The sequence below is a fragment of the Cucurbita pepo genome, chromosome 11 (genome assembly GCF_057944985.1).
Source record: "Cucurbita pepo subsp. pepo isolate OVF chromosome 11, ASM5794498v1, whole genome shotgun sequence".
Classification (NCBI taxonomy): Eukaryota; Viridiplantae; Streptophyta; class Magnoliopsida; order Cucurbitales; family Cucurbitaceae; genus Cucurbita; species Cucurbita pepo.
Genome location: NC_141808.1, coordinates 12,445,768 through 12,517,856, shown reverse-complemented (window position 1 = coordinate 12,517,856; position 72,089 = coordinate 12,445,768). Strand labels below are relative to the sequence as shown.

Below are 72,089 nucleotides of genomic sequence, written 5' to 3'. Positions count from 1 at the left end.
CATCTACGTAGCAAGTTTGACAAGAAAGCAGTCAAGTGTGTATTTGTTGGATACGACAACCAAAGAAAAGGATGGAGGTGCTGTGATCCAACAAGTGGAAAATACTATACATCAAGAGATGTAGTTTTTGATGAAGCATCTACATGGTGGTCCTCGGAGAAGAAAGTCTTATCAGATTCAAACATCGAAGAAATTCTACAACAGAAGCTGGGGGAGCAAACTACACAAATTCAATCAAATGTCGATGCATCTGAAAATCCAAGCGACATTGATATTGACAAGCAAGAGGTGACTCAATCAAGCGAATCTGATAAAAATGAAACGACACATCAACAACTTAGGCGATCAAATAGAATCCGAAGGCCAAATCCTAAGTATGCAAATGCCGCTATTGTAGAAGATAGAGTTTACGAACCAGAGACATATGAAGAAGCATCATAAAACTCGATTTGGCAGAAAGCGATGGAGGAAGAAATTATAGCCTTGGAGCATAATCAAACTTGGGAACTAGTGCCAAGACTAGGAGATGTCAAACCCATCTCTTGCAAGTGGGTCTATAAAATAAAGCGTCGACCGGATGAATCAATCGAGAGATACAAGGCTCGACTCGTGGCTCGAGGATTTTCTCAACAATATGGACTAGATTATGATGAAACATTCAGTCCAGTGGCAAAGATTACTACCGTACGAGTTCTGCTTGCACTCGCAGCAAGTAAAGATTGGAAACTGTGGCAAATGGATGTGAAGAATGCCTTCTTGCACGGAGAGTTAGACAGGGAGATTTATATGAACCAACCAAAGGGATTTGAGAGTGCAGCTAATCCTAATTATGTATGCAAGCTTAGAAAAGCTCTTTATGGACTGAAACAAGCACCGAGAGCTTAGTATGGTAAGATTGCTGAATTTCTTACCCAAAGTGGTTATTCAGTTGCGCATGCAGACTCAAGCCTATTCATCAAAGAAAGAGAAGGAAATTTGACAATTGTGTTGGTCTACGTGGACGATTTGATTATCACCGGGGACGATGAAAGAGAAATTTATCAAACAAGAGAAAATTTATCAATACGCTTTCAGATGAAAGAGCTAGGAGAGCTTAAACACTTCTTAGGCCTAGAAGTTGATCGCACAGATGAAGGACTGTTTCTCTGCCAACAAAAGTATACAAGAGATATGCTTCAGAAGTTCAACATGTTAGAGTGCAAGCAAGTTTCAACACCGATGGAGATAAATGCCAAGATTTGTGCACATGAAGGCAAAGAGTTGAACGATGAAACAACGTACCGACAACTAGTAAGTAGTCTTATCTACCTAACTTTAACTCGACCTGATATCTCTTATGCAGTTGGGGTTATGAGTCGATACATGCAAAGTCCAAAGAAGCCTCATCTGGATGCAGCTCGACGGATCTTGAGATATATCAAAGGTACAATCGACTATGGTCTTTTGTACAAAAGAAGCAAAGACTGCAAGCTAGTTGGATACTGTGATGCTGACTATGCAGGAGACCACGATACTCGGAGGTCAACCACTGGGTATGTGTTCAAGTTTGGTTCGGGAACAATTTCTTGGTGTAGCAAGAGACAACCAACAGTATCATTATCAACTACAGAAGCAGAGTATAGAGCAGTGGCTGGAGCAGCTCAGGAAAGTACATGGCTAAAACTCTTGATGGAAGATTTGCACCAGAAAATTGACTATCCAATATCACTTCTTTGCGACAACCAATCTGCGATTCGCCTGGCAGAAAATCCAGTGTTTCATGCTAGAACAAAACATGTGGAGGTGCACTACCATTTCATTAGAGAGAAGGTCCTAAAGGAAGAAATTGAGATGCAGCAGATCAAGACAGATGACCAAGTGGCAGACTTGTTTACAAAAGGGTTGAATACTGGCAAACATGAGAGCTTTCGCTGTCAGCTCAACATGGTGCAGCGAATGAGGACTAGTGCTGAGGGGGAGTGTTGAAATATCATCACTAGCCCAATAGAGTCAAGCCCAATTATTGTACGAGCCCAGTATATTTATTTTGGTAGAGATTTTAGGAGAAAGATTCAAATTTGTTAGGTCTAGATTCAAATCGGTTAGGTCTAGATTTAGATTGGTTAAATATACATTGTTTACTCTTAGTATAAATACCTCTCCACCCTACCTAGGTTATTCATAAAAGAAATCCAAAAACAATAAAAAGCAGTAGTATTCTACAGAGTGTCTTGTATTCTCTTCTCGATCGGTGTTAATAAAGAGTGCGAGTGTTTCCCACAGTGAGTTGTGTTCAACACAGCCTCATCCCTTCTCCTTGAACAAATAAAATAATGGATGAACTAACACCCTTTCATGAAGAGTAGAACTTGAGTCTGGCACCTTAGACCACTCAATCATCCTGACCATTTGTTCACAAAATAAGTTTCACTATACACAACTAAGTTAATTCTTGAGCTATTCTAACCCATAATATTAAGGGACTTGAACTAGAACCATATTAAAACCTATCTAATACTTTAGGCAGCCCCTAGAAAAAATTAGGTAATTAAATTCACCTATTTTATTTTATAGAATATTTAGATTTCAAAAATTTCAATTTCATCTTCACACAACTTAATATTGTTATGTATTTCATGAAACGCTTAAATATAGCTCATCGTACTCAAAGATAATATTTTTATCTCCTAAAAGATTGTTATGAGTGCAATACAAAATGCATCCTCAAATAATTTCAAAATTCTCATTTTTCTTAATGAAGTCAGTTGGTTAATTTCAAAAGGTGCATTGATGTTTAATTTCAAAAGTTGCATTGATGTTCAAATCTGCTTTGCATTCTGTTGTTATGATCTATTTAAGTTTGTATTAATTATTTGGTCAGGATTATTTCCAAGGTTATAATTTTTTTAATTCTTTTTTCCAATAGAATAACTCCAACATGCTAATTTAATTCATAATCTCTCTGATCACAACATAAAATAGAGAAAAGTAACACACTAACAACACTTTCTTTTAATAGAACATGAAGAACATGAAGAAGGAGAAAAGACAAACACCTTAAAAGTAAGAGTAGAGAATAATGACATTATAGAACACAAAGACAACAAAAATAAAAATAAAAAATACATTTGGGAGGGGATAACTTGTGAACCAGCTACTTAGGAGCAACAAAAGGGTCATGCGACTAGGATGGCAATTGGTGCTAACAAAATTGGCACAATCAAAGTCGACCTCCATTAAAAATTTGTTGTTCGATTTTAAGTTTGTTCTATGAACATGCGATTTTAAGTTTATTGTACAAACATGAGATTTTAAGTTTGTTGTTCTAAGAAAAGGAGATTTTAAGTTTGTTCTATGAACGGACATTTTTAAGTTTATTGTGCGAACATGAGATTTTAAGTTTGTTTATAAACTGACTACTTTAAGTTTGTTATAAGGGAAATTTAAGTTTCTTGTACTAATAGTGGATTTTAAGTTTGTTGCTTTACAAATTGGGGAGTTTAAGTTTGTTGTTCGAATATGAGATTTTAAGTTTGTTCTATGAATCGGTGATTTTAAGTTTGTTGTTCTACTTAGGAGCCATTTTAAGTTTGTTGTTCTACAGGTGATTTTAAGTTTGTTCTATGAACATATAATTTTAAGTTTGTTGTATCGAACAAAATGAATTTTAAATTTGTTCTACTAAAACATCTTATATTTTTACTCAAAAACATATTTCTATTATATTTTTTTTACTCAAAATAATATTATATATTTTTTACTTAAAATAGGTTTATTATTTTTTTATCCAAAATAATATTGTTTTTACCCAAAATATTTATATATTTATTATATGAATACTATGAATCATTTGTTAGGGGTGAATTTAATTCCACCCATGGGTTACTTACTTAAAATAGTTTTATTATTTTTTTTATCCAAAATAATATTTTTTTTATCCAAAATATTTATATATTTATTATATGAATACTATTAATCATTTGTTAGGTGGTGAATTTAATTCCACCCCGGGTTGGTGGAGTGTAAATACACATTTGAACTATTTTGTATTTTATAAATACCTTCTAATTCAAAACCAGACATTTTATTTGTTTTTACAAGGTCACAATCGCTGAATTGCTGAGATTGATGGTGTTCCAGTACTCACTCATCTTTGGGGTCACCTCCAGTTCATGCCAATCGATTTTGTTAAAGTCTTACTACAACTTCCTTCTCATTTTCATCCTTCACTTTTCAGATATGAGATGGGAGGTGTTATGGTCATATTTCTATGTTTTGTATTGTTTTATAACAAAAGTTCAATATTAATATGAGTAGCTGTGGTCTATTATTTTCGACAATCGCCGCCATCACAAAAGTCACGAGTAGAGACAGAAAAAAAAATATAAAGCCACTTCGAGTTTGTAATGGTGAATAGAGAGAGAAACAAGACATTAACCGCCATTAGAGTGGTCGCGTTTCCGACAATCGCCTCCATTAGAGAAGTCACGAGTAGAGACAAAAATAAAATATAAAGCCACTTAGAGTTTGTAACCCTGAGGAGAGAGAAAAAAGAAGATAAACCAGAGTTTGAGTGGTGGTGAGGAGAGAAAAAAAATATCAGGACATGTTTTAAGTTTTTTTTACCGTTAATTTTAAAATTGGGATTTTAAGTTTGAACCTAGTGAATTTTAAGTTTGTTTGAAGTATAAAGAATTTTAAGTTTTTCTACCAAGATTTTAAGTTTGTGGCAGGAACACAAATGTTATTTTAAGTTTGTTTGGATTTTAAGTTTATTGTATGAACAGAGAATTTAAGTTTGTTTTACAAGAAGGGATTTTAAGTGTGTTCTAGGAGCAAGTGATTTTAAGTTTGATTTAAGAATAGGTGCTTTTTAGTTTATTTTACGAACCTCTGATTTTATATTTGTTCTAATAACAGGTGCTTTTATATTTGTTTGTTATAAGAACATGAGATTTTAAGTTTGTTGTAAGAACGTATTTTAAGTTTGTTCTAAGAACCTGAATTTTAAGTTACAAATAATTTAAGTTTGTTCTACCAGGAGGGATTTTAAGTTTGTTCAAGTAAATTAAATTAGCTAGCATGTTAAAAAACATTCAAACTAAATGAGTTTGAATACTAACATTTTCTAGTTTAAATTCCTTTTTTCCCACGAACCGGTTTTGAACGACCACTAGTGTCTTCCCTACTATTCTCCGACCTTAGAACAGGATTGTGGAATCGTGTGAGTGACTAAACTTGATAAGAATTTAGTATAGGTAAAAGAGAGAGTTTTGAGAGATTTTCTCAAAGTTTTTCAAGCAAACTTTACATGCAGGTTGATCACTCTATTTATAGAGTTATATTTGTATGTTATGCAAACTTGAGATTAACAAATTTTGACACTCAACATTCTACTCAAATTTGTGGGATTACGTGGCAAGCATGCAAGTTCAAGTTAACCAAATTTTGACACTCAAAATTCCACTCAAATGTGTGGGGGTTTCTTGGGCAAACATGCATGTTTGGTTAAACCAAATTTTAACACTCAAGCATGTATTTTTCAATTAGGTGAAGTCAACATTTTGACTTTCTTTATTTTAATTCAACAATTAATTTAAATAATTAATTTCAAATCAAAATAATATTAAATGATTAAATAAAAAATTTAATTAATATTTAACATGAAATAAAATGTCAATCCAAATGAATTCGTATTGATTATAAATCCCTATTCATAATTAAAATATTTAAATATTTCCAATTCTCTCTTTATGTTTAATTCATAATTAAAACAAAATGTGGTTAAATATATCGTATATATTTAGCGTGTATTCCCTAATTTGAATTCGAACACTTCGAACTCACTCGTCACACTGTTCTAAGGTTTAGTTCGATATGAGCTAGCAGGGGGACCTAATGGACCTACAGATCATGGGCTCCAACGATCCGAGATTAACCGGCTAAACTCATTTACCTTGTTATCCAACATTCGTTAACTACTAGGACACTCCACTATAGTCTAGTAGTTGCACTCCCCTCACTATAGATATATTTCTGTCCATTTGATATAACCATGATTAGTAAGTCGATCCTTCACAGGTTGTTCGTAACTAGAGCTGGGTTAATTTACCATTTTACCCCTAAAGTTACTTCTTGTTTCTTAAGTCCCACTGATCCTCTAATGAACAATTGGTTTGTGATCCAACCACTAAACCGAATCCCTCTCGGAACAATGTTGACTTTATACTTGAACTTGATCCACTCTTATGTTTCTACATATAGTTCAAGTAATCATTCTATAGCCAAAGTGTTCTTAGTTTATTGAATTTATACTAATGATCGTAACATTCACTTTATTCAATAACAATCTTTACTGAATAAACATCAATAATAATTTTATTGAAAACAGAATATGTTTTTGTTTACAAACTATGAGTTTTAGGACATAAAACCCAACAAACTCTCACTTGGACTAAAACTCTAGTGAGATTTTATAATGTTGAGTAGAGAGAAAGACATAAATACAGGCATCACATACCAATGCATTTTCTCCCACTTGCTCTAGATTACATAACTCATAGTCCTAGACTCACTAGGTGCCCTTCAAACACTTTAGCCGTGAGGGGCTTTGTAAATGGATCAACAATGTTGTGCTCAGAAGCTATCTGTGTGACGATCACATCTCCTCGTTGCACAATCTCCCTTATGAGATGATATTTGCGCTCAATATGTTTTCCTCGCTTATGGCTTCTTGGTTCTTTAGAATTTGCAATTGCTCCACTGTTATCACAACAAAGAGTTATTGGCAGATGCATATTTGGAACGACTTCCAAATCAGTTAAGAACTTCCTAAGCCATACTGATTCTTTCGCTACTTCACAAGCAGCAACATACTAAGCTTCCATGGTGGAATCAGCAATGCAACCTTACCTTATACTTATCCATATTATTGCTCCTCCGTTTAGAGTGAAAACAGATCTCGATGTCGATTTCCTCAAATCGATATCGATTTGAAAATCTGAGTCAGTGTATCCTGTAAGGATCAGATCCTTAGTGTCGTACATTAGCATATAGTCCCTCGTTCTCCTAAGATACTTGAGGATATTTTTAACGGCAGTCCAATGAGCATGTCCCGGATTGGACTGATATCTGCTTACAATTCCCACAGCATAGCATATGTCGGGTCAGGTACACAACATGGCATACATCAGACTACCGACTCCTGATACATAGGGAATATGTCTCATATCCTCAATTTCTTGAGGTGTCTTAGGACTTTGTTCCTTCGACAAATGAACTCCATGCCTGAAAGGTAATAATCCTTTCTTGGAGTCTTGCATCTTATATCGAACCAACATTTTTTCGATATATGATGCATGAGACAATGCTAGTGTTTAGTTCTTACGATTCCGAACAATTTGGATTCCAAGAACAAACTGAGTCTCTCCCAAATGTTTTATTTGGTATTGTGTCATTAGCCAATACTTAATGTCAGTCAAAAATTCCACATCATTCTCAATGAGTAGGATATCGCCAACGTACAACACCAGGAAAACTACTGTAGAATTGACTATCTTCTTGTAAACACAAGGTTCGTCAACATTTTGTTTAAAGCCATAAGATTTGATCGCAGTATCAAACCTTATATTCCAAGATCGAGATGCTTGCTTCAACCCATAAATGGATCTTTTAAGCTTGCAAACCTTTTGCTCGTGATCCTGTTCAATGAACCCCTCTGGTTGAGCCATATACATACTCTCCTCAAGATCTCCGTTTAGAAAGGCTGACTTGACATCCATTTGCCAAATTTCATAATCATAAAATGTGGCAATGGAAAAGAGTATTCTAATCTGTTTAAGCATAGCAACATGAGAGAAGATTTCTTCATAGTCCACCCCTCTCTTTGGGTATAACCCTTTGCTACAAGTTGAGCTTTAAAGATTTGTACCTTACTGGCTTGGTCTCGTTTCCTCTTGTAGATCCATTTGCAACCAATAAGTTTTACCCCATCTGGTTGATCTACAAGTTCTCAGACTGAATTGAAGTACATTGACTCCATTTCAAGATTCATCGCTTTGATCCACTGATATATATCTTCATCATTCATTGCTTGTTTATAAGTCAATGGATCCTCAACGCCATCATCAGGTATGATGACCTGTGTTTCTGCAAACCCAAGTAACGATCGGGTTGAGTTATAACCCTCCCACTACGTCGAGGCATTCTCAACTCTTGAGAAGGATGTGATTGACCAGAAGTGTCAGCTCCATCAACAACTCTTGTTGAATGACCAGCCTGATCAACAACTCTTTTTGTTTTTATCAGTAGCTTCTTTAGAAATCTCACTCAATAGTTTGTTGCGAGGTTGATGATTTCTTACGTGGTTTTTCTCTAAGAATAGCGTTTGTTGATACAAACACTCTGTTTTCTTGAGGTCATAAAATAGACCACCTTTCGTCTCTTTGGGGTTATCCTATGAATAGGCATAATTTTGAATGACGTTCTATTTTCTTAGTGTTTTGCACCAACACATGTGCTGGGCATCCCCACATCCTGAAGTAACGTAAACTACCTTTACGCCCTCTCCATAACTCATAATGCGTTTTTGAAACACTCTGAAGGAACCATGTTCAAAATGTATGCAGCAGTCTCCAAAACGAATCAGGTAGTTGAGTGAAACTCATCATAGAATTGTTCTAATAAAAAAAAAGATAGATATTAGATTTCTTTTTATTCTAGGAACAAAAAGTACATTATCTAATATAATGAATCTATCTAAAAAAAAAACACAACTTTAAATTTCCTACTGATCTTGCTGAGACAACATCTTCTGTTCCAACCCTAAGTGTTATCTTGCCTTCCGCAAGCATTCTCTAGGAACTAGTTTCGTGAAAAAAAAAAGAATAAATATGATTAGTGGCCCCTGAATCCAGTATCCAGGTTGAGTGATCATACTCTACAAACATATTTCTACAACTAGTAAATCAAATTTACTTTGTTGTGCCTTTTCAGCTTTCTTCTCTACAAGGTATTTTGGGCAGTTTCTCTTCCAGTGCCTGTTTTCGTTGCAATGGAAACATTTTCCTTTATCTGCTTTTTGAACCTTGTGTTTGTGGTCAGTAGGAATCTTTTTTTCCCCTTACCCTCCTTCTTTAACAAAACATTTTTAGAAGTTGATTTTCCTCGTAGTAATTTCTTAGAGACAACAACATTTGTTTCTCCTATTTGTCCCTTGTTCGTTAAGAGGGACTGATAAGTTTGTAGCTCATTGTGAAGAGCAGTCAAGTTATTTTCTATCTTGTTCATCATCGCATTTGTGCGGAACTGGAAGAAGCTCTTCGGAAGAGACTCCATGATAAAATTGACTTGACTCTTCTCATCAATGACAGCTCCATTTACTTCTGCCACATTGAAATGGACCATCACGCCCAGTACATGTTCTCTACCTGAGGTCCCTTCTTTCATACGACAATTGTAAACGTATTTTATGGCGTCATGTCTAAGGGAGAAGGATGGTTGTCCAAACATCCCTTTTTAGAGATTCCATAATCTCTTTAGCAGTACTCATAACATCGTGTTTCTTAGCCAAAACATCAGATATGCTAGCTAAAGTGTGCACTCGGTCTTTGTCATTTGCCTTTGTCCATCTGTCATATGCATCCCGAACTGTTCAGTTTGCATTTGAGATGGGTTTTGGAGGACATTCCTCAGTTAAAACAAACCTTCAATCATCAATTACACCTATTGTGTTTAGGTTTGCTTTCCAAGTTGCGTAATTGTCGCCGTTTAATTTCTCAGAAGCGAGTAATTGTACTATTGAGCTTAACATGCTGAGATTTAAAACACATTCTATTAATGAATTGACTTAATCCTTTTTAATCCAATCAAGTTTAGCAAATGTAATAATGTACCCAAAATTATTAATTTGCAACGATACTTTAGTGAATTAGAGCAATTGCTACCGAGGGACAGTCAATCACTCCTTCACTAAACCAAGACATTCTTGACTTAAACACTAATCCCATAATAACTCTTATTCCTATAGTGTTTTAGTCGTCGCCACTTTGGTCAAGAATATACTAACTCTTAGTAATTCATTGTAAGTGTGACCCGCCATTTTCAGACCTCAGAGATCGGCTCTAACAATTTCTGGAGTTTGCGTTGTTCTGACTCTCATGTTATGTAACACCCAAAAAATGAAAGGAATTAGATCCAACTAAAATAAGCCGCCCATGTAAGACCCAAATGATCAAAAGGGGAGAAACTAAGCATTAATCAAGGATGATGATCTCAAGCAAGTTATTCTTATACCCTAACAAGTAATGTTAAGGAGTTTAAGACCTATGGAAAAAGGATTGGAATGTAAAAGTAAGTGAAAAGGGCAAAAAGGTCATTTTTTCAATTATTAAGGATCTTTCCGGATTTTTAGTTCCTTATCTAGAAGAAATTTCAAGATGCTCAACAAGGAAAGAATGATCAACCTGAGATGAAGGATTTTTAGAAAAATTATGGATTTTAAATAATATTAAAATATTCGGAAAGTGAAAAATTACCATAATACCCCTGGAAGAATGGATAATTATGAATATGCCCCTCTGATCAGAATCAGAGCATCTATAGTGACTATCTGAGCAAAATCTCTCAAAACTCAAATATCAACAGTTAGATCTTCCCTAAAATTGGATATGATCTAGAAGATGGACAGATCATCACATCCAACCGCTAGGATTCAAAACCAAAGTCGGTGAGTCTCTGATCGGAGTAGATATTTCCGATGAATTTTCCAGAAAATCCAACCGACAATTCACGACGAGCTCCCAATGTCGGTTTAAGTTTCGCCTATAAATTCTGAAGTTGTGGCAATCGTTTGGAACAAGAATCGAGCAAGTTCGAGCTCCCAGTCGTTGTCAATAAGTGTTTAGATTTTGGGTCTCCTACTCTTGGGTTTCTTCTAAATTCGAGAGAAATTCTCCACCATTTCCTTTCAAACTTGTTCCTATAGCTTCTAAACACGATTACCCACAAGTTCTATGAAGGAATGGAGAGCTGAAACGTCGTAGAACAAGATACCCAAGAGATCGAAAATTGGAGGTGTTGGGTAACTTGCAGACCGAGAGTGGTTTCTCAAAATTAAGATCCCACACTCAAAGTTGTTCCTCCAAACCAATTCCTTTATCTTGAAGGAAGAATAAGGAAGAGGTTTCGTGAAGAAATCGAGCTTCGAAAACCCCTAGAATCAGCTACCCAATAAGAAATCCTCTGTTTTTACTCTGGCGAGAAATCATATTTTGGACGAACTTTGGAAGCAAATATCTTAGGCTACAATCCAAGAAAAGGTACAAAATCTATCCCTAGCTCTTCTTCTAACACCCTCTTTAAGTTTCTTGAAGGAATCGAGGGGTGAAACGGCATGATAGGAGCTGGGGAGGGCGAGTTACAGATGGCAGCACGAACGGTTGCGTGCGTCTTCTTCCCGTCTGGAGGAAGAGGACGATGACGTGGTCGGTTCAGTTGAACCGGCCATGTCAACCCAAAACTCGACCTTCCCTTAGTTTTTCTCTATTTTAACTCCCTTCCAGACCGGTTCTCATGAAAAACTCTATGTTCCAGAAAGTAGACACAATAAGGAGTCTGTGAAAGGAAAGTTGAAGTAATTCGGGTACCGGAAGCTCAAGAGAAGAGTTCCCGAACGTTGACAACAAGGTAAGTAGCCACCTTGGACTTTTTGTTAAGAAATGCTTGTAGGAATCGCTTGGACTTCTATATGAACTCTAAACCAAGTATGAAATTAGGATATATGAAAGAAAAAACCCTAGGAACTGTAAGTTAAGACCTTGAACCGAACAAATTTTTCGGGATTTAGGTAACGTTAAAATAACCCACTAGATGAACTCTGCTGTCTATGAAATTTTAATGCTGAGGATACCAGAACATGTTGAGGTAAGTTTGGTAGTCATTGGATAAGGATAAGTAGGTAAACCAAGAAATGGTGCAAAATGACCATAATGCCCCTAAGGACATCTACCTACGGTTCATGACCTAGATGACCTCCAAATGCTATGAAACCCTGAAGTAGATCTTATTTTATGATGTTTGATGATTTGGTGAAGTTTGAAAAGCCATTGGAAAACGTTAAGTAGCAAAACTAAGAATTAGGTGTAAAATGACCAAAATGCCCCTAGGACTACTTAAGAGATTTCAAGGTCTATACATGCTTCAAATGATTCGCTACTTCTTATAAGGTCGATTATGAAGGGCATGAAGATAAGTTTGAGGTTTCAAGTTGATTGGAGCAAGTTTGGTACCTAAACCAAGTTAGGACCCAAGAACCACCTAAAGGAAACGCCACAAGACTCTAGACTCTTCTAGAACACTCTAAAGAACTCCCTAGGAATCTATGACCTTCTAGAACAACTCACACTAAGATGGGTTCATATGGTTACAAATACAAGTTACAACTTATACCTCAATAAATCAAGGGCCTTAGAAACTTACAAGATTAAGAACCAAGAACAACAACACACAAGCTTTACAACTACCCAAGTAAGAAGAATGTTAGGTACCACTCAAGGATGAGGGACCAAGGTCCCCAAACACAAGGAACTCAAGAATGCTAGGTAATACTCTAGTCATGTCCAAAGTTATCCATGACCTCCCACCAAGCGGTGCCCAAGAATTCCTCTTCTAGGTGGGATGCCCTTCTAGGTGGGATGCCCTGCACCATGTTTCCTTTGCAGGATGTCATGCCTCAAGTTTTCCTCACCTAGAAGAGATGCCCGGCAGACTTGCAAGATGCCATGTTTAAGTATGCACCGAGCAAGTGACTTTTACGGTCTATTAAAGGGAGTAGTCTAAAGTCATGTAGGAACAAGAAGAGAGTACGTTACCTTAGCCACGAATCAAGAACCTTCTAAGACCTCCCACGGTACAGCATGCTCATGACTTAGACTACGCTGCTTGGAACGCATGAAGCCTTGAGCGTATGTTAAGCAGACTGTATTATAGGGCAAGCCCTTGATGCAGTATTAAGACTACATCGCTTGGAACGTAAAAAGCCTTGGATGTAGGTTTTTCAGACTATGCCGCTTGGAACGCATGAAGCCTTGGGCATAGGTTAAGCAGACTGTATTATGGGGTAAGCCCTTGATGCAGTATTAAGACTATATCGCTTGGAACGTAAGAAGCCTTGGGTGTAGGTTTTCAGACTATGCCGCTTGGAACGCATGAAGCCTTAGGCATAGGATTAAGCAGACCGTATCGAAGGACAAACTCTAAGATGCAGTAAGACTACGTCGCTTGGAACGCATGAAGCCTTGGACGTAGGTTAAGGCTGTGTCACTTGGAACACATGAAGCCTTGGACACAAGATTGTCAGGTACATGTCTAATGCCGTAAATCCTAGGGGGAGTGTCTTGGAGAACGAATCAAGAACAAAACAAGAACCAAGAAAGTACCAAGAACAAGAGAAAGATCAAGGAATAGAACAAGGATCAAGATAATAGTTCTAAGGACAAGAACCAGGAACAAAGGACCAAGAACCAAAAACCATAGTACTAAGGCTTTAAAGGAAAACCAAGGTTTTAGGATTCAAGGATCAAGGTCATCAAGAAAGATCAAGATAAGAACCCCAAGTCAAGAACAAGAATTAAAAAGGCCTAAGTACTAACAACAAGAACAAGATCAAGAACAAGTAAGAACAAAGAATGTGGTGCCCGAGCATATCAAGAACACGATTAAGAGCCTACAAGTAGGCTACTTACTGAGTCTTGTACTCATTCCTTATTCTCCATTTTTTTTTCCAGGTGATAAGGAGCTGGTCAAGGTCAGAAGCGGACTCTGGAGCAGGTGCCATAGACTAACCTCACCCATCGTTCTCAAACCTTTGTTTTAAAATGTTTTGTGTCTATTCCTTATTATGTTTTTTAACTATTATGTTGTATTGCACACTATTTTGATTATAATGTAAATTCTGTTTTAAATTTTAATGGTTTTATCCAGAAGGAAAAATTTACCCGCCTTTTAGAGCCATCGAGTCAACCCGGTCCTTACATGTTACGACCCTCCGAATGGGTAGTTGCTCTAGGGAAACATGCAGACAGAACATGAGAATCTCACGATGCAACCTAGTGGTGGAGACCATTGGATGTGTTGATATACTTCCTTCTCTCACTTACTATAAATACTTTATCTATTCACATTGTTATTGACTCGTGCAAATACCTTCCGAATGGAGGCCGCTCCCAGGGCGACACGAGACCGAGCATGAATCTCACGATGTGAATTTTCCAGAGAGCATAAAAAGAAAACGATGTATCTCATATACCTTTTTCCTCCCATTATGTATTTTAGATGGTTGGGTATACTTATTACTTAGGTATATTCCGGCTAATTAAATATAACCTAAGTCTAGGTGATTTTTCCAAGTATAACATTTATACTGGATTTTTACCTATGATGTCTAGGTGATTTTTTATTTAAAAAAAAAACTTACATCACTCACGCATGCTTATAAACTGGGCTAACTAAGCTCAAGTACTGACCTGATCCCCAGGTAGCAGGTGTTCCGTAAACCGTCAACTTAAGTACCTCTAGCCATAGACAAGATCGTGCCAGGTGAGCTTCCTTATAACCGCAGTTTCACAAGATATCGACCTATTTTAACTATTAAAATTGATCGTGCTTGGTTGTTAACCTTAAGTGAGCATGCATTTATCTGTGTTATAGATTTTAACGTCTATCTCGTTTTATGACGTTGAAAATAACCTATAACATGCATCTAACATGCTTTATATAACAATTATAAAATCATTCATTCCATGCAATAATATAACAATTTATATCTATCACTCATGGAACCCTAAACATGCATACTTTACGTTATAACACTTATAACATACTTGTAATGCATGAAACATGCTTAGCCTATGGTGGGATTTTAAATCTATATGACATACTTTATGCATATACATTATAACATACTTGTAATGCATGAAACATGCTTAGCCTATGGTGGGATTTTAAATCTATATGACATACTTTATGCAAATACATTTTCTATTTAATTAAAACATACATTCACAATGCATAATTAATTAAACACACTAAAGTGGGCTGGTTTTGGCATTTTAAAGCAAGCAATTAACTAATTATTACATTAATAATTTGAAATTAACGTGAACCACTCCCGAGGATCACGAATCGATCGAACCAACCCTTAAAAATGTTGAACCGGATCCTAACCAGCAGAAAAACACCCAAACCGCCTCTTCCATCTTCTTTGGTTCAGCTTGCTTTTGTTTTCATTATCGATTAATTACAACCTAAAATGGACGCTAAGGACTCCATAAAAATTATAGACCTTTCTTCACTCATTAAAACCCATACACATTAGGCCAATTACAGTAATTGTATCAAATGGAAGCATAAAAAAAAAAAATACCAAAACCATAAACATCCACTTTAGCAACCACAAAATTTCATTCATGAGATGGTATCCACCATGCTCAAATTAATGTATATAAAGTGCCTAAAACTTTCTCTGATACCAATTGATGGTGTTACTATAACACGTGCGGAAGCAATTTGGATCTTAGGCACTCTAAGTACATCAATTATAGTAAATTAGCTATCATGCTCAAAAGCATTAAAACTGAATGAGTTTGAATACTAACCTTTTGTAGTTCAAATTCATTTTTCCTCATGAACCGGTTTCGAATCACCACTAGTGTCTTCCCTACTATTCTACGGCCTTAAAATGGGATTGTGGAATCCGGTGAGTGACTAAACTTGATACGAATTTTGTATATGCAAAGAGAGAGAGTTTTGAGAATTTTCTCAAAGTTTTTCAAGAAGGATTTACATGTAAGTGATCACTCTATTTATAGAGTCATATTTGCATGTTCATGCAAATTTGATATTACCAAATGTTACTTAAAATTCCACTCAAATTTGTGGGATTATGTGGCAAGCATGCAAGTTTGAGTTAACCCAATTTTGACACTCAAAATTCCACTCAAATTTGTGGGGTTTATTTGGCAAACATGCAAGTTTGGTTAAACCAAATTTTGATACTCAAAATTCCACTCAAATTTGTGGGATTATGTGGCAAACATGCAAGTTTGGTTAAATCATATATTAACACTCAATATTCCATTATAATTCAACAATTAATTTAAATAATTAATTTCAAATTTTGTTTAATTCGTAATTAAAACAAAAATGCGGTTAAATATATCGTATATATGTAGTGCATATTCCCTAATTTGAATTCGAACACTTCGAACTCACTCGTCACACTATTCTAAGGTTTAGTCCGATATGAGCTAGCAGGGGGACCTAATGGACCTATAGATCATGGGCTCCAATGATCCGAGATTAACTGGCTAAACTCATTAACCCAGTTAACCAACATTCGTTAACTACTAGGACACTCCACTATAGCCTAGTAGTTGCACTCCCCTCACTATAGATATATTTTTGTCCATTTGATATAACTATGATTAGCAAGTCGATCCTTCACAGGTTGTTCGTAACTAGAGTTGGGTCAATTTACCGTTTTACCCCTAAAGTTACTTCTTGTTCCTTAAGTCCCACTGATCCTCTAATGAACAATTGGTTTGTGGTCCAACCACCAAACCGAATCCCTCTCGAGCCAATGAGAGGGTGGGGCCCCTTGTTCAAGACTTGGAGTCAGTATTTAAGGGAACAACCTCTCTACTATCCCTAAAAGCGGGTAGGAGTGAGTTCTATCTTGCACCCTATGTTCCCAGCTATTCACCCAGTCTTAACCCTGAAATGGGAGGCTTATTGAGTCGGCAAACTCGAGTCACTTTCACCCATGCAAATCTAAGAATAATTTCGAATAAACAGGAGTTCATAGTTATCTAAGGATTAATGTCGAGTTACCAAGGTCATCGAATGAAAAAATTAGTCTAAACAGTAAACGACATTATAAAGTAAGAGTGATTTTCTTCATGGTCCGATCTTATGCAATACTCATTGCATAGGATGCCCCAACTCACATATCTCCACATGTACAATTTAGTGATCACATTGTTTATATCATATACAAAGTGGGCCACACCCATTGTGTCTCGAGGATAAGGTACTCAGCCTTATCCCTGTACTATAGATCATTTTGACTATATACTTGAACTTGATTCACTCTTATGTCTCTACATATAGTTCAAGTAATCATACTATAGCTAGAGTGTTCTTAGTTTATTGAATTTAGATTAATGGTCGTAAAATTCACTTTATTCAATAACAATCGTTACTGAATAAATATCAATAATAACTTTATTGAAAATAGAATATGTTTTTGTTTACAAACTATGAGTTTTAGGACATAAAACTCAACATGGGCTTAACCCTATAGTTTGGCTAACCTTATGGGGAAACTTCCAGCGGTGTCGTGGTGTATTTGATTATCACATCAATCTAACACACTGAAGGTCTTTAGTTCAAGTCTAGGCGACGCCATTTTTGAAATTTTTATTTTTATTTTTATATTTATCATCTGGATTCATTTTAGACCTCTACGAGAAAGTTTAAGATCCTTAGAGCTTGATTAGCCCAAGAATCGTGCCCTCGAACACACATTGTATTGGCTTTTTGGCTCTTAATCTCAAATTAATTAATTGATGTTTTGATGATAACAGATCTATCTTCAATTATTAACAATTTTAAGTATTTTGTCCACAGTGTAAGGTTAGAAATAGCGATTTTAACGTCTTTTTTAGTTCACTCAAATTAGAGATAAAACGAAGAAGTTTCAGTCAAAACAAGATACCTGACGTGATAATGTGGTGACAAAATTGATGATGTGGTGACAAAATTGACATCATGAACCAGCGGCAAAATTGACATCATGGACCAATAAAAATATGACATTTATAACTTTGGTAGAGTAACAATCAAAGTTTTAGGTTAAGAAAGAAAATTATTTCAATTACATTTATAATGATTTTAATTACAAAAACTAGAGAGAAAAATATTTGAATTATAAAATTATTTCAATTACATTTTAATGATTTTAATTAGATTTATAAAACTGTTCCATTACTTTTTTTAATTGTTACTCTGTTTTCATTAACATTTTTTTATTATATTATTACATTTAAATATGTATAATATATATAATAAAAATGAATTTAATTTTTTTTTAATATTTATTTAAAATAATATATATATATATATATATATATATATATATATATTTAAATGAAACATGTGGTCTATAATTTTTTATGGTAAATTTAAAAATAAATAAATATTAGTGTTAGTGGTTAAAGTCTCGTTCATGTTTTAGTGGTACGTATCAATTCCTATTTTTAGGACTTGATCACTATTTAAACTCATCATCTCTTCATATTTTTCACAACACAACACACAAAGCATAGAACACAACACACAAAGCATAGAACACAACACACAAAGCATATAACACAATACACAATTCCCATAGTTTCATAGTTTTATAGTTTCCTCGATCTTAAACTTTTTTTTAAAAGCCTCCAAGTTTTCTCCATCATAAACTTTTTTTTAAAAGCCTCATTGTTACTATCTCCCAAGCTTCCAATTTTATTTCTTGTTTATTCTATTTTGAGAGAGATGTATATTCTTCATATTTTTCTTCAGAACACAACACACAGATCATAGAACACAATACACAACTCCCATAGTTTCATAGTTTCCTCGATCTAAAACTTTTTTTTAAAAGCCTCCAACTTTTTTTTAAAAGCCTCCATTGTTATCTCTCGCAAGCTTCCAATTTTATTTCTTGAGAAAATTGTAAATCCACTCCTTCAGAGAGTTGTGGTGTGTGGTGTGTTTCTATAAAGTTTTAGACATGTACCGGTTTGATCGTGAGCCATGGAAAGAATTGAATTTACTCTTGAACTCGTAAAAAGAGCGGTGTATCGGTTTGATCTTGAGCCGTGGAAAGAATTGAATTTGCTCTTGAACTCGTAAAAGAAGCGTTGTAGCGGTTGGGCTTTGATCCGAGTAAAGAGTCAGAAAGTTTTATTCAAATTTCCAAACGCACTTGGGGAGTGGAGTTGGTCGAGTTTGACGGAACCACTATAAAACTACGGTGTTATATTTTCTAACCCTTTTTCTATTTGAATTATTGTTAAGTTTTATTCTATGGTATTGCATGGTATCAAGTTTTATTGTTATTAAAAAAAAATTAATAATTATATTGTTGAAACCCTATTCACCCCTCTAGGTTGTTATACGATCCAACAATTATGAGAGCAGTTGCTCTTATTGATTTTTTTTTTTTTTTATATAAACTTTATTTTTAGAGCTTATGGAAAATCTGTGTTAAAAACGGTTTCAACTTCTAGACCTCCTTATTTTGATGGAACAAATTATACGTATTGGAGAGCTAGAATGAAAATTTATTTACTTAAATCTTAGTAAAGGTCCTTATATTCGAGGAGAGTTAGAATGAAAATTTATTTGCTTAAATCTTAGTAAAGGCCCTTATATTCAAGGAGAGCTAGAATGAAATTTTATTTGCTTAAATGTTAGTAAAGGCCCTTATATTCCAATAAAAATTGTTTATAATATTGAGGAGCTTAAATGAGAGAATGAATTTGATGAACATGATATAAAATAAATGTATTTAATGCTAGTGCTCTACATTGTCTTTGTTGTGCCCTAAGTAGTGATTAATTTAACAGAGTATCTATGTGTTGTTTAGCATATGAAATTTGGAAAACTCTTGAACTAACTCAAATTTTTGCTTCATGGCTCACGGTGACAAAGAGGATGAAGTCATGACTCACGGTGACAAAGAGGATGAAGTCATGACTCACGGTGACAAAGAGGATGAAGTCACGGCTCACGGTGACAAAGAGGATGAAGTCACGGCTCACGGTGACAAAGAGGATGAAGTCACGGCTCACGGTGACAAAGAGGATGAAGTCACGGCTCACGGTGACAAAGAGGATGAAGTCACGGCTCACGGTGACAAAGAGGATGAAGTCACGGCTCACGGTGACAAAGAGGATGAAGTCACGGCTCACGGTGACAAAGAGGATGAAGTCACGGCTCACGGTGACAAAGAGGATGAAGAAGACAGGTCATTCTTGAATCTCATCTTAGGATGAATTATTTAAAGTTGTTGAGGAGATCCGACTTGATTTAGAAAAACTTGATTCAAAGTATCCTATGCTTCGAAAGAAATATAAGGCTCAATTATTAAAAATAAGTCTTTATTCAATTATTTAAAGTAACTTATGTCGTAAAATTTGATATACCCGATAAAAAACATGTATTTGATTGTGATGAGAAAACTGCATTAATTGATAAAATTAAATTTCTTGAGCATAATTGTTGTGAAAAAATGAGTTAATTAAATTACTCAAAGAAAAGGAATCAAATACTATGCAAGAACTTAGTAAGGCTAAAGAGTCTATTAAAAAGTTAACTATAGGTGCTCAGGATTAGGCTATATTGATGAATGTTCTACTCCTTTATGTAAGCCTTAGGGTGATAAAAGAGGATTAGGCTATATTGATGAATGTTTTACTCCTTCATGTAAGCCTTAGGGTGATAAAAGAGAATTAGGCTATATTGATGAATGTTTTACTCCTTCATGTAAGCCCCCTTAGGGTGAGATTAGGCTTAGGGTGAGATTAGGCTATATTGATGAATGTTCTACTCCTTCATGTAAGCCCCCTTAGGGTGAGATTAGGCTATATTGATGAATGTTCTACTCTTTCATGTAAGCCTAAGCCTTAGGGTGATAAAAGAGGATTAGGCTATATTGATGAATGTTTTACTCCTTCATGTAAGCCTTAGAGTGATAAAAGAAGATTAGGCTATATTGATGAATGTTCTACTCCTTCAGGTAAGCCGCCTTAGGGTGATAAAAGAGGATTAGGCTATATTGATGAATGTTTTACTCCTTCATGTAAACCACCTTAGGGTGATAAAAGAGGATTAGGCTATATTGATGAATGTTCTACTCTTTCATGTAAGCCGCCTTAGGGTGATAAAAGAGGATTAGGCTATATTGATGAATGTTCTACTCCTTCATGTAAGCCGCCTTAGGGTGATAAAAGAGGATTAGGCTATATTGATGAATGTTCTACTCCTTCATGTTAGTCTTATGGTGATAAAAGAGGATTACGCTATATTGATGAATGTTCTACTTCTTCAAGTTCTAAAACAATATTTGCTAAAGCATCCCTCATTATGTCTAAGCCTAACAGATGCAAATTTGTATCTCAGTATGATAAATCTAGATTTGTGCCTATATGTCATTATTGTGGTGTGAAGGTCATATTAGACCTAATTGCTTTAAATTGAAAAATTCTTAAAACATTCCTTCGGAAGCAAAATTTTCTCAAAATATAAAATTTAACAATGTTTTAAGAAATAATTTTTCCATTCAAAATAGAATACATAAACTTAGTCCAAGAAATAAATCCCTGCATGATGTTGTTTGTTTCTCGTGTGGTAAGTTTTTTTAATATGAATGCAAACATGATTCCTAAATTTGTGAAGACTAACTTGTTAGAACCCAAACAAGTATGGGTACCAAAAGGTTCATTTTGAATATCTTTGTTTATAGGTTCATTTGAAAGCCTCCAAGAAAAAATAAGTGGTATTTGGACGGTGGTTGATCAAGATACATGATGGGAAACCAATCCAAGTTTGTGAGTATTTACAAGAAGGATGGTGGCTTAGTAACTTTTGGCGACAACAAGAAGGGTAAAATAATTGGTAAGGGTACTATAGGTAATGACTCTGGTACTCTCATTGAAAATGTACTTTTTTTTTATTTTTCGAGATTTACTTGGGTTTTGATGATAAAACATAAAAATGATGTTTTGTTAAAAAGATTGGCTAGTTTTGTAAAATAGTTCAAAATGAAAAAGATTTTTTTTAATTACTAAGAAGTGACCATGGAGGAAAATTAGATAGTATGAAAATTGAAATTTTTTGTGAAGAGAATGATTTTTATCATGACTTCTCTCAAGGACTCCTCAACAATTATCATGACTTTTCTCAATGACTCCTCAAAGGGTGTGGTTGAAAAAAAAAAAAAATCACTTTACAAGAATTTGCTAGACCAATGTTAAATGAATATGATTTACCTAAATTTTTTTTTTTGAGGAAGTCGTTAATATCACCTTTTATATTTTAAATAGAGTTTTAATTAGATCCTGATAAAATTCCTTATGAATTTTGACATAATAAAATTCTAAATATTGTGTATATCAAAGTTTTTGGCTGCAAATGTTTTATTTTGAACAACAAAGAAAAGATAAAAGGATGTGGTTGAAAAAAAAATAAAAAAAAAATCGTACTTTACAAGAATTTGCTAGATCAATGTTAAATGAATATGATTTACCGAAATATTTTTTTGGCGGAAGCTGTTAATATCGCCTGTTATATTTCAAATAGAGTTTTAATTAGATCCTAATAAAACTCTTTATGAACTCTGACATAATAAAATTCCAAATATTGTGTATTTCAAAGTTTTTGGTTGCAAATGTTTTATTGTGAACAACAAAGAAAAGATGGGAAATTTTGATTTTAAGACCGATATTGGTATTTTTCTTGGTTATTCATCTACTAGTAAAGCTTATAGAGTTTTCAATGGGAGAACTTTAGTTATAGAAGAATCTATGCATGTGGTATTTTATGAATTTTATAATGATATTTCTAATGAGTCTATTTGTAGTGATGATTTAGAAAGAAATTTTGGACATTTACCTCAGTGAAAAGAAAAAGTGGGCTTAAACGAAAAGGAGGAAGAAGGTTATTCATTAGTGCCAAAGGTATAGAAGTATGCCTCATCTCATCCCAAGAACTTGATTATTGGTGATCCTGAACAAGGTGGGAAAACTCGTTCCTCTATTAATTTATTTAATAATTTTGCTTTTGTTTCTCAAATTGAACCAAATCAATTTGAAAGGAACAAAGTTTGGGAATGAGTCTCTAGGCCCTCTAATATTTCCATCATTAGAACCAAATGGGTTTTTAGAAATAAAATGGATGAAAATGGAAATATCATTAGAAATGAAGCTAGACTTGTAGCTCAAGGTTATTGTCAGGAGGAAGGTATAGACTATGAAAAAACTTTTGCACCCGTTACTAGATTAGAACTATTAGAATGTTACTTGCATTTGTTCTTACAAAATTTTTATATTATATCAAAGGTGCATTCTTAAATGGTTATATTATGAAGGAAGTTTATGTAAAACAACCTCCTTATTTAAAAATTTTGATTCTCCACATCATGTCTATAGGTTGAAAAAAAAGTTTTTTATGGCTTAAAACAATCTCTAGGAGTTTAGTACGATAAACTTAGTAATTTTCTTATTGAGAATGATTTCAAAATGGGTGAACTCGATACTACTCTCTTTATTAAAATTAAAGAAAAAGATATGTTATTAGTGCAAATATGTGTGGATGATATTATCTTTGGTTGTACTAATCTTTCTTTAAGTGAAGAATTTTCTAAATGTAAGATATGTTATTAGTGCAAATATATGTGGATGATATTATCTTTGGTTGTACTAATCTTTCTTTACGTGAAGAATTTTCTAAATGTAGGATGAGTATGATGAGAGAGCTCAGTTTCTTTCTTTGACTTCAAATCCAACAACTAAAGATATCTTCCTAAATCAAGATAAATACACCAGGATTTACTCAGAACCTAAATCAAGAGAAATACACCAAGGATTTACTTAGAACCTAAATCAAGAGAAATACACCAAGGATTTACTCAGAAGGTTCAAGTTCAATGAAGGTAAGATTGCAATAACTCCAATGAGCATATCTACCAAGCTTGACAAGGATGAAAAAGGTAAATGTGTAGATATAAAATCTTATCGAGGTATGATTGAATCTTTACTTTACTTGACTGCTAGTAGACCTGATATTATGTTTAGTATATGTCTTCGTGCTAGGTTTCAATATTGTCTTAAGGAATCTCATTTAAATGTCGTTAAAAGAATATTTAAATACTTGCTTGGACTATTAATTTAGGATTGTGGTATCCTAGAAATGTTGAGTTTAAATTGGTAGGATTATCTACTCCCTAAGCGGAATATATTGCGGTTGCTAGTTGCTCAAATTCTTTGGACGAAACAAACTCTTTGTGATTTTGGATTAAAATTTGATAGTGGGCCTATATTGTGTGATAATACAACTACTATTAATTTAACTAAACATATTAATATTAGACATCATTTTATTGGAGAGCAGGTGCAAAATGAACATATTATTCTTAATAATCAATTAGCATATGTTTTTATCAAGCCGTTAAATGAAGAAATTTTTTTACAAAAATAGGCTTGAGCTTAGTACTATTTAGTGTGATATATCTTGAATTTGAGTTTGGTATTACTCAGTGTGATATATCTTGAATTTTATAATCTTGTTTAAAGGCATGTGATTAGGAGAAGCATGTCATTCTTTTATTATTTTTTATTGTTCTTTTTTCGGGGGAGAAAATTAAGAAAAATGTATTGTAAGTTTGTTATTTTATAATTAATGAATAACTTCGTTGTTGTGATGTTTGATAATTCATTGAAGCATTAATATAGAGGAAGAATATGGATTTGAGTGAATTTCAAATTTATGATGATATATTAGAATGCCTATCATGTGCTTCAATATTATTATTTGGACATGTGCATTATTTTAAGTTTTAGATTGGATGGATTTCGTACTATTTTCCTTGAAATGGTTTGTCGTCGTCAGGAAGGGGAGATTGTTGGCTTCTTGGCCCTTAATCTCAAATTAGTTAATTTTAATTAATTAATGTTTGGATGATAACAAACATATCTTCAATTATTCACAATTCTCAATATTTTGTCCACAAGGTAAGGTTGGGAATAACGATTTTAACATCATCACGTCGGGTATTTGTTTTGACGGGAACTTCTTCGTTTTATCTCTAATTTGAATGAACCAAAAAAGACGTTGAAATCATTATTCTCAACCTTACACTGTGTACAAAATACTGTGAATTGTTAATAATTAAAACATTAATTAAGTAATTTGAGATTAAGGGCCAAAAAGCCAACAATCTCCTCTTTTTTATTTTTTATGATGACAAACCATTTCAAGAAAAATGGTATGAGATCCATAAAACTTAAAATAATGAACATGTCCAAATAATAATATTGATGCATCATAATAGACATTCTAATATATTATCATAAATTTGAAATTCACTCAAATCCCTATTCTCTCCCTATATTAATGCTTCAATGAATTATGAAACATCACAACAACGATGATTAATTAATTATAAAATAAAACGAAGTGATTCATTAATTATAAAATAACAAACTTATAGCATATTTTTTTCTAATTTTCTCCCCTTTATAATTATAAAAAAGAACAATAAAAAATAATAAAAGAATGACATGCTCCTCTAATAACATGCCTTTAAATAAGATTATAAAATACAAAATATAACATGCCTTTAAATAAGATTATAAAATACAAAATATATCACACCTAGTAATACCAAATTCAAATTCAAGATATATGGCAGCGAATAATACCGTTCAAACCTATTTTTGCAAAAAAAAAAAAAATTTCTTCATTTAACGACTTGGTAAAAATATCTGCTAATTGTTTATTAGAGTTTACAAAATCAAGAATAATATGTCCATTTTTCACCGGTTCTCTAATAAAATGATGTCTAATATCAATATGTTTAGTTCTCGAATGATGAACAGGATTAATAGCATAGTGTTATCACAAAATATAGGCACACTATCAAATTTTAATCCAAAATCACAAAGAGTTTGTTTCATACAAAGAATTTGAGCACAACAACTGGCAACCGCAATATATTCCGCTTCAGTAGTAGATAAGACAACCGAATTTTTCTTTTTACTAAACCAAGAAACTAATGAACTATTAAGAAATTGACAAGTTCCACTAGTACTTTTATGATCAAGTAAACTTTCCGTAAAATTCGCATCAGAATATCTTACAAATTTAAACTCAACATTTCTAGAATACCACAATTCTAAATTAATAGTCCTAAGCAAATATTTAAATATTTTTTTAACGACATGTAAATGAGTCAAGTAAAGTTAAAGATCGAATCATACCTCGATAAGATTTTATATCTACACATTTACCTTTTAAATCCTTGTCAAGCTTGGTAGATGTGCTCATTGGAGTTTTTTTTTTTTTTTTTTTTTTTTTTTTTTTTTTTTTTTTTTTTTTTTTTTTTTTTGCAATCTTACCGTCATTGAACTTGAACCTTTGAGTAAATCCTTGGTATATTTCTCTTGATTTAGGAAAATACCATCTATCAGTTGTTTGATTTGAAGTCCAAGAAAGAAACCGAGCTCTCCCATCATACTCATCATACATTTAGAAAATTCTTCACATAAAGAAGAATTAGTAGAACCAAATATAATATAATCACAGCGGAGGAAAACTTCTCATTGCTGATCCTGCAAGAACCGCTACATATATTTGCACTAATAACATATATTTTTCTTTAATTTTAATAAAGAGAGTAGTATCGAGCTTATCATTTTGAAATCATTCTCAATAAGAAAATTACTAAGTCTATCGTACCAAGCTCTTGGAGCTTGTTTTAAGCCATAAAGAGCCTTTTTCAACTTATAGATATGATGTGGAGAATCAAAATTGGATTTGATTTTCAAATCGAGGAAGTTGTTTTACATGAACTTCCTCCATAATATAACCATTTAAGAAGCACTTTTCACATCCATTTGATATAATATAAAATTTTTGTAAAAAGAAAATGCAAGTAACATTCTAATAGCTTCTAATCTCCCAAAAGTTTCTTCATAGTCTATACCTTCCTCCTGATAATAACCTTAAGCTACAAGTCTAACTTGATTTCTAATGATATTCCCATTTTCATCAATTTAATTTCTAAAAACCTATTTGGTTCCAATAATAAAAATATTAGAGGGCCTAGGGACTAAGCCTCAAACTTCGTTCCTTTCAAATTGATTTAGTTCCTAGCTAAAATCTAAAACTCATCATTTTCAGCATCCTTAAGACTTTTTGGTTCAATTTGAGAAAAAAAAAAAAGCAAGATTATAAAATAAATTAATAAAGGAATGAGTTTTCACACCTTGGTCGGGATCACCAATAATCAAGTCCTTGGGATGAGATGAGGCATACCTCCATACTTTTGGCACTGATGAAGAACCTCCTTCCTCCTCATTTAAGCTCCTTCTTCTTTACTTGAAAGAGTTTATTTTCCTTTGTCATGACAAGTAAATCTCCAAAATTTCTTTCTAAATCATCGCTACAAATAGACTAAATATTATTACAAGATTCATCAAATACCACATGCATAAATTCTCCTATAACTAAAGTTCTCTTATTCAAAACTCTATAAGCTTTACTAATAGATGAATAACCAAGAAAAATACCAATATCCTCTTAGAATCAAATTTTCCTAGCTTTTCTTTGTTGTTCAAAATAAAACATTTGCAACAAAAATATTTGAAATACCTTAATTGTTTGGACTTTTATTGAAGAAATACCGGTAGGAATCAACAAGGATTAGGGTGGAATGATTATGAGTACTTCATATGCTTGATTTAGCCAAGAAATTTATGAACTAAACTCAGTATCAGAGGTCTAGATTGATTGGTCCAACAGACTGTTTTCGCTAGATGTAGAGTCATTGAGTCTTTTGTTCGAGGGCACGGTTCTCGGGCCTATAAGCTCCAAGGCTCTTAAACTTTCACGTAGAGGTCTAAAATGAATCAATGTGTGTTCGAGGGCACGGTTCCCGGGCTTACCAAGCTCGAAGGCTCTTAAACTTTCTCGTAGAGGTCCAAAATGAATCCAGATTATTATTATAAAAATAAAAATTGCAAAGATGGCGTCGCCCAGACTTGAACTTGAGACCTTCAGTGTGTTAGACTGACGTGATAACTAACTACACAACGACACAGTTGGAAGCCTCACCAGAAGGTTAGCCAAACTATAGAGTTAAGCCCAAACTTCCTAGAGCCTAAAGAAAAGCCCGTGGAAACCTACCAGGAACTAGATGCGATGACAGCCTACAAGTAGGCTGCTTACCGAGTACTTTTTTACTCACCGCATTTTAGATTTCTTTTTCAGGTCTTCGCTAACTGTCGCTCGAGGTGGGGGAGCGTTCGAGAGCTGCATTGTCACTTGAGGGTCGTTTATGAGTGTCGACCCGGTTTGTGTACTTCGGGACTTTTATATTTTGTTAGAAACAGTATCCCGAACTCTTTCTCCGTTTGTAACAAATTTTAACGACACTTGTTTGTGTTGCCTTTCAATTTGTTCTAGTCGAGGTGTTGTTTGATTTTAAATTGCATTATCTAAATATTTAATTTAATTTTACTATTAGTTTTATTTTCGTCACGGTTCGAGATTTGAAGCCTCGAAAATCACGTAACGAAAGTCTCAATGACTCTTCGTCTAGCAAAAACCGTCTGTTGGACCAATCAACCTAGACCTATGATACTCAGTTGAGTTCATAAATTTCTTGGCTAAATCCAGCATATGACGTGCTCACAATCATTCCACCCTAGTCCTTGTTGATTCGTACACGTATTTCTTCAATAAAAGTCCAAACAATTAATTACATGCTCAATGTGTGTTCGAGGGCACGGTTCTCGGGCCTATAAGCTCCAAGGCTCTTAAACTTTCTCGTAGAGGTCCAAAATGAATCCAGATTATTATTATAAAAATAAAAATTACAAAGATGGCATCGCCCAGACTTGAACTGGAGACCTTCAGTGTGTTAGACTGACGTGATAACCAACTACACGACGACACCGTTGGAAACCTCACCAGAAGGTCAGCCAAACTATAGAGTTAAGCCCAAACTTCCTAGAGCCTAAAGAAATGCCCGTGGAAACCTACCAGGAACTGGATGCGATGACAGCCTACAAGTAGGCTACTTACCGAGTACTTTTTTACTCACCGCATTTTAGATTTCTTTTTCAGGTCTTCGCTAACTGTCGCTCGAGGTGGGGGAGCGTTCGAGAGCTGCATTGTCACTTGAGGGTCGTTTATGAGTGTCGACCCGGTTTGTGTACTTCGGGACTTTTATATTTTGTTAGAAACAGTATCCCGAACTCTTTCTCCGTTTGTAACAAATTTTAACGACACTTGTTTGTGTTGCCTTTCAATTTGTTCTAGTCGAGGTGTTGTTTGATTTTAAATTGCATTATCTAAATGTTTAATTTAATTTTACTTTTAGTTTTATTTTCGTCACGGTTCGAGATTTGAAGCCTCGAAAATCACGTAACGAAAGACTCAAAGACTCTTCGTCTAGCAAAAACCGTCTGTTGGACCAATCAACCTAGACCTCTGATACTAAGTTGAGTTCATAAATTTCTTGGCTAAATCCATGCTCAATGTGTGTTCGAGGGCACGGTTCTCGGGCCTATAAGCTCCAAGGCTCTTAAACTTTCACGTAGAGGTCTAAAATGAATCAATGTGTGTTTAAGGGCACGGTTCCCGGGCTTACCAAGCTCGAAGGCTCTTAAACTTTCTCGTAGAGGTCCAAAATGAATCCAGATTATTATTATATAAATAAAAATTGCAAAGATGGCGTCGCCTAGACTTGAACTGGGGACCTTCAGTGTGTTAGACTGACGTGATAACCAACTACACCACGACACCGTTGGAAGCCTCACCAGAAGGTCAGCCAAACTATAGAGTTAAGCCCAAAGTTCCTAGAGCCTAAAGAAAAGCCCGTGGAAACCTACCAGGAACTGGATGCGATGACAGCCTACAAGTAGGCTGCTTACCGAGTACTTTTTTACTCACGGCATTTTAGATTTCTTTTTCAGGTCTTCGCTGACTGTCGCTCGAGGTGGGGGAGCGTTCGAGAGCTGCATTGTCACTTGAGGGTCGTTTATGAGTGTGGACCCGGTTTGTGTACTTCGGGTCTTTTATATTTTGTTAGAAACAGTATCCCAAACTCTTTCTCCGTTTGTAACAAATTTTAACGACACTTGTTTGTGTTGCCTTTCAATTTGTTCTAGTCGAGGTGTTGTTTGATTTTAAATTGCATTATCTAAATGTTTAATTTAATTTTACTTTTAGTTTTATTTTCGTCACGGTTCGAGATTTGAAGCCTCGAAAATCACGTAACGAAAGTCTCAATGACTCTTCGTCTAGCAAAAACCGTCTGTTGGACCAATCAACCTAGACCTAAGATACTCATTCGTACACGTATTTCTTCAATAAAAGTCGAAACAATTAATTACATGCTCAATGTGTGTTCGAGGGCACGGTTCTCGGGCCTATAAGCTCCAAGGCTCTTAAACTTTCACGTAGAGGTCTAAAATGAATCAATGTGTGTTCGAGGGCACGGTTCCCAGGCTTACCAAGCTCGAAGGCTCTTAAACTTTCTCGTAGAGGTCCAAAATGAATCCAGATTATTATTATAAAAATAAAAACTGCAAAGATGGCGTCGCCCAGACTTGAACTGGAGACCTTCAGTGTGTTAGACTGGCGTGATAACCAACTACACCACAACACCGTTGGAATCCTCACCAGAAGGTCAGCCAAACTATAGAGTTAAGCCCAAAGTTCCAAGAGCCTAAAGAAAAGCCCGTGGAAACCTACCAGGAACTTGATGCGATGACAGCCTACAAGTAGGCTGCTTACCGAGTACTTTTTTACTCACCGCATGTCAGATTTCTTTTTCACGTCTTCGCTAACTGTCGCTCGAGGTCGGGGAGCGTTCGAGAGCTGCATTGTCACTTGAGGGTCGTTTATGAGTGTGGACCCACTTTGTGTACTTCGGGTCTTTTATATTTCGTTAGAAACAGTATCCCGAACTCTTTCTCCGTTTGTAACAAATTTTAACGACACTTGTTTGTGTTGCCTTTCAATTTGTTCTAGTCGAGGTGTTGTTTGATTTTAAATTGCATTATCTAAATGTTTAATTTAATTTTACTTTTAGTTTTATTTTCGTCACGGTTCGAGATTTGAAGCCTTGAAAATCACGTAACGAAAAGACTCAATGACTCTTCTTCTAGCAAAAACCGTCTGTTGGACCAATCAACCTAGACCTCTATTACTAAGTTGAGTTCATAAATTTCTTGGCTAAATACAGCATATGACGTGCTCACAATCATTCCACCCTAGTCCTTGTTGATTCGTACACGTATTTCTTCAATAAAAGTCCAAACAATTAATTACATGCTCAATGTGTGTTCGAGGGCACGGTTCTCGGGCCTATAAGCTCCAAGGCTCTTAAACTTTCACGTAGAGGTCTAAAATGAATCAATGTGTGTTAGAGGGCACGGTTCCCGGGCTTACCAAGCTCGAAGGCTCTTAAACTTTCTCGTAGAGGTCCAAAATGAATCCAGATTATTATTATAAAAATAAAAATTGCAAAGATGGCGTCGCCAAGACTTGAACTGGAGACCTTCAGTGTGTTAGACTAACGTGATAACCAACTACACCACGACACCGTTGGAATCCTCACCAGAAGGTCAGCCAAACTATAGAGTTAAGCCCAAAGTTCCTAGAGCCTAAAGAAAAGCCCGTGGAAACCTACCATGAACTGGATGCGATGATAGCCTACAAGTAGGCTGCTTACCGAGTACTTTTTTACTCACCGCATTTTAGATTTCTTTTTCAGGTCTTCGCTAACTGTCACTCGAGGTGGGGGAGCGTTCGAGAGATGCATTGTCACTTGAGGGTCGTTTATGAGTGTGGACCCGGTTTGTGTACTTCGGGTCTTTTATATTTCGTTAGAAACAGTAGCCCGAACTCTTTCTCCGTATGTAACAAATTTTAACGACACTTGTTTGTGTTGCCTTTCAATTTGTTCTAGTCGAGGTGTTGTTTGATTTTAAATTGCATTATCTAAATGTTTAATTTAATTTTACTTTTAGTTTTATTTTCATCACGGTTCGAGATTTGAAGCCTCGAAAATCACGAAACGAAAGACTCAATGACTCTTTGTCTAGCAAAAACCGTCTGTTGGACCAATCAACCTAGACCTTTGATACTAAGTTTAGTTCATAAATTTTTTGGCTAAATCCAGCATATGACGTGCTCACAATCATTCCACCCTAGTCCTTGTTGATTCGTACACGTATTTCTTCAATAAAAGTCCAAACAATTAATTACATGCTCAATGTGTGTTCGAGGGCACGGTTCTCGGGCCTATAAGCTCCAAGGCTCTTAAACTTTCACGTAGAGGTCTAAAATGAATCAATGTGTGTTCGAGGGCACGGTTCCCGGGCTTACCAAGCTCGAAGGCTCTTAAACTTTCTCGTAGAGGTCCAAAATGAATCCAAATTATTATTATAAAAATAAAAATTGCAAAGATGGCATCGCCAAGACTTGAACTGGAGACCTTCAGTGTGTTAGACTGACGTGATAACCAACTACACCACGACACCGTTGGAAGCCTCACCAGAAGGTCAGCCAAACTATAGAGTTAAGCCCAAAGTTCCTAGAGCCTAAAGAAAAGCCCATGGAAACCTACCAGGAACTGGATGCGATGACAGCCTACAAGTAGGCTGCTTACCGAGTACTTTTTTACTCACCGCATTTTAGATTTCTTTTTCAGGTCTTCGCTAACTGTCGCTCGAGGTGGGGGAGCGTTCGAGAGCTGCATTGTCACTTGAGGGTCGTTTATGAGTGTGGACCCGGTTTGTGTACTTCGAGTCTTTTATATTTCGTTAGAAACAGTATCCCGAACTCTTTCTCCGTTTGTAACAAATTTTAACGACACTTGTTTGTGTTGCCTTTCAATTTGTTCTAGTCGAGGTGTTGTTTGATTTTAAATTGCATTATCTAAATGTTTAATTTAATTTTACTTTTAGTTTTATTTTCGTCACGGTTCGAGATTTGAAGCCTCGAAAATCACGTAACGAAAGACTCAATGACTCTTCGTCTAGCAAAAACCGTCTGTTGGACCAATCAACCTAGACCTCTGATACTAAGTTGAGTTCATAAATTTCTTGGCTAAATACAGCATATGACGTGCTCACAATCATTCCACCCTAGTCCTTGTTGATTCGTACACGTATTTCTTCAATAAAAGTCCAAACAATTAATTACATGCTCAATGTGGGTTCGAGGGCACGGTTCTCGGGCCTATAAGCTCCAAGGCTCTTAAACTTTCACGTAGAGGTCCAAAATGAATCCAGATTATTATTATAAAAATAAAAACTACAAAGATGGCGTCGCCCAAACTTGAACTGGAGACCTTCAGTGTGTTAGACTGACGTGATAACCAACTACACCACGACACCGTTGGAACCCTCACCAGAAGGTCAGCCAAACTATAGAGTTAAGCCCAAAGTTCCTAGAGCCTAAAGAAAAGCCCGTGGAAACCTACCAGGAACTGGATGCGATGACAGCCTACAAGTAGGCTGCTTACCGAGTACTTTTTTACTCACCGCATTTTAGATTTCTTTTTCAGGTCTTCGCTAACTGTCGCTCGAGGTGGGGGAGCGTTCGAGAGCTGCATTGTCACTTGAGGGTTGTTTATGAGTGTGGACCTGGTTTGTGTACTTCGGGTCTTTTATATTTCTTAGAAACAGTATCCCGAACTCTTTCTCCGTATGTAACAAATTTTAACGACACTGTTTGTGTTGCCTTTCAATTTGTTCTAGTCGAGGTGTTGTTTGATCTTAAATTGCATTATCTAAATGTTTAATTTAATTTTACTTTTAGTTTTATTTTCGTCACGGTTCGAGATTTGAAGCCTCGAAAATCACGTAACGAAAGACTCAATGACTCTTCGTCTAGCAAAAACCGTCTGTTGGACCAATCAACCTAAACCTCTGATACTAAGTTGAGTTCATAAATTTCTTGGCTAAATCCAGCATATGACGTGCTCACAATCATTCCACCCTAGTCCTTGTTGATTCGTACACGTATTTCTTCAATAAAAGTCCAAACAATTAATTACATGCTCAATGTGTGTTCGAGGGCACGATTCTCGGGCCTATAAGCTCCAAGGCTCTTAAACTTTCACGTAGAGGTCTAAAATGAATCAATGTGTGTTCGAGGGCACGGTTCCCGGGCTTACCAAGCTCGAAGGCTCTTGAACTTTCTCGTAGAGGTCCAAAATGAAAACAAATTATTATTAAAAAAATAAAAACTGCAAAGATGGCGTCGCCCAGACTTGAACTGGAGACCTTCAGTGTGTTAGACTGACGTGATAACCAACTACACCACGACACCGTTGAAACCCTCACCAGAAGGTCATCCAAACTATAGAGTTAAGCCCAAAGTTCCTAGAGCCTAAAGAAAAGCCCGTGGAAACCTACCAGGAACTGGATGCGATGACAGCCTACAAGTAGGCTGCTTACCTAGTACTTTTTTACTCACCGCATTTTAGATTTCTTTTTCAGGTCTTCGCTAACTGTCACTCGAGGTGGGGGAGTGTTCGAGAGCTGCATTGTCACTTGAGGGTCGTTTATGAGTGTGGATCCGGTTTGTGTACTTCGGGTCTTTTATATTTCGTTAGAAACAATATCCCGAACTCTTTCTCCGTATGTAACAAATTTTAACGACACTTGTTTGTGTTGCCTTTCAATTTGTTCTAGTCGAGGTGTTGTTTGATTTTAAATTGCATTATCTAAATGTTTAATTTAATTTTACTTTTAGTTTTATTTTCGTCACGGTTCGAGATTTGAAGCCTCGAAAATCACGTAACGAAAGACTCAATGACTCTTCGTCTAGCAAAAACCGTCTGGTGGACCAATCAACCTAGACCTCTGATACTAAGTTGAGTTCATAAATTTCTTGGCTAAATCCAGCATATGACGTGCTCACAATCATTCCACCCTAGTCCTTGTTGATTCGTACACGTATTTCTTCAATAAAAGTCCAAAGAATTAATTACATGCTCAATGTGTGTTCGAGGGCACGGTTCTCGGGCCTATAAGCTCCAAGGCTCTTAAACTTTCACGTAGAGGTCTAAAATGAATCCATGTGTGTTCGAGGGCACGGTTCCCGGGCTTACCAAGCTCGAAGGCTCTTGAACTTTCTCGTAGAGGTCCAAAATGAAAACAAATTATTATTATAAAAATAAAAACTGCAAAGATGGCGTCGCCCAGACTTGAACTGGAGACCTTCAGTGTGTTAGACTGACGTGATAACCAACTACACCACGACACCGTTGGAAGCCTCACCAGAAGGTCAGCCAAACTATAGAGTTAAGCCCAAAGTTCCTAGAGCCTAAAGAAAAGCCCGTGGAAACCTACCAGGAACTGGATGCGATGACAGCCTACAAGTAGGCTGCGTACCGAGTACTTTTTTACTCACCGCATTTTAGATTTCTTTTTCAGGTCTTCGCTAACTGTCGCTCGAGGTGGGGGAGCGTTCGAGAGCTGCATTGTCACTTGAGGGTCGTTTATGAGTGTCGACCCGGTTTTTGTACTTCGGGTCTTTTATATTTCGTTAGAAACAGTATCCCGAACTCTTTCTCCGTATGAGTGTCGACCCGGCTGTTGTTGCTAGAAAACAAAGGAAAAGAGATGGGGAAGGGATGAGGATGTTGTTGCTCGCAAACAAAGGAGGAAGGGATGGCAAACAAAGGAAAATGGATGGCAAACAAAGGAAAAGAGATGAAGTTGTTGCTATTGGCAAACAAAGGAAAAGGGATGGAGAAGGGATGGGGCTGTTGTTGTTGGGAAACAAATGAAAAGGGGGAAGTTGTTGGCAAACAAAGGAAAATGGATGGGAATGGATGGGAAGGGATGGGACTATTGTTGGCAAGAAAAGGGATTGGGGCGGTTGCTAGCAAACCAAATGGAATTCTAGAACAAAGAAAATGGATTGGGGCTGCTGTTGGCAAGAAAAGGGATTGGGCGGTTGTTGGCAAACAAATGGAATTTCTGAACCAAGAAAAGAGATGGGGCAAACAAGGGTGGAATTTCACAACAAAGAAAAGGGAAGAGATGGGGCTGTTGCTGGCAAACAAAGGAAAAGGGATGGGGCTTTTGCTGGCAAACAACCAACAAAGAAAATGGGGAAAAGGTAATTACAGAACCAACAAAGAAAAAGGAGAAAGGGTAATTCCGAAACCAACAATGAAAAAAGGGATGTAATGGTTCTTTTTTCGGAACCAACTAAGAAAAGGGATGGATGGTTCTTTTTCCGGAGGAGCATCGCCGCGAGCCCTTTACGCCGAGTGAAGCCGAGGGTGCGTCTGTGCCGCTGGGTGCCATGTGGCTGCAGCAGGACGCGCCACGTAGTACAGGTGGAATCGGGTCGAGGTCGATTAGAGTCGCGGGTTTGGGTTGGCTCCCGGGTCGTTGGCTACAGGTGTTGGCTGCTGGGCTTCTGTTCCCGAGATGGGCCGCAGACGCGTTCGGCTGCAGAGCGAATTGGCTGGGTTGAGGAAACTTTGGCTTCAGGTTCTACAAATGGGCTGGATTCGAATCAGGTCCGACTTGGATCCGACGGACTAAAAACATGTGTATATCTACCTTATTGTTTGAATTCCGATCTTCAAACAAAGTTCTTTAAATTTCACCGCGCCTGAGATTTGGTGAAGATGTCTCCAATTTGTTCCTCTGTTTGGATGATATCAATCTTAATGAGCCCCCGATTTGCACATTCCCGGATGTAGTGGAATCTAATTTCTATGTGCTTGCTCCGGTCGTGCAAAACTGGATTTTTGATCAGGGAGATCGTAGCTTTGTTGTCCACGTATAACATTGGTGGATCGCCTTCTCTTTCGATGAGTTCTTCCATCAGTTGCACAAGCTAGACCCCCTGTGTTGCTGCCGTCAAAGCGACAATGTACTCTGCATTGCAAGAAGATAAAGCAACTACCTTTTGCTTAGTTGATTGCCAGCAGATCGCGGTGCCTGAGAGGAAGTAAATCATCCCGCTAGTGCTCTTACGATCATCAACGTCACCGACCATGTCACTATTACTATAGCCGACCAGCTCAAGCTTCTCTTTTCCTCTCTCTGCGCAGTATCTCACACCCCAGCCTCTGGTTCTAACCACATAGCACAGATGCGCTTGACAGCCACAAGATGCTCCTTCCTAGGTGCTTCCATAAACCTACTCATGTATCCAACGGAATAAGCAAGGTGATGGCATGTGTTTACCAGATAGCGCAGGCTCTCGACAATGCTGCGGTAATGGGTGGAGTCAATTATCGTTGTAGTGTCGACCTTCCTTAGTTGGAGTCGGGCCTCCATTGGTGTCTTTGTAGGGTTACTGTCTGCTAGCCCAGCTGTGTCCAGCAGCTTCTTTGCATATGCACCTTGACAGAAGGTGATGCCTGCAGTACTCTGTTGCACTTAGATGCCGATGTAGTAACTGAGCACGCTAAGATCACTCATCTTGAAGTTCTTTGATATCTCCCTCTTGAATCTCCCAAGAACTTCATGTCGCCTCCACTGATTATGAGGGCGTCAACGTACACTCCCACGATCAACCGCTGTTTGTCGTGGCCTTGCATGTACATGCCATGCTCAGAGGCATATCGCTTGAACTTCAGCGACAGAAGGGTACTATTGAGCTTCGCATTCTAGGCTCGTGGTGCTTGTCGAAGCCCGTAGAGTGCCTTCTGCAGGCGCAGTACCTTGTCGGAGTTGTGGTTGTCCAAGAAGATAGGTGGTTGTCGGACGTAGATGGTCTCCTTCAGCTCTCTGTTGAGGAAAGCGGACTTCACATCCATGTGGTGGACCTCCCAGGAATGATGTGCCGCGATCGCCAGCAATAGGCGACAGATTCCAACCCTGCCACCGGCGCGAATACCTCTTCGAAGTCCGCTCCTTGCTTCTGGACATAGCCCTTCGCCACCAGACGGGCCTTGTGCTTCACAACTTCTCCTTTTTTGTTACGCTTTAGTTAGAAGACCCATTTGAACCCTATGGCTCGGTGTCCCGGCGACATGTCCTCCAGACTCCACGTCTTGTTCCCAGTGATGGACGTCATCTCTTCCTGCATTACCTTCAGCCAGCATGAGTTCTTTTCTGCTTCGGCGAAGGTGTTCGGTTCATTCGCGCTGATGGCATGCAGCTTGGCCACCTCTTCTTCAAGCTTGCGCGCCGCAAGTTCAGGTAGTTCACCTCCTCCCAACAGGTCTTCCATCCTCTAGTGTGGTTCCTTAGTAGACCCCATAGAAGCCCAAATGTAGATTGCAGCGGTAGAAACAACCTTTGAGACTATGGAAATCGGCCCGAGTCAACGGAGGAGCAAATGAGTCTTTTTTTTTCTTCATGTGTTATAGAGTACATGTGGTATCCTAATAGTAGTGACCAACAAAAAGGAAATTGGTAGTGGTTAAAAAGTTTGAAAATTATTAACAAGAAATTATTTAACATTTTATTTTTCTTTTGTAGTTTAATAGTATTATGAAGTAAGAATAAAGAGAATGTTCTCGATTTCTTTTTTTTGAATTATTAATTTAACTTTTGATAACTATGTTGACTATAAAGAAACCATGAATTGACTATAAAGAAACGGATGAATTCTTTATTTGAATTTTTATTATTTTTTATTCGCTAAATATGGCCTAATCGTGGGTTGGGTAAAGAAAGAAGAAGCCAAAAACAATAGTTTTGTAATCGAGTGAAGAAGACAAAACAAGAAACAACTCCTCCTCCTGCAAGAATTGTTGGGACACTCTGATGGCTGTAAGCCTTTCGCCATGGCTGTTTCTTCCCCACTCCATTCTTTTTCTCATTTCCATCATTCCTCTTTCTTCCGAGTATTGCCATTGCTGCCAACTCCTCCTCAATGGAAGAAGTTGAGATAGCAAAGAAGAGAACAAAAAAGAGTGTTGGATGAATTGAAGAAGACAAATGAGTACTATGAAACAGGGGATAGAGAAAATCCGTTAGGGCTTTTTGTGATAGTAAAGAATTTTGTGAACACCGTGAATCAGGTGTGTCGTGAAATAGCTGGGGAGTTGAGAGGGAAGATCAAGATGGGAAATATGGATGCATGTCTGCCATTGAAGAGCACAATTAGAAGCTGTCCCGCCCATTCCATGGATTAGCTTTTCTGAATTGGATTCTCCTAAAAAAAAAAAAATTCTTTTATATTTGGTCTTGAAAAGATTAAATGTACAAATTATTTTAGAAAGAAATACACATTTTTGGTTAATATGGTTGATTGATTTCATGGCTAATGTGATATAAATCTTTAATACTAAAATCTATTTGTCTGTTTGTTGTGATTCTTCTTGATTCTTATAATGTATCTTATAAAAATAATTGTTAGATAACTCCAAAACTAATAAGAAATATGAATAATATTATAGACTCAACCACTCATCGATATATGGGATTGGAGGCATTGGTAAGACCACTTTGACCAAAACTTTATACAAAAAATTTCTCTCCAATTTGAATGTTGCTTTCTATCAAATCTTAAGGAAGCTTCAAAGCAATTCAATTGCCTCGTTCAACTTCAGAAATACTAGATCCATGAGATCTTAAAGGAAATTTTGAAGGTTGAAAATCTTGATAAAGGAATCAACATGGTAAGAAATAGACTACGTTCAAATAAAGTTCTTATAGCTCTAGATGATGTGGATAAGCTTGAGCAGTTAGAAGCATTGGTTGGTAGACATGATTGGTTTGACGCTGGTAGTATAATCATTGTGACAACAAGAACCCGTCATTTACTTTTATCCACAAATTTGATGAAAAGTATCGTATTCAAAGAATTAATCACAATGATGCCCTTAAACTTTTTAGTTCACACGCTTTTAAGAAAAGTTATCCACCCAGTACATACCTAGATGTTTCAAAACGTGCTACAAGTTATTGTAAAAGGTCATTCATTGGCTCTTGTTGTTTTGGATTCTTTCCTTTGTACTAGATACGACCAAGGAGAATGGACAAGTATGTTTGTCAAAGTAAGTCGATAGTAATGTTGAATTACTAAACTATGAGTTTGTAGGGAACCGATGCAATTAAAGCTATAAAGTTGGAGTTACCTAAACCCACAAGGTTGGATGTTGATCCTCGAGCTTTTAGAAACATGAAAAACCTAAGATTGCTAATGGTTCAAAATGCAATATTTTTCACCAATATTGAATATCTACAGAATAACTTAAGTGGATAAAATGGCGTGGATTTGCTTAAAAATCTTTGCCATCTTTCTTTATTACAAAAGATCTTGTTGGATTAGATTTGCAACATAGCCTCATCAAAAATTTGGGGAAAGAATCGAAGATAATTATATTGCTACTTTTATGATTCGAAAATTTTCATTGATTTTCTTATAATAATATTTTATCTAAATTAGATTTTTCTTTTCTAGGATTGACAATGGTTGAAGTTTGTTGATCTTAGTTACTCTAATTCATTAGAGAAAATTCGTAACTTCTCTCCAATATCGTCAAACTTTGAAGAATTGTATCTTGACAATTGCACAAAATTGAGAACCATTCCTACGTCAATTGTTTCTCTTGGTAAGCTTGTTACCTTATACCTTAATCATTGTTCCAATCTTAAAAAGTTTCCAAGCTATCTCAAGTCGAAATCTCTTAAAATTTTGAAGCTTAGATACCGAAAGAAAGAGAGAAAGAAAGAAAAAAAAAACTTTAGGAACTTACAAACTTCTCCCCATCATCAAACCTTAAAAAATTATATCTCAATAATTGCATAAAAAGAGTGATTCTGAGTCTATTAGAGCTTTAGATAGTCTTCATATCTTGGAGCTTACAAAATGCACTAACCTTGAAAAGCTTTCAAGCTACCTCGAGTTAAAGTCCCTGGTATATTTAAAACTATCTAGGTGTTCTAAGCTCGAAAAGTTTCTAAAAATTGCCGAAAACATGAAATCTTTAAAGATTTTGGATTTGGATTTTACGGCCACAAAGGAGCTACCTTCAACAATTGGATGCCTTAGTGATCTCGTTGTGTTAGACCTTGAAGGTTGCACAAACCTCATCTCCCTCCCTAGTACCATTTATTTGCTACTGAATCTTCGTCATCTTCGTCTTAATGGGTGTTTCGGAATTGAAATGTTACCCAATAAATGGGACCCAACCAACGATCCAGTATGCTCTTCCCCAAATCATTGACACTTTGTTGAGTTCACAATTTTTGAGCTTGAAAATTGCAAAATATCAAATCTTATATGGGATTGCAAATTTTTGACCTTGTAAAAGAAGTATTGTCGATATTAAATCTTACTTGCACGCCTTGGAATTGATTCTCAACTAGAAAATTTAAGGTCAAATTCCGATTATTCGAAACAGGATGAGCCATGTAATGGTGTCTACATGGTGGGGATATATGGGATTGGAGGCATTGGTAAGACGACTTTGGCCAAAGCTTTATACAACAAAATTGCTCACCAATTTGAAGCTTGGTGCTTTCAATCGAATGTTAGGGAAGCTTCAAAAATGTCCTTGTTCAACTCCAAGAAATCCTACTCCATGAGATCTTAAAGGAAGATTCGAAGATTTTAATAATTTTGACTGAGGAATCAACATCATAAGGAATAGACTTACATTCAAAGAAAGTTCTTATAACTCTTGACGATGTGAATAAGCTTGAGCAACTAGAAGCATTGGTTGGTGGACATGATCGGTTTGGCCTTGGTAGTGTAATCATTAGACAACAAGAAGCAACCATTTACGTTCCATCCATGAATTTGATCAGCAGTATGATGACGACACACTTGAATTTTTTAGTTAGCATGCTTTTAAGAAAAATCGTCCACCAAGTAATTACTTAGACCTTTCAAAACGTGCTACGAGTTATTGTAAAGGTCTTCCTTTGGCACTTGGTGTTTTGGTTTCTTTCCTAAGAGACCAAGCAGAGTTTTTTATGGGCTTGAAGAAAAAGTAAAGGAGATTTTCCTTGATATTTCTTGTTTTCTAGTGGGATAAAAAGTTGACTAGGTTAATAATACTATTTCAATCCAAGTTTTGAAATTTTAGTAATCGAGAATCTTTCACTTATTACGATTAAAAATAACAAGGTGCAAATGCATGATTTAATCCAATCGATGAGTCATAAAATAGTAAATGGTGAATCTTCTTAGTCTTGGAAAAAGGAGTAGATTGTGGTTGGTAGAAGACATTTTAAAGCTTTTTGTTAATAATTTCCTGATTAACACTTGCCCAAACTTTAGAAAGCTTCCCAACTATCTTTCACTAAAATTTCTTAGATATTTGAATCTTTCTTCGAAAAATTCCTGACTTCTCTACGACAATAAACCTTAAAAAAATTGTATCTAAAAAAATGCACAAATTTAAGAGTGATTCACGAGCCTACTGGATTTTTGGATTGTCTTGTTGCCTTGGACCTTAGACAATGCACTAAGCTTGAAAAGCTTCCAAGCTACTTCAAGTTAAAATCTCTTAAATATCTTGAACTCTCAAGCAAATCTAATCTCAAAATGTTTCAAAAAATTACTGGAAACATGAAATTTTTAGTGTCGTTATATTTAGATTTTACCGACATAAAGGAGCTACCTTCATCAATTGGAAACCTTTCTGGGCTCAAGGTCTTAAACCTTGACGGTTGCACGAACCTCATCTCCGCTCTCACCACTATTTATTTGTTACATAATCTTAAAGAACTTCATCTTGGTGGTTGTTCTACCTTTGAAATGCTCCCCAGTAAATGGAACTCACCCATCCATCCAATATGCTCTTCTTCAAATTAAGTACCAAAAAACCTGATGTTTCCCAGTTGACTTTGTTGAATCTTCAATGTTGCAACATATCAATGAAGATTTTTTGGAAATTTTATGTGATGCTGCAACATATCAATGAAGATTTTTTGGAAATTTTATGTGATGCTGCCTATATGAACCAAGAGACATCAATCATACAATATACTTCAATGAAGATGTGAATTATGTAACTATAAGAAGCTATGGTATCGATCTCGTCGATAAGGTCCATGGGATACAAAATGATGTTAGGGACTAGGGGTAATGTATACAGATTTTGATGACTAAGAGGAATTGTAAAGCCGGTGAGTGAGCTATTGGTTTCTTGTGTTGTTTTGAGCAAACTATGCTTCTTTCCGTATATATTATTTTGTTATGTATGATGTTGATAATGGTATAGGGATGTTATCAAATCCTTTTCTCAAGAAGTCTCCGCAAGATCAGATTGCAAAGCAATGTTGCATGTAGAGAACTTCCCAACTGAAATTGATTCCAAAATACAACAACTTACATACTTTCCCGTACACGTAACATGTTATGGCGTTACAATGATACGTGGCATGGAAGGTATGGCAGAGACGACACTTACCAAATCTATATTTGATAAACTAATGGATGATTCCTTTGGGAGAAAGGCTTTAAATGATTGTAGTGGGTTTATTGAAATGGATAAACGTAGATCTTGTGGCGGACGTATTGCAGGTGGATGTAGTATCACAAGGATTAGACTGTCTTCCCAAGAATATCTCACAGTTTTTTTACAGTGGGTATAGATTTGACGCAGATATGGGTGATGGAGATGGTCGGTTGAATTGTGTAAGAATTTAAGGAAGAATTTGAGAGAGTAGACTCCAAAATGCATGGAAATGTTAGAAAGACCCTTCAACCCCCACGTTGTTTAGTAGACATGCTTCTTTGGAATAGAAAATCATCCCTAAGGTGATTATTTCCATTTTTTAAGACGGTGACAATGAGTTTCATGGAAGGAAAATTTGTGGTAAGTTCTCAGGAAGGTATATTGTCATAACTCTCGTTTAGTTCATGACGTTCATATTCTCATTTATTTTGGTTATTAACTCTCATTTAGTTCTTAATCATATTGGTTCATATTCTCATTTTGATACATGAATATCTTAATTCATGCATGAGCATTAATGTTGTTATTGTTGGGTTTTATGTCCTAAAATTCATAGTTTGTAAACAAAAACATATTCTATTTTCAATAAAGTTATTATTGTTGTTTAATCAGTAAAGATTGTTATTGAATAAAGTGAACTTTACGATCATTAATTTAAATCCAATAAACTAAGAACACTCTGGCTATAGTATGATTACTTGAACTATATGTAGAGACATAAGAGTGGATCAAGTTCAAGTATATAGTCAAAATGATCTATAGTATAAGGATAAGGCTGAGTACCTTATTCTGGGGAAACTATGGATGCGACCCACTTTTGTATATGATATAAACAATGTGATCACCAAATTGTACATGTGGAGACATGTGAGTGGGGGCGTCCTATGCAATGAGTATTGCATAAGATTGGACCATAAAGAAAACCACTGTCACTTTATAATGTCGTTTACTGTTGAGACTGATTTTCTTTTCATTCGATAACCTAGGTAACTCGGTTTTAATCCTGAGCTAACCATGAACTTCTATTTATTCGGAATTATCCTTAGATTTGCATGGGTGAGAGTGGCTCTAGTTCGCTGACTCAATCGGCCTCCCATTTCAGAAGTAAGCCTGGGTGAATGGCTGGGGACATGGGGTGCAAGATGGAAGTCACTCCTACCCACTATTAGAGATAGAAGAGAGGTAGTTCCCTTAAGCATTGACTCCAGGTCTTGAACAAGGGGTCCCACCCTCTCATTGGCCTGAGAGAGATTCGGTTTACTGATTGGACCACAAACCAATTGTTCATTAGAGGATCAGTGAGACATAAGGAACAAGAAGTAACTTTAGGGGTAAAACGGTAAATTGACCCAACTCTAGTTACGAACAACCTGTGAAGGATCGACTTACTAATCATGGTTATATCAAATGGACAGAAATATATCTATAGTGAGGGGAGTGCAACTACTAGGCTATAGTGGAGTGTCCTAGTAGTTAACGAATGTTGGTTAACAAGGTTAATGAGTTTAACTGGTTAATCTTGGATCGTTGGAGTCCATGATCGGTCCATTAGGTCCCTCTGCTAGCTCATATCGGACTAAACCATACAATAGTGTGACGAGTGAGTTCGAAGTGTTCGAATTCAAATTAGGGAATATGAGCTACATATATACGATATATTTAACCGCATTTTTGTTTTATTTACGAATTAAACAAAAAGAGAGAATCTAAGATATTTAAATAAGATTTAAATATCTTAATCAATTATGTGTCGGAATTGATTGGGATTGGCATTTGAATTAATATTAAATATTAATAAACTAGTTTAATTAATCATTTAATGTTACTTTAATTTGAAATTCATTATTCAAATTAATTGTTGAATTAAAATGAAGAAAGTCAAAATGTTGACTTCATTTAATGGAAAAATCCATGTTAGTGGAATTTTGAGGTGTCAAAATTTGGTTTAACCAAACTTGCATGCTTGCCAAATAAACCCAAGTTTGAGTAGAATTTTGAGTGTCAAAATTTGGTTAACTCAAACATGCATGCTTGCCACATAATCCCGAACATTTGAGTGGAATTTTGAGTGTCAAAATTTGGTGATCTCAAATTTGCAAGAACATGCAAACATGACACTTTAATAGAGTGATCATGGTACATGGAAGATCTTCTTCTTCTTGGTGAAAAACCTTGAGAAAAACCTCTCACAAACACTCTCTTCATATATACAAAATCCCTCCCAAGTTTAGTCACTCACCGGATTCCACAATCCCGTTCTAAGGCCGGAGGATAGTGGAGAAGACACTAGTGTTGGTTCGAAACCGGTTTGTGAGGAAAAAGGAGTTTGAACTACAAAAGTTTAGTATTCAAACTCATTAAGTTTTAATACTTATGAACATGCTAGTTATTTACTATAATTGATGTTCTAAAAGTGCCTAAGATCCAAATTGCTATCGCATGTGTTATATTAACACCATAAATTTGTATCAGAGCAAGTTTTAGGCACTTTATTTACATTAATTTGATCATGGTGGGTACCATTTCATGAATGAAATTTGTGGTTGCTAAAGTGGATGGTTTTAGTTTTGGTATTTTTTTATGCTTCCATTTGATACAATTATTGTAATAAGCCTAATGTGTATGGGGCTTTAATGAATGAAGAAAGGTCTGTAATTTTTATGGAGTCATTAGAGTCCATTTTAGGTTGTAATTGATCGAAAATGGAAGAGAAAGCAAGCTGAACCGAAGAAGATGGAAGAGGCGATTCGGGTGTTTTTTCTGCCGTTGGGGTCCGATTCAACGTTTTTAAGGGTTGGTTCTCCCAGTTCGTGATCCTCGGGAGCGGCTCAAGTTATTTTTAATTATTAATGTAATAATTTATTTAATTGCTTGCTTTAAAATGCCAAAACAAACTCACTTTAGTGTGTTTAATTAATTATGCATTATGAATGTATGTTTTAATTAAATAGAAAATGTATATGCATAAAGTATGTCATATAGATTTAAAATCCCACCATAGGCTAAGCATGTTTCATGCATTCCAAGTACATTATAAGTGTTATAATGTATAGTATGCATGTTTAGGGTTCCATGAGTGATAGATATAAATTGTTATATTATTGCATGGAATGGATGATTATATAATTGTTATATAAAGCATGTTAGATGCATGTTATAGGCTATTTTCAACGTCATAAAACGAGATAGACGTTAAAATCTATAATAAAGATAAGTGCATGATGACTTAGGGTTAAGAACCGAGCACGATCAATTTTAATAGTTAAAATAGGTCGATGTCTTATAAAATTGTGGTTACGAGAAAGCTCACCTGGCACGATCTTGTCTAAGGTTGGAAGTACTTAAGTTGACGGTTTACGGAACATCTACTACCTGGAGATCGGACTAGTACTTGAGCTTAGTTAGCCCAGTTTTATGAGCATGCTTAAGTGATGTAAGATTTAGAAAAATCACCTAGACTTAAGTTATATTTAATTAGCCGGAATATACTTAAGTAATGAGTATACCCAACCATCTAAAATACTTAGTGGGAGGAAAAAAGTGTATAAGATACATCGTTTTATTTCCACGCTCTCTGTAAAATTCACACAGTGAGATTCATGCTCGGCCTCGTGTCGCCCTGGGAGCGTCCTCAATTCGGAAGGTATTTGCATGAGTCAATAACAAGGTGAATAGAGAAAGTATTTATAGTAAGTGGGAGAAGGAAGTATATCAAATACGTCCTATGGTCTCCACCACTAGGTTGCACCGTAAGATTCCCATGTTCCACCTGCATGTTGCCCTAGAGCAACTACCCATTCAGAGGGTTGTAACATGGGAGTCGAAACAACGCAAACTCCAGAAATGGATAGGATTTTTTAGGTCCGTTCCCAACTTTGGCTTTTTCATTCGATAGCATTGTTGGGACCGATCTATGAGGTCTGAAAAATGGTGGGTCACACTTACGAAGAAATACTAAGAGTTGGTATATTTCTTGACCAAAACAGCGATAACTAAGAACACTATAAGAACAAGAGTTATTCTGGGATTAGTGTTTAAGTCAAGAATGTCTTGGTTTAGTGAATGAGTGATTGACTGCCCCTTGGTAGCAGTTGCTCTAACTCACTAAAGTATCGTTGCAAATTAATAATTTGGGTACATTATTACATTTGCTAAAACTGATTGGATTAAACAGGATTAAGTCAAATCACTAATAGAATTTTCTTTATATCATAACATGACAAACTCAATAGTACAATTACTCGCTTCTGAGAAATTAAACGGCGACAATTACACAACTTGGAAATCAAACCTAAACACAATACTGGTCATTGATGATTTAAGGTTTGTTTTAACTGAGGAGTGTCCTCCAAACCCCAGCTCAAATGCAAACTGAACAGTTTGGGATGCGTATGACAGATGGATAAAGGCAAATGACAAAGCCCGAGTGTACATTCTAGCCAGCATATCTGATGTTTTGGCTAAGAAACACGATGTTATGGGTACTGCTAAAGAGATTATGGAATCTCTAAAAGGGATGTTTGGACAACCGTCCTTCTCCCTTAGACATGAAGCCATAAAATACATTTACAACTGCCGTATGAAAGAAGGGACCTCAGTTAGAGAACATGTCCTGGACATGATGGTTCATTTCAATGTGGCAGAAGAAAATGAAGCTGTTATTGATGAGAAGAGTCAAGTCAGTTTTATCATGATGTCTCTTCCGAAGAGCTTCTTCCAGTTCCGCACCAATGTGGTAATGAACAAAATAGAATATAACTTGACTGCTCTTCTCAATGAGCTACAGACTTATCAGTCCATCTTAACGAACAAGGGACAAACAAGAGAAGCAAATGTTGCTATCTCCAAGAAATTATTACGAGGATCGTCCTCCAAAAATAAGTATGAACCTTCAACTTCTAAAAGTGTTTTGATGAAGAAGAAGGGTAAAGGGAAAAATAAAATTCCTACTAACCGCAAACACAAGGTTCAAAAAGCAGATAAAGGAAAATATTTCCATTGCAACGAAAACGGGCACTGGAAGAGAAACTGCCCAAAATACCTTGCAGAGTAGAAAGCCGAAAAGACACAACAAGGTAAATATGATTTACTCATTGTAGAAATATGTTTAGTAGAGTATGACAACACAACTTGGATACTAGATTCATGGGCGACTAATCATATTTGTTCTTTTTACTCAGGGTTGGAACAGGAGAGGTTGTCTCAGCAAGATCAGTAGAAAATTTAAAGTTGTTTTTTGGAGATAGATTCATTATATTAGATAATGTACTTTTTGTTCCTGAAATGAAAAGAAATCTAATATGTATCTCTTGTTTATTAGAACAATTGTATAAAGTATCTTTTGAAATCAATGAAGTGTTCATTTGCAAAAGAGGTATTCATATTTGTTCTGCAAAACTAGAAAACAACTTATATATGTTAAAACCGAGCGAAACAAAAGCTATTTTAAATACCGAGATGTTTAAAACAGTTGAAACTCAAAATAAACGACAAAAAATTTCTCCTAATACCTATTTTTGGCACTTAAGACTAGACCACATTAATCTCAATAGGATTGAGAGATTGGTTAAAAGAGGACTTCTAAATGAGTTAGAAGACAACTCTTTTCCTCCATGTGAGTCTTGTCTTAAGGGTAAAATGACTAAACGATCATTTTTCGAAAAAGGTTATAGAGCCGAAGAAACCTTAGAACTCGTGCATACAGTTGTCTTGAGGGGCGTCCTATGCAATGAGTATTGCATAAGATTGGACCATGAAGAAAACCACTCTCACTTTATAATGTCGTTTACTGTTGAGACTGATTATCTTTTCATTCAATAACCTCGGTAACTCGGTTTTAATCCTGAGCTAACCATGAACTCCTGTTTATTCGGAATTATCCATAGATTTGCATGGGTAAGAGTGGCTCTAGTTCGCCGACTCAATAGGCCTCCCATTTCAGGGGTAAGACTGGGTGAATGGCTGGGGACGTAGGGTGCAAGATGAAATTCACTCCTACCCACTATTAGGGATACAAGAGAGGTAGTTCCCTTAAGCACTGACTCCAGGTCTTGAACAAGGGGCCCCACCCTCTCATTGGCCTGAGAGAGATTCGGTTTACTGGTTGGATCACAAACCAATTGTTCATTAGAGGATCAGTGAGACATAAGGAACAAGAAGTAACTTCAGGGGTAAAACGATAAATTGACCCAACTCTAGTTACGAACAACCTATGAAGGATCGACTTACTAATCATGGTTATATCAAATGTTTAGAAATATATCTATAGTGAGGGGAGTGCAACTACTAGGCTATAGTGGAGTGTACTAGTAGTTAACAAATGTTGGTTAACAAGGTTAATGAGTTTAACCGGTTAATCTTGGATCGTTGGAGCCCATGATCTATAGGTCCATTAGGTCCCTCTACTAGCTCATATCGGACTAAACCATACAACAGTGTGACGAGTGAGTTCGAAGTGTTCAAATTCAAATTAGGGAATATGCGCTACATATATATGATATATTTAACCGTATTTTTGTTTTATTTACGAATTAAACAAAAAGAGAGAATTTGAGATATTTAAATAAGATTAAAATATCTTAATCAATTATGCGTCGGAATTCATTGGGATTGGCATTTGAATTAATATTAAATATTAATTAAATAGTTTAATTAATTATTTAATGTTACTTTAATTTGAAATTCATTCTTCAAATTAATTGTTGAATTAAAATGAAGAAAGTCAAAATGTTGACTTCATTTAATGGAAAAATCCATGTTAGTGAAATTTTGAGGTGTTAAAATTTGGTTTAACCAAACTTGCATGCTTGCCAAATAAACCCCATAAGTTTGAGTGGAATTTTGAAGGTCAAAATTTGGTTAACTCAAACATGCATGCTTGCCACATAATCCCAAACATTTGAGTGGAATTTTGAGTGTCAAAATTTGGTGATCTCAAATTTGCATGAACATGCAAACATGACTCTTTAAATAGAGTGATCATGGTACATGGAAGATCTTCTTCTTCTTGGTGAAAAACCTTGAGAAAAATCTCTCACAAACACTCTCTTCATATATATAAAATCCCTCCCAAGTTTAGTCACTCACCGAATTTCACAATCCCGTTCTAAGGCCGAAGGATAGTGGAGAAGACACTAGTGGTGGTTCGAAACCGGTTCGTGAGGAAAAAGGAGTTTGAACTACAAAAGGTTAGTATTCAAACTCATTAAGTTTTAATACTTATGAACATGCTAGTTATTTACTATAATTGATGTTCTAAAAGTGCCTAAGATTCAAATTGCTTCCACACGTGTTATATTAACACCATCAGTTATGACTATATAAAAGTCTGTCTAGTGCCATTTGGTTTAGATGTGGAGCCATTACCATTTTACATTTGTCTAGTTTCATTTACCAACAAGTTGTATCAGAGCATTGAAGGTTGTGGCATTAAGATACAACAAGTGGTATTAGAGCGTCAGGTTGTGGATTTGAGATATTGTGAAAGACTTAATCTCATCTTGTTGTTACATTAAGTAACACATGCTCGTTGGATATTTATATTAATATCATTTTCATGCTCTTAGGGTTCTGTCCTATGTCGGTCTATCGACATGATGTAATATGACACTCATCATCATATAGCATGCTTAATATGAAAAACATCAACATATTAAGACAAACCTCATGCAATCATCATACTTATCATATTGCCATAAAATGCATATAACATATCAAGAACGTCATACATCAACTATATATATTTTTCATATCATCAAGCATCATAACTCATATATCATTATAACTCATACATCATCATAGACTCATCCATCATCATATACTCATACATCAATATATACTAGGATACTGCATCATACGATACAACTCATACTTCATCATAACTCATACAATTTCTAGCCTATCCTGTAGTAAGGCCACTTACTTGGTTGGCCTTAGCCGAAGCATTTTCTAATTTAATTAACGTAAGCTCCCGTTCCTCGAGATCTTCTCCAAAGGTTGTCGGGGTTCACTTCCTATCGCACCATTAGTCACCTTTTGTTAGTATTTCACATATTATTTAATAATCCAACTAATAATGTTAAATACGGCTCTAAAATGATCTCAATGACCTTAAATGGGGCCCAAAACAGGTTCGAGAGGGTAAGAACGGTGATAATTGGATCAAAAATTGAAAGTCAGAGCATCGCCGCGAGCCCTTTACGCCGAGTGAAACTGAGGGTACGTTTGCGCCACTGGGTGCCATGTGGCTGCAGCAGGACGTGGCACGTAGTACAGGTGGCATTGGGTCGAGGTCGGTAAGAGTCGCGGGTTTGGGTTGGATCCCGGGTTGTTGGATGTAGGTGTGGGTTGCTGGGCTTCTGTTCCTGGGATGGGCCACGGACGCGTTTGGCTGCAGAGCGAATTGGCTGGGTTGAGGAAACTTTGGCTTCGGGTTCTACAAATGGGCTGGAGATAGAATTCGGGCTTGACTGGTTTCTGGTTGTTGAACCGACCAATTTTGGGTCGCGGGCTTACGTGCTGGGCCTTGGGTTCGAATCGGGTTCGACCCGGATCCGAAGGATCCTTTCTTCTTCGCCCGCTCCTTGCGTGATTTTTCGACGGATTTTCTCTCTATTCCCCACAACGTTTCCGACGTCTTTTTCCATCCTTTTTCTTCCCTTTCCTCTCTATTTGCTTCTCCTCCTCTCTCCCATGAAGTTTCGTGGTTGTTGGACGTCGGGAGAGGCAGATCTCATTTCTCAAAGATCTTATTTTGAACTCCATCTCTTACGGTAAATACGACGACCACGACGATGTAGATCTGCTCTGAGTGGACGTGCTAAGCCCAGTGAGGGTTTTCCTAGTTGGCTTACTTGTATTGGGGTCAAGATGAAGGTTTTCGATGTTGCCGAAAAAGATCTCTGTTTCTCTCTCTCTCTCTTCTATTTCTTTGTTGTATGTGTTTCTCGGGAGCTTCGGGGCGTTGGATGAGGATCGTTTGGTTGAAGGTTGGCGTTTGGAGAGGGACGTGGAGCGTTGTTCCTTGATGAATCCAGAAAACACGTCGGTCGCCGGAAAACTCGCGAGTTTTATAGCAACTGGGTTTTTCTTTTTATTTTTTTTTAATTTTCCGATTCGTTACATTATAAATCCCTACAAAGAACTTTCATCATCGAAAGTCTCAAACTCTTGTACTAACTTGGAGTATTTTTCTCTTATTTCGTTCTCATGCTCCTACGTGGCCTCCTCAGTGTGGTGGCTCCGCCACAACACCTCAACGAACCAATTGTCGCTGTTGTGTAGTGCTTTCACTTCTCGGGTTAAAATTCTTATTGGTTTTTCCTCGTAACTCAATCTCTGTTGAGTTGGAGAGGCTTGTAGCCTATTATGTGTATAGGGTCCATCAGGTATTTACTTAGCATTGACACGTGAACTACATCATGCACTCTTAATAGGTCCAATAAATCTAGGACTTAACTTGCCGTTACGTCCAAACCTCAAGACACCTTTCATGAGTGCCACCTTTAGGAATACTAGATCCCCTATCTCGAACTCTAAGTTTCTACGCCTTACATCGACGTAGCTTTTCTGTCTACTTTGAGCTGATACGCAACTTCGCTCGAATTTTCTAGATAGCCTCATTGGTGACTCGAACCAGCTCGGGTCCTACTAGCTCTCTCTCACTTACTTCGTCCCAACCTAGTGGGGACCTGCACCGTTTCCCATGACCCAAATGGGTGGATTGGAATCCCAACTTCCCTTAAAGTCAAATACGCAAGCATGTAGTATGTCCTTTAAGATTTGGTTTAAGCGCTCTGTTTGTCCATTTATTTGGGTCACAAACTCACACTAACAAGCTCGGCTACGTCTCTCTTCATTCTCCTCCACCAAAAGTGTTGTTTTAAATCTTTGTACATCTTAGTACCTCCTGGGTGCATGTCAAATGGCGAGTTGTGTGCCTCCGTTAATATCTCTTTTCTTAACTCTTCTATTGGACACATAGGCATCCCCGACACAATAATCCTTCATCTGAGATTTCGAGGCCAATTCGTGTCACACGTTCAGGTTGTCTCGCGGGTCATTGGCTGTAGGCGTGGGTTGTTGGGCTTCCGTTCGCGGGCTGGGCCACAAGAGTGTTTGGCTGGGCCGAGGGAACTTGGACTTTGCATTTTACAAATGTGCTGGAGTCGAGTCGCAGGTCATATGGGGTCCTCGTGCTAGATCGATCTTTAGCTGCTGGGCCGCGGGCTTACGTGCTGGACCTCAGGTTCGAATTGGGTCCTTGCACGATTTTTTTATGAATTTTCTCTCTTCTACCCGCAACATTTTCGATGTCTTTTTCCATCATTTTTCTTTCCTTTCCTCTCTGTTTGCTTCTTCTTCAATCTCCCATGAAGTTTTGTGGTTGTTTGACTGTTGGTGATTACAGAAAACTGAAGTGAGATTGAGAGGAGGAGTGATTTGAATGATGGGGAGGGAGGTTCTTTTATAGGGGGGATTTCTGGAGTTGGTTGGGATTTTTGTGGATGAAATTGAATTCACCTCCTCCTTCTCTTCCGTAGTAACTAATTCAAACTTCTATTATTAGCTTCAACACCTTCCCTTAAACTGAATTCTGCGGAAATCAGTTTAGGACTTCACTTCATCTTCTTGATATACATCTTGGATTCTGCACATCCCCATCTTTCTTCTAAGCTTCTCGAACAATGGTTGTTTCAAGGGCTTTGTGAATAGGTCTGCGATTTGTTCGTCACTTCGACAAAAGTTGAGTTCAATAATGCCTTCTTTACACAAATCACACAAGAAATGAAATCGAACATCGATGTGCTTACTCCTTCCATGCAACACAGGATTTTTAGACAACTTAATAGTTGACATATTATCACAATATATAACCGTCGTACCTGGTTGCTTCTGATTAAGAATTTCAAGCATTTTTCTTAACCAAATTGCTTGGCACGAGCATGCTGCTGCTGCCACAAATTTTGCTTCTGTAGTTGAGAGTGTTACAATAGGTTGCTTCTTTGAAGACCAGCAAATAGCTCCTGAACTCATCATGAAAATACTTCCTGAAGTACTTTTACGATCATTTATATCACCTGCATAGTCGCTATCTATATTAGCCAACCATCTTCGGAACATCTCCTTTCTTGTAGAATACCCCCAAATCAAAATTTCCTCTCACATAACGAAGTATCCTTCTTGCTGCATTGAGATGTTTTTCCGTTGGATGCTCCATGTAACGACTTATCATACTAACAACATACATGATGTCTGGTCTTGTTGAAGTTAGGTACATCAAACTTCCCACAATTTGTTTGAAGTACCTATTATCAACCTCTCGCCCGTCAATATCCTTGTGCAACATTAAACCCAATTCTGATGGAGTTCCAAATGTGCGCTCATCCAATTTAAATCTTTCAAGTAATTCTTGAGCATATTTCTTCTGACAAATAAAGTTACCTGTTGGAGTTTGAGTAACTTCTACTCCAAGAAAATATCTCATCAAGCCAAGATCTGTCATTTCAAATTCCTTCATCATGCTCTTCTTAAAAAATTTAAACATTTCTTCATTATTGCCAGTAAAAATTAAATCATCAACGTATAAGCAAATAATGATAATGTTACCTCTCTTTTCAGTTTTCACATACAACGTATGTTCATACGGGCATTTAGTGAATCTCATCTTTTCAAAATGAGAATCAATACGACTGTACCATGCCCTCGGAGCTTGCTTCAAACCGTACAAAGCTTTCTTCAACTTGTATACTTGTTCCTCTTTGCCTTTTTGAACAAAACCTTCTGGTTGCTCTACATATACCTCTTCTTGAAGCTCTCCATGTAAGAAGGCCGATTTCACATCAAGTTGATAAATAGGCCAAGATTTCTGTGCTGCAATAGAAATTATGAGCCTGATAGTGTCTTGACGTGCCACTAGTGCAAATATTTCCTTATAATCAATTCCATACTTTTGCTTGTATTCTTTTGCAACAAGTCGCGCATTGTACTTATCCACCTCACTGTTTTCATTCAACTTTGTTTTGAAAACCCATTTTACTCCGATTGTTTTCTGCCCTCTAGGAAGATCAGTGAGCTCCCAAGTCTTGTTCTTCTCTATGGATTTGATTTCACTGTCCATAGCTTCCTTCCATTTCTTCATCTTTACTGCTTCTTCATAGACAATTGGATCACTATCCATAAAGAATACAAAATAACCACTATCACTTGATTCATAGTCCATCTCATAATCAATCATCCAATTTGGTCTCTTTCTTGTTCTTGAATGTCTTTGATTATGATCATGATCTTCTTCTACTTGTTCTTCTTGTTGAGCTTGTGATGAGCTCTCTCCATGCTCATAGTGAGGCTGAATAGGGGCTTCAGTTTGTTCTTCTTCAAGATCTACAGGAATTTGCTGATTCACAGTGATCTTTTCTTCCCATGTCCAAGTCTTATTTTCGTCAAAGACTACATCACGACTTACCACCACCTTCTTCGTCAAAGGATCATAGAGCTTGTACGCCTTAGAGGTCTCGCTTACTCCAAGGAACACACACTTCAAACTCTTGTCCTCAAGTTTCTTTCTCTTCTCATCAGGAACGTGTGCATATGCTATGCACCCAAAGATTCTAAAGTGGTCTACTGCAGGTTTTCTTCCGCTCGATGCTTCTTGTGGAGTCATATCTCTAACAGAAAAAGTAGGGCTCCGGTTGAGAATGTGAACGGACCACACGACAGCTTCTGGCCAGAATTCCTTCGGGACTTCTCCTTTATTTAGTAAACTTCGAACCATGTTGAGAATGATCCTGTTTTTCCTTTTGGCCACACCATTTTGTTGTGGTGTATATGTTGTTGTTAACTGCCTCTGTATGCCCTTCTCTTCACAAAATTTAATAAACTCGTTCGAGCAGAACTCTCCACCTCTATCAGTTCTTAAAGCCTTGACTCTTCTTCCAGTTTCCGTCTTCATAGTAGCACAAAATTTTTTGAAGCACTCAAAGGCTTCTGATTTGGCGTGCAAGAAATAAGTCCATGTTTTTCGATTAAAATCATCGATGAGGGTCATGAAATATTTCTTATTACCATTTGATGCTGGAGAGAAGGGACCACATATGTCTGAATGAATCAACTTCAAAATTGCTTGAGCTCTTCTTGATTTTCCAGATGGAAAAGAATTTCTTTCATGTTTTGCTACTACACAACTCTCGCAAATTTCTGTTGGTGGAGTAATATCTGGCAACCTAGTTACCATCTTCTTTGAAGATAACGTCTTTAATCCTTTGAACTGTAGATGACCATACCTAAAATGCCAAAGCCAGGTGGTATCTTCTTTCTTCACCATCAAACTTTTGGCGATGATATTTAACGTCAACGGATATAGACGGTTGGTGGTCATCTTCATCTTAGCAATCGATCCTCTTTTGGAGTCATAAATCTCACATTCATCATTTTGGAATGTGATCACATACCCCTTTTCTTGTAACTGACCGATACTAAGTAAGTTGGCCTTCAGATCAGGAATGTAGAATACATTAGAAATAGACTCTACAAAGTCATTTCTAGTCTTGATATCTACAGTTCCTTTCCCCATCACTTGGAGAGTTGAATTGTTGCCAAGAGAAACCGTAGTATGAAAATTTTCATCTAGAGTTGAGTAGAATTCCTTACAACCTGTCATATGATTGCTGCATCCAGACTCTACGACCCATACACCTTGATCTGCAACCTTCATAGCATGGAATGACATTAATAATGTTTCTTCTTCTCTTCTTTCCACAAAATTGGATTGATCTATTTTCTCCTTTTGGAGCCTGGTATAGCACTCATTTTTGTAATGTTCAAGGCGTCCACACCTGTAGCATTCCAACTTAGACTTGTCAAAGTGTCTCTTGCCTTTGTTGTCATAATCGTTTCTGACTAGGTCTGCTGATCTGCCAACATCTTCACTTCTTTCTCGACTGCCTCTCCCACGACCTCTGCCTCTTCTTTGCCCTCTACCTCTAGGGCTTGAAGTTTCACCTGGTGTGGATATCTTTAAGGCTGTCATCTCCTCTATTGCACTTGTACGATTGAGCCTCTGCTCATGTACTAACAGGGAGCTTTGGAGTTCATCTATTTGCATCTCTTCGACATTGTTTGCTTCTTCGATAGAACATACAATGTAATCGAACTTTGGAGTTAGTGATCGCAAAATCTTTTCTACTACCGCAACCTCCGTGATTGAACCACCATGCATCCTCATTTTACTTGCAAGACTTATAACCTTGCCAATATAATCATTCACCGTTTCTCCCTTTTGCATTTGGAGAATTTCAAAGTCTCTTCTGACGGCTTGTAGTTGATCACGTTTTACTCTCGTTGAGCCTTGATACTTCCTCCTCATAGAATCCCAAATTTCCTTAGATGTCTTCTTCTAAAGCATTGTTTCCAAGATAGTCCTATCAATGGACTGAAATAAATAGTTCTTGACCTTCAGGTCCTTCAACTTCGATGCTGCCAACAGTTGCTGTTGACCAGCTGAGAGTACCTCGCCTTCATTTGGCTCTTCATAACACGTCTCCACCATATCAAAGAACTTCTTTGATCTGAGAAAATTTCCCATCAACATCGCCCAATGATCATAGTGACCATCGAACCTCGGGATGGCGGGCTGAACGTAGCTCTCAACTTGTTTTTCTGCTGCCATTTTTGCTACTTCGAGATTGCTCTGATACCAGTTGTTGGTGACAACAGAAAACTGAAGTGAGATTGAGAGGAGGAGTGATTTGAATGATGGGGAGGGAGGTCCTTTTATAGGGGGGATTCCTGGAGTTGGTTGGGATTTTTGTGGATGAAATTGAATTCACCTCCTCCTTCTCTTCCGTAGTAACTAATTCAAACTTCTATTATTAGCTTCAACATTGACGTGGGGGGAGACAGATCTTGTTTCAAAAACTAATTTCAAACTTCTTCTCCAATGGTGACTACGGCGACCACCACGGCGTAGGACAAATGATTTTTCCTGGTTGGTTTACTCGGTATTTGGGGTCAGAAGGGAGGTTTTCGACGTCGTTGGAAAAGATCTTCGTTCCTCTCTTTCTCTTCTATTTCTTTGTTGCAAGTGTTTCTGGGTAGCTTGGGGGGCGTTGGCTGAGAATCGTCTGGCTGAAGGTTAGCGTTTGGAGAGTGACGTGGAGAGTTGTTTCTTGTGAAACGTAGATGTTGATCATCCATGGTGCGCGACAAGATTCATGGCGATTCTTTCACATAAAACCCATCATCATAATTCAATTTGAAAGAGATTTCATTTTGATTTTGCTTTCTTCTTTGTAATTCAGCTTTAATGGCAACTTATGGAAGCTCTGTTTGAGTATGTAGCCACAAACAAGAAACCGCCAATAAAGCTAAGTGGCCTCAACAATGGTGGACGAGCGCTAATCTCAATTCTTGATTCTCGAAGGGCAAGAAACATTGCAATAATCCTTAAATCCCTCAACGTAACTCCACAAGAACTTCTCGATGCGCTCATGGATTGACATGGCCTCGATTCAGACACACTCGAGAAGCTTGTCAAGATCACTCCAACAAAAGAACAACCATCCTAAATCCACGAATTTGATTTCAATCCATTAAGGCTTGGCGATGCAGAATCTTTAATTTTCTCTTCTCAAGGCTTTTCCAATAGCATTCAATAGTCTAAACGTCATGCTTTTCAGATAAGCTTTAAATCAGAGCTTAATCGACTCAATGGCTTTTCACAAACACTTGGTAGGGGTTGCGAAGAACTGAAGTAAAAAGGTTATTCACAAAACTGTTAGAAGCAACCCTCAAAGCTGGAAACCGATTGAATTCAAGAACAACTAGAGGTAGGGGCCAGGTCTACATTCTCTCAAGCTCGACTCGGGAATTTGCGGGATGATGAAGTTCGACGATGGCTATGTTGTCGAGATCGAAAGGTTGCGCGACAGGTGTCTCATCGGCAAGCAGAGGCACACCCTCTTTCCATCTTAGGCATCCTACTGCGCTGGTGAGCCATGGGAGCTCGTGCACGACGATATCTGCGGACCCATCAAGCCGGCGACCCCTGGCGGCAAGACCCTTTTCCATCTGCTGGTCGATGTCAAAAGCCGCTTCATGTGGCTGATCCTACTGCAAGCGAAAAGTAAGGCGGCAAAGGCAATTAAGCGTGAGCAGAGGCCAAATGAGGGAAGAAGTTGCGAGTGTTGCACACGGACCGAGGCAGAGAATTCGCCTCAGCGTGTTTCAGTAAGTACTGCGACGATCTCGACATGCAGCAGCAACTAACAGCGCCCTACTCCCTTCAGCAGAACGGGGTGGTGGAGCGCCATAATCAGACCATCGTCGGGATAACAAGATCACTGCTAATGATAGCAGGGATGCCCTGGAGGTTCTGGGGAGAGGCAGTCATGACGGTCGTCTACCTCCTAAATCGGTCGCCAACACGAAGTCTCGACGGAAAGACGCCACACAAGGCCTAGTACAACAAGTGAAATATGAAAGATTTGTTTCTCATTCATCTGACATATTTAAAATAACAAATATAAGCTAAAAATGGAAATGAGTGGCAAATAGATTGAAGCCCTTCCACACGACGTGTCCATTCCACTCGAATTAATTGTGTGGCTTTAACTAAAAAATAGGGATCACTTTAACAAAAATACAGGGATTTATCTAACAATCTTCTTTGAAAGCTCTGTTATTTATCTACCTTATTGTTTGAACTCTAATCTTCACGCGAAGTTCTTCAAATTTCACCCGCGCCAAAGATTTGGTGAAGATGTCTCCAAGTAGTTCCTCTGTTCGGATGAAATCAATCTTGATGAGCCCCCGATCTGCACATTCCCGAATGTAGTGGAATCTGATTTCTATGTGCTTGCTCTGGTCATGCAAAACTAGATTTTTGATCAGGGAGATCGTAGCTTTGTTGTCCACGTATACCATTGGTGGGTCATCTTCTCTTCCGATGAGTTCTTCCATCAGCCGTGCAAGTGAGACCCCCTGTGTTGCTGCCGTCGAAGCGGCAATGTACTCTGCATCGCAAGAAGATAAAGCAACTACCTTTTGCTTAGTTGATTGCCAGCAGATCGCGCCGCTTGAGAGGAAATAAATCATCCCGCTAGTGCTCTTACGATCATCAACGTCACCGGCCATGTCACTATCCATGTAGCCGACCAGCTCAAGCTTCTCCTTTCCTCTCTTTGCGCAGTATCTCACACCCCAGCCTCTGGTTCCGACCACATAGCGCAGGATGCGCTTGACAGCCACAAGATGCTCCTCCCTAGGTGCTTCCATAAACCTACTCACGTATCCAACGAAATAAGCAAGGTCATAGCGTGTGTTTACCAGATAGCGCAGGCTCCCGACAATGTTGCGGTAATTGGTGGAGTCAATTGTCGTCGTAGTGCCGACCTTCCTCAGCTGGTGTCGGGCCTCCATTGGTGCCTTTGTAGGGTTACTGTCTTCTAGCCCAGCTGTGTCCAGTAGCTTCTTTCCGTACGCACCTTGACAGATGGTGATGTCTTCTAGCCTAGGAATGATGTGTCGCGATCTCCAGCAATAGGCGACAGATTCCAACCCTGCCACCGGCGCGAATACCTCTTCGAAGTCCGCACCTTACTTCTGGACGTAGTCCTTCACCACCAGACAGGCCTTGTGCTGCACAACTTCTCCTTTTTCGTTACGCTTCAGTTTGAAGACCCATATGAACCTTATGGCTCAGTGTCCCGGTGACATGTCCTCCAAACTCCAGGTCTTGTTTCTAGTGATGGACGTCATCTGTTCCTACATGACCTTCAGCCAGCATGGTTCTTTTCTTCTTCGGCGAAGGTGTTCAGTTCATCTATGCTGATGGCATGCAATTTATCCTGGAAATGAGAAGAAGACGTGAAGAAAGTCTATCCCAAACTCTTCCAAGAGGTTCCAACTTTCGGGGACGAAAGTTTCTAAGGTGGGGAGATTTTGTAATGCCGAAAAAAGAAAAAAAGAGGGAAAATCAGCCTGAGTCAACGAAGGGGCAAATGAGTCTTTTTTTTTTCCATCATCTGTTATAGAGTACAAGTGGTACCCTAATAGTAGCCACCAACAAAAGGGAAATTAGTAGCGGTTAAAAAGTTTTAACATTTTATTTTTCTTTTGTAGTTTAATAGTATTATTAAGTAAGAATAAAGAGAATGTTCTCGATCTCTTTTTTTTGAATTATTAATTTAGCTTTTGATAACTATGTTGACTATAAAGAAACCATGAATTGACTATAAAGAAACCGATGAATTCTTTATTTGAATTTTTATTATTTTTTATTCGCTAAATATGGCCTAATCTACCATAAATTTATTTATGGTTGGGTAAAGAAAGAAGAAGCCCCTACCGCCAAATTTCTTCAATTTCTTCAATCAAATTTTTTTTACTCCTTTGCTCCATCGAATTTTACACCATAAATATTATTTTTTTTACTTCTTTGCTCCATCAAATTTCTTCAATCAAAGTTCCTCCTCCATCAATGCCCCTACCGCCACCATCAACGGCTATTCCTCCTCCTCCATCAATGCCCCTACGGCCACCATCAACGGCAGTTGCCAATCCAGGGCATCTTTATCCGGCAATGATCAGGCTAGACTAAAGCCATTACATTCGGATAAGATCAATAACAATGTAGATCATCCTACGGTGTGGGACAACATCGATGGAGGTTCTTTCAGGTATAACCCATCATCATAATTCAATTTGGCTCTCTTCTTTGAGTTTTTCACTACGGTTTGATCTTTCTTCTTCAGCTTTAATGTCAACCTTATGGAAGCTTTGTTCGAGTATGTTGCCACAAACAAGAAACAGCCAACAAAGCTAAGAGGCCTCAACAATGGCGGACGAGCGCTAATCTCCATTCTCGAAGGGCAAGAAACATTGCAATAATTCTTAAATCCCTCACCATAACTCGGCAAGAACTTCTCGATGCTCTGGCGGAGGGACATGACCTCGATCCAGACACACTCGAAAAGCTTGTCAAGATCACTCCAACCAAAGAACAACAATCTCAAATCCTCGAATTTGATGGCGATCCATTAAGGCTTGACGATGCAGAATCCTTCATTTTCCATCTTCTCAAAGATTTTCCGACAGCCTTCAATCGTCTAAACGCCATGTTTTTCAGATCAAGCTTCAAATCAGAGCTTAATCGACTCAAGGACTTTTCCCAAACACTTAGTAGGGGTTGCGAAGAACTAATGAATAAAGGGTTATTTACTAAACTCTTGGAAGCAACTCTCAAAGTTGGAAACCGATTGAATTCAGGAACAACGAGAGGTAATGCAAAAGCTTTCCATCTCAATTTACTCTTAAGACTTTCAGATGTAAAAAGCACAGCTAGAAAAACCACATTGCTTCATTTCATTGTCAAAGAAGTCATCAAATTGGAAGGGAAAAAACAATTCTCAAACACAAATTCAAAGAATCTCAAATCGGAAAAGGAAATAGAAATCGAATACATAATACTTAGATTATCAGCTATGGAATCACTCACCTTAGAGCTCTCTAACGTCAAGAAAGCGTCCACAATCGACTACGAAACCTTCACTATCACTTGCCCTAATCTATTAAGCAAAATCTTAGAGATACAAAACCTTCTATCGATTGAAGGCGGTGGTGAATACAAGAGAAAGATGTTAGAATTTGTGAAATCCGCAACGGAAGAAGTTGAGATAGCAAGAAGAGAACAAAAAAGAGTGTTGGATGAATTGAAGAAGACAAATGAGTACTATGAAACAGGGGATAGAGAAAATCCGTTAGGGCTTTTTGTGATAGTAAAGAATTTTGTGAACGCCGTGAATCAGGTGTGTCGTGAAATAGCTGGGGAGTTGAGAGGGAAGATCAAGATGGGAAATATGGATGCATGTCTGCCATTGAAGAACACAATTAGCTTGAGATTTCCACGTTTGGCCGAACATTTCAAGTGTAGAAGCTGTCCTGCCCATTCCATGGATTAGCTTTTCTGAATTGGATTCTCCTACAAAAAAAAAAAAATTCTTTTATATTTGGTCTTGAAAAGATTAAATGTACAAATTATTTTATAAAGAAATACACATTTTTGGTTAATATGGTTGATTGATTTCATGGCTAATGTGATATAAATCTTTAATACTCAAATCTATTTGCCTGTTTGTTGTGATTCTTCTTGATTCTTATAATGTATCTTATAAAAATAATTGTTAGATAACTCCAAAACTAATAAGTAGATCATTCCGCTGGTGCTCTTACGATCATCAACGTCACTGGCCATGTCACTATCACTGTAGCCGACCAGCTTGAGTTTCTCCTTTCCGCTCCCTGCACAATATCTCACACCCCAGCCTCTAGTTCCGGTTACATAGCGCAGGATGCGCTTGACAGCCACTAGATGCTCCTCCCTAGGTGCTTCCATAAACCTGCTCACATAGCCAACAGAATAAGCAAGATCAAGACGAGAGTTTACCAGATAGCGCAGACTCCCGACAATGCTGCGGTAATTGGTGGAGTCGACTGTCGTCGTAGTGCCGGCCTTCCTTAGTTGAAGTCGGGCCTCCATTGGCGTCCTGGTAGGATTACTGTCCACAAGCCCAGTTGTGTCCAGCAGCTTCCTCGCGTATGCACTTTGGCAGATGGAGATGCCGGAAGAGTTCTGTTGCACTTCGATGCCGAGGTAGTAGCTGAGCACACCGAGATCGCTCATCTCGAAGTTTTTCGACATCTCCTTCTTAAACCTTCCGAGGACTCTCACGTTGCCTCCAATGATTATGAGGTCGTCGACGTACACTCCCACGATCAGTCGCTTTTTGTCGTGGCCGTACGTGTACATGCCATGCTTAGAGGCACAACGTTTGAAATTCAGTGACAGTAGGGTACTGTCGAGCTACGCGTTCCAGGCTCGTGGGGCTTGTCGAAGCCCGTAGAGTGCTTTGTGCAGGCGCAGTACCTTATTAGGGTTGTCGTTATCCAAGAAGCCAGGTGGTTGTCGAACATAGACGGTCTCCTTCAACTCTCCGTTAAGGAAAGCAGACTTTAGGTCCATATGGTGAACCTCCCAAGAGTGATGTGCTGCAATTGCCAGCAAGAAACGAACGGATTCTAACCTTGCTACTGGCGCAAATACCTCTTCGAAGTCCACTCCTTGCTTCTGGACGTAGCCCTTCGCCACCAGACGAGCCTTGTGCTTCACAACTTCTCCTTTTTCGTTGCGCTTCAGTTTGAAGACCCATTTGAGCCCTATGGCTCGGTGTCCCGGTGGCATATCCTCCAGACTCCACGTCTGGTTCTCAGTGATGGATGTCATCTCCTCCTGCATTGCCTTCCGCCAGCACGGGTTCTTTTCTGCTTCGACGAAGGTGTTTGTTTCATCTGCACTGACGGCATGTAGTTCGGCCACTTCTTCGAGCTCGCGCGCTGCTAGTCCAGGTGGTTCACCTCCTCCCACTAGGTCATCCATCCTCCGGTACCTAGCCTCCAGATCAGTATCGTGATCGGCATCCAGCGTCGAATCCGCAGTCCGTGGTGTTGCGAATTCCACTGGTTCAGGTGGTGCACCTGCTGGCGGCGGTGACGTCTCCTGATGCTGGGCTCCTCCTTCTTCAGGCTCGGTGACGAGGTACTCCACCGTGAATTGATTTGGATTACGGTCTGCCTCGATCACGTCATTCCACTGCCAGAAGGTGCTTTCGTCGAAGACGACGTCGCGAGACACGTGAGCTCGCCCTCTACAGGATCATAGATCTGTACGCCTTGCTCCCGGGTTCGTAGCCGATGAAGACGACCTTCAGCCCCCTGGGATCGAGCTTGGTAAGATGGGGACGTGTTACCTTCATGTATGCGACGCAGCCGAACACGCGAAAATGATGTACTGTTGGTTTTTTGTTGTACCAGGCCTCATATGGCGTCTTCCCGTCGAGGCTTCGGGTTGGTGACCGATTGAGGAGATAGACAGCCGTCATTACTGCCTCTCCCCAGAATCTCCCAGGCATCCCGGCCGTCACCAACAATGACCTCGTTGTCCCGACAATGGTCTGATTTCGACGCTCTACCACTCCGTTCTGTTGGGGGGAGTAGGGCGCCGTTAGGTGCCGTTGTATGCCGATCTCGTCGCAGTACTTACTGAAACTTGCCGAGGTGAATTCTCCGCCTCGGTCTGTGCGCAGCACTCGCATCTTCTTCTCACATTCGGCCTCCGCTCGCGCTTTAATGCGCTTAACCGCCTCTGCCGCCTCACTTTTCGCTTGCAGCAGAGTCAGCCACATGAAGGGCTTTTGTCATCGACTAACAAGAGGAAGAGACTCTTACCGCCTGGGGTCGCCGGCTTGATGGGCGCGCAGATATTGCCGTGTACAAGCTCCAACGGCTCATCAGCTCGGTAGGCTGTTCGAGACGGAAAGGGTGTGCGCCTCTGTTTGCCGATGAAGCACCCGTCGCACAGCTTGTTCACGCCTTTGATTTCTGGCAAGCCGTTCACCAACTCCTTCTTCTGTAGCTTTTCTAGGGCAGGAAAGTTTAAGTGTCCGTACCTTGCGTGCCACCTCCAAGATACCTCTTTGGTCTTGGCCGAGAGGCTAACGGGTTGGTCTATCTCTAACTCTAGGATGTAAAGACGGTTTGTCACGGGTTGGTCTATCTCTAACTCCAGGATGTAAAGACGGTTTGTCGTGCGCCTTGCCTGCGTGAGCAGCCGTCGTTGATTATCGCAGATTTTCAGTAGTCCGCGCTTGATGGAAATGAAGCAACCTGTCTCATCGAGTTGACCCAGGCTCACAAGGTTAGCCTTGAGCCTCGGGATGAAAGTAGACGTCGGTCAGCTTGCAATGCTCGCCTCCCTTACTGACGAACAGGATGGTGCCGCGCCCTTCGATCTCGACGATGGAGCCGTCACCGAATTTGGCAGGAAAGTTTAAGTGTCCGTACCTTGCGTGCCACCTCCAAGATACCTCTTCGGTCTTGGCCGAGAGGCTAACGGGTTGGTCTATCTCTAACTCCAGGATGTAAAGACGGTTTGTCACGGGTTGGTCTATATCTCTAACTCCAGGATGTAAAGACGGTTTGTCGTGCGCCTTGCCTGCGTGAGCAGCCGTCGTTGATTATCGCAGATTTTCAGTAGTCCGCGCTTGATGGAAATGAAGCAACCTGTCTCATCGAGTTGACCCAGGCTCACAAGGTTAGCCTTGAGCCTCGGGATGAAAGTAGACGTCGGTCAGCTTGCGATGCTCGCCTCCCCTTACTGACGAACAGGATGGTGTCGCGCCCTTCGATCTCGACGATGGAGCCGTCGCCGAATTTCACCGTCCCACGGATCCCCGAGTCGAGCTCAGAGAACACAGATCTAGCCCCGGTCATATGGTTTGTTGCCCCTGTGTCAAGGATCCATTGCTGGTGCTCGTGTTGCTCGTCCCTCTCGCCGATCTGAGCGAACACTCGCTCCTCCTCCAGTTGAATCGGCTCCCCAGCTGGTGCCATCTTTGCTATGCCCAACTGGAGCTCTTTCTTGGGTTCAACATCGTCGTTGAATTTGGAATCGGCTCCACAGCTACTCGTCCTCCTCGGATTGAGGCCACATGGGCCTTGTCCCTTATTCCTCGCGTTGGTCGACTCCTTATCCCCCCACAGTTCGAGCATTGGATCGGCCTGCCATTGGTCGACTCCTTCTTTTGATTCCCATCTTTCCCGCGCGTGCGCCCGTGGGACATCCATGGCTTCGGCTTCTTACCGCCTTTGCGGCCGGTCATATGGTTTGTTGCCCCTGTGTCAAGGATCCATTGCTGGTGCTCGTGTTGCTCATCCCTCTCGCCGATCTGAGCGAACACTCGCTCCTCCTCCAGTTGAATCGGCTCCCCAGCTGGTGCCATCTTTGCTATGCCCAACTGGAGATTCCCATCTTTCCCGCGCGTGCGCCCGTGGGACATCCATGGCTTCGGCTTCTTACCGCCTTTGCGGCCGGTCATATGGTTTGTTGCCCCTGTGTCAAGGATCCATTGCTGGTGCTCGTGTTGCTCATCCCTCTCGCCGATCTGAGCGAACACTCGCTCCTCCTCCAGTTGAATCGGCTCCCCAGCTGGTGCCATCTTTGCTATGCCCAACTGGAGATTCCCATCTTTCCCGCGTGTGCGCCCGTGGGACATCCATGGCTTCGGCTTCTTACCGCCTTTGCGGCCGGTCATATGGTTTGTTGCCCCTGTGTCAAGGATCCATTGCTGGTGCTCGTGTTGCTCATCCCTCTCGCCGATCTGAGCGAACACTCGCTCCTCCTCCAATTGAATCGGCTCCCCAGCTGGTGCCATCTTTGCTATGCCCAACTGGAGCTCTTTCTTGGGTTCAACATCGTCGTCGGATTTGGAATCGGCTCCCCAGCTACTCGTCCTCCTCGGATTGAGGCCACATGGGCCTTGTCCCCTATTCCTCGCGTTGGTCGACTCCTTATCCCCCCACAGTTCGAGTATTGGATCGGCCTGCCATTGGTCGACTTCTTCTTTTGATTCCCATCTTTCCCGCGCGTGCGCCCGTGGGACATCCATGGCTTCGGCTTCTTACCGCCTTTGCGGCCGGTCATATGGTTTGTTGCCCCTGTGTCAAGGATCCATTGCTGGTGCTCGTGTTGCTCGTCCCTCTCGCCGATCTGAGCGAACACTCGCTCCTCCTCCAGTTGAATCGGCTCCCCAGCTGGTGCCATCTTTGCTATGCCCAACTGGAGCTCTTTCTTGGGTTCAACATCGTCGTCGGATTTGGAATCGGCTCCCCAGCTACTCGTCCTCCTCGGATTGAGGCCTTTTCGGCCTTGTCCTTATTCCTCGCGTTGGTCGACTCCTTATCCCCCCACAGTTCGAGCATTGGATCGGCCTGCCATTGGTCGACTCCTTCTTTTGATTCCCATCTTTCCCGCGCGTGCGCCCGTGGGACATCCATGGCTTCGGCTTCTTACCGCCTTTGCGGCCGGTCATATGGTTTGTTGCCCCTGTGTCACGGATCCATTGCTGGTGCTCGTGTTGCTCGTCCCTCTCGCCGATCTGAGCGAATACTCGCTCCTCCTCCAGTTGAATCGGCTCTCCCCAGCTGGTGCCATCTTTTGCTACGCCCAACTGGAGCTCTTTTGCTACGCCCAACTGGAGCTCTTTCTTGGGTTCAACATCGTCGTCGGATTTGGAATCTGCTCCCCAGGCTACTCGTCCTCCTCGGATTGAGCCACATGGGCCTTTTCGGCCTTGTCCTTAATTCCTCGCGTTGGTCGACTCCTTATCCCACAGTTCGAGCATTGGATCGGCCTTGTCCTTAATTCCTCGCGTTGGTCGACTCCTTATCCCACAGTTCGAGCATTGGATCGGCCTTGTCCTTAATTCCTCGCGTTGGTCGACTCCTTATCCCACAGTTCGAGCATTGGATCGGCGCGTGCGCCCGTGGGACATCCATGGCTTCGGCTTCTTACCGCCTTTGCGGCTTGAGGAGGACCTGTTGCTCTCGCCGGTGTTGTCACGGAGCTTTAGGCGTGCCACCGACCCGACGGGATTTGATTCCCTCCCAGGCCGATTGTGCGGTGCGCTTGGTGGAAAGAGAAGCCAGCATCTCTGGGGATCGTAAAATATGGCGGGGAACGCCAGCCGATCCTCCTGGTACTCGATTGTTTCTACTTCCTCTGACTCGACAGCGTGCCATAACCCCCTTGCGCCTATAGGTTGACGCGCATCAACAAGGTCCACTCGTTGTAGTTGGACCTTGTCACCAACATCGGGTACTGAACGACGACGGTCGTTGTCTCCCTGATCAATCGCTCAACGACAACTCGACGCCCGTCATTACAGCGTCGGCCTCTTCGTAGTGGTGATGGAGATGACGGCACTTGACGGCGGCATGGAGGAGTGAGCGAGCTTGCTCGGGATGGACCCCACGATGTGCTTATGCTTATTTTCGCCCTTTGCATTTTCTTCTACTCGAACCTGAGACCTGTGTGTTGCTAGGTCAACACTTTAACCACTTGAGCTGTTCAACTTGATTGTTGATAGGTTGGCTCTTCTGTGATGGTATACTACCGATCGCTTCAACGAGACTCTGGCAATTCGGAAGACAGTGTCGACGAAAAATTGGCCGAAGGTTTCTTCGAAGGAAAAATTAGCGGAAGTAAAAGGAGAGAGAGTGAGAGATTCGCTGATAATGCTGAAGACTCGATGTTTTATTTTACTTCAATTGAACGGTTTAAATAAGAAATCTAATTACAAAAATAGAAAAACCAATTATACAAGAATAGAAGAAGTGGACGAAGACTTCGCCCAAATTTCCAAAACAATGGCTCCTAGAATCACGCTTCTCCATTCGCATGAATTAAGATGTAACTAAATAAGGCATGGCTTTTATTTAACAAAAACATGAAATTTTTAGTGTCGTTGTATTTGGATTCTATCGACATAAAGAAGCTACCTTCATCAATTGGAAACGTTTATGGGCTCAAGGTCTTAAACCTTGACGGTTGTACGAACCTCATCTCCACTCCTACCACTATTTATTTGTTACATAATCTTAAAGAACTTCATCTTAGTGCTGTTCTACATTTGAAATGCTCCCCAGTAAATGGAACTCACCAATCCATCCAATATGCTCTTCTTCAAATTATGGAAACTTACTAAAAAAACCTTATGTTTCCCAGTTGATTTTGTTGAATCTTCAATGTTGCAACATATCGATGCATATTTACTCTCATGTATCCATAAGTTCATGTCCTTGTGGAATCTCCATAGATGGGACTCACCCATCCATATTATTCTCTTCTTCAAGTCATGGAAACTTACCCAAAAGCCGTGTTGACTTTGTTGGAGGTTCCATATGGCAACATAGATTTCTTGAAAATTGTATGTGATGTCAACCCTTTATTAAATAGCATAGTGGATGGAGATTCATATCAATGGGAAGCCTTAATTTCATGTAACATATTCATCGGCTATAGAATCCAAAATTCTTTTATGACCAAATTTCCATCATCAACATAGGTGGTTAGTAACAACTTCTTCTCCAACATTTAGTAGCTCCTTAGTGGCGAATGATTGGAATGATGTTATAATCTCGTTTGAAGTTCCAGATGGGTCAGGCAACCTCGTGGTGTACAGTGACACATCAGGGAAAGGATTAGGGTGTGTGCTCATGCAGAAGGGTAAGGTGACAGCGTATGCCTCTAGACAATTGAAGAAATATGAACGAAACTATCTCATGCATGACCTTGAGTTAGCAGCAGTAGTATTTGCTTTGAAAACGTGGCGACATTACCTGTATGGGGACAAAGTTCAAGTCTTCACCGATCACAAGAGTCTCAAGTACTTGTTCACGCAGAAAGAGCTCAATATGAGACAGAGACGATGATTGAAATTGGTAAAGGATTATGATATAGAGATCCTGTACCATCCAGGCAAAGCCAATGTTGTAGCTAATGCATTGAGCAGGAATGTCATTCATACTTCTGCGATGATCACCAAGCAAGAGAAATTACAAGATGAGATAAAGATCGCTGGGATAGATGTTGTGGTTAAAGGTGGCTCCGCTCAAGTAGAACAGATGACCATGCAACCCACCCTAAGAAAACAAGTCATTGATGCCCAGAGGTTTGATGAACACCTCAACAAAGTGTGGAGTCAGAAAGAAGCGAAGAGACCAACTGGGTATTCTATCTCCTCATATGGGGGCCTGCGGTGGCAAGATCGCCTGTGCGTTCCTCGAGACGAGAGAATCCTAAAGGATATTATGACCGAAGCCCATGATACATCTCTTATACGTTTCACCTGGAAGTACTAAGATGTATGAGGATTTGAAAGGATGTAAGTTGATTTCGTAATAGCAGATTTCATAAGTTGAAGTTTAACCTGCTAGCAGGTAAAGGCCCCGAGACAACGTCCAGCAGGATTGCTATAGCCCTTGAATGTTCCTCAATGGAAATGGGAAGCAATTTGTATGGACTTCATCTCAGGGTTGCCCAAGACTAAGCAGGGATATAATGTAATCTGGGTGGTTGTAGATTGACTAAGCAAGACAGATCACTTCATTCCAGGAAAGTCCACATATCGAGTGGATCGGTGGGCTCAGTTATATATCAGGGAGATAGTACGCCTACACAGAGTACCAGTGTCCATAGTCTCAGACTGGGGCACCAGGTTCACCTCTAGTTTTGTAAAAGTCTCCAAAAGCACTAGGAACCCAGTTGAGATTCAGTACAACATTCCACCCTCAAACAGACGGACAGACCAAAAGGCTAAATCTGATGTTAGAATATATTATGCGAGCCTGTGTCATAGATTTCTCTGGGTGCTGGGACGAACATTTGCCTTTGAAAGATTTTGCCTACAATAACGGTTACCAATCTGTTACGTTTTATGTCCTAAAACTCATAGTTTGTAAACAAAAACATATTTTATTTTCAATAAAGTTATTATTGATGTTTATTCAGTAAAGATCGTTATTGAATAAAGTGAATTTTACGATCATTAATCTAAATCTATTAAACTAAGAATACTCTGGCTATAGTATGATTACTTGAACTATATGTAAAGACATAAGAGTAATCAAGTTCAAGTATATAGGCAAAATGATCTACAGTACAGGGATAAGGCTGAGTACCTTATCTTGGGGACACTATGGATGCGGCCCACTTTTGTATATGATATAAACAATGTGATCACTAAATTGTACATGTGGAGACATGTCAGTGGGGGTGTCCTATGCAATGAGTATTGTATAAGATCGAACCATGAAGAAAATCACTCTCACTTTATAATGTCGTTCACTATTGAGACTGATTTTTTTACTCGATGATCTAGGTAACTCGACCTTAATCCTGAGCTAACTATGAAGTCTTGTTTATTCAGAATTATCCTTAGATTTACATGGGTGAAAGTGGCCCGAGTTCGCCGACTCAATAACCTCC

The 72,089-nt window shown here is 38.6% G+C and overlaps 5 non-coding genes and 3 pseudogenes across 5 annotated transcripts; 3 read left to right on the top strand and 5 right to left on the bottom strand.

Moving 5' to 3' along the window:
• Positions 1–29,536: 29,536 nt before the first annotated feature.
• On the bottom strand, positions 29,537–29,610 carry TRNAV-AAC (transfer RNA valine (anticodon AAC)). Its single transcript has one exon. It is a non-coding gene; the product is annotated as a tRNA-Val (tRNA).
• A 791-nt stretch (positions 29,611–30,401) lies between these two features.
• Positions 30,402–30,475, bottom strand: TRNAV-AAC (transfer RNA valine (anticodon AAC)). Its single transcript has one exon. It is a non-coding gene; the product is annotated as a tRNA-Val (tRNA).
• A 2,663-nt stretch (positions 30,476–33,138) lies between these two features.
• Positions 33,139–33,212, bottom strand: TRNAV-AAC (transfer RNA valine (anticodon AAC)). Its single transcript has one exon. It is a non-coding gene; the product is annotated as a tRNA-Val (tRNA).
• An 863-nt stretch (positions 33,213–34,075) lies between these two features.
• On the bottom strand, positions 34,076–34,149 carry TRNAV-AAC (transfer RNA valine (anticodon AAC)). The gene has a single exon. It is a non-coding gene; the product is annotated as a tRNA-Val (tRNA).
• Positions 34,150–35,014: 865 nt separating this feature from the next.
• On the bottom strand, positions 35,015–35,088 carry TRNAV-AAC (transfer RNA valine (anticodon AAC)). Its single transcript has one exon. It is a non-coding gene; the product is annotated as a tRNA-Val (tRNA).
• Positions 35,089–37,858: 2,770 nt separating this feature from the next.
• Positions 37,859–42,676, top strand: LOC147790343 (disease resistance protein Roq1-like; annotated as a pseudogene).
• Positions 41,029–42,097, top strand: LOC147790344 (TMV resistance protein N-like; annotated as a pseudogene).
• Positions 42,677–60,993: 18,317 nt separating the features above from the next.
• LOC111783848 (formin-like protein 4 pseudogene) lies at positions 60,994–63,168 on the top strand (annotated as a pseudogene).
• The last annotated feature ends 8,921 nt before the right edge of the window (positions 63,169–72,089 follow it).